General features: G+C 36.0%; 1 protein-coding gene across 3 annotated transcripts; it reads right to left on the minus strand.

Moving 5' to 3' along the window:
• Positions 1–41,624: 41,624 nt before the first annotated feature.
• On the minus strand, positions 41,625–60,703 carry GDAP1 (ganglioside induced differentiation associated protein 1). Of its 3 annotated transcripts, none has more exons than XM_045989305.1 (6): positions 60,519–60,703; positions 59,639–59,831; positions 49,597–49,770; positions 48,305–48,399; positions 46,090–46,204; positions 41,625–45,069 (listed from the first exon to the last, which is right to left on the minus strand). In XM_045989305.1, exons 1-6 carry the CDS (start codon positions 60,633–60,635, stop codon positions 44,690–44,692), a joined length of 1,074 nt encoding a protein of 357 aa, XP_045845261.1. In that variant the 5' UTR covers positions 60,636–60,703; the 3' UTR covers positions 41,625–44,689. The 3 variants fall into 3 exon arrangements, with proteins under 3 accessions (XP_045845261.1, XP_045845175.1, XP_045845349.1); XM_045989219.1 differs by having other exon boundaries at positions 41,625–45,072; XM_045989393.1 differs by having other exon boundaries at positions 41,625–45,072; positions 59,784–59,831; positions 60,519–60,559.
• Positions 60,704–60,948: the final 245 nt, after the last annotated feature.

The following is a 60,948-nucleotide window of genomic DNA, read 5'->3' on the forward strand; positions in this document are numbered from 1 at the left end:
AGTGTCCTATCAGTCCTTGTTTCCAACCATATTCACCATGTATTCTAGACTGGTTGTTCACAGAAAATCAATTCTCCTGCTGTCATACCAATTATTCCTAGCCTGGGAAGATCCATCTTATGCTGTTTTATGAGGGATATTTGGATAATCTCTTTTTATGAACTTTTTGGATCTTAACTTAATCACTTTTTAAACTTCAGGTTCTTTTAGTAAAAGAAGCAAAAATTAATTCTGACTTGATTTAAGGGAGTAGAGGCCAGGAGAAAGACAATTATTGGAAAAACTCTTGAGTATCTCTTGGAATCAAAGGAAGGGATAATTAAGCAAGGGAAAGTTTCAAGAATCTCTGCATCAAACTTATTGGCCTTTCCCCAGAGCTCTACCATTTATAAAACCCAGCACCAATTACCCTTAGGCTCCTGGTTCCCCTTTCCAAGTTTTTATTCCTAGGATAAAGACTCTTTAATTGGTCCAGTGTGGACCAAATATATACTTTAAGTTCAACTGGTCATGTGGACAGAGCCATATATTACAGACAAATTTACTGGGGGCCTACCTCTCACTATTAATGCAAGTTTCCAGAAAGCAGTAATTAGGAGTCAGTAGGCAACCCCAAAATTAGTCTCTTATGACTTTGTCATGATATGTGTCAGATGAGGAGAGTGTATTTGCCTGATTATTAATAGCTTTTGAAGTGTTTCACCTTAGAATCAGCATGGGATGGAATTCATTTTGAAAATATTTCCAAATATTTCTCTTATCCTTCAAATCCTGATTTGAACTCATTAATGTACTCATATTGGGCTGCAGATTGGAGTCTTCTCTCCCTTGGTCTCATAGCATACTTGGTCCTTTTAAAGTCTAGAAACATCTGTTGATTAAAAGATTACAAAAGAAAGCAGAGAGGGAGACAAACCATACGAGACTCTGAACTCCAGGAAAAAAACTGAGGGTTACAGAAAAGAGAGGGGTAGGGGTATGAGGTACCAGGTGATGAGTATTAAGGAGAGCATGTGTTGGGATGAACACTGGATGTTATACACAGCTAATGAATCGAACACTACAACAAAAACTTATGATGAACTATACTCTGGCTAACTGGGCATTAAAAAAAATGCTAAAAAAAATTACAACAAACTTTTTACATTCTAGCCTAAAAATTGAAGATAATATGTAGGGAAATTAAAAAGTTGATTTATAATATTTGCACTTTGTTGAGAGTTTTTATGATGAGCAGATGTTGAATTTTGTCAAATTTTTTTTTGCATCTATTGAAAAGATCATATGGTTTTTATCCATTGTTTTTGCTGATGTAGTGTATTATATTGATTGATATGCAAATATTGAACCATCCTTTAATCCCCAAAATAAATTCCACTTGATCATGGTGAATATTTCTTTTCATCTGTCATTGAATGTGGTTTGTTAATATGTTATTGAGGATTTTTACATCTATGTTCATTAGAGATACTGGCCTGTAGGGTTTTTTGTGTGTGATGTCTTTGGTTTTGGTATCAGGGTAATGTTGGTCTCATAGAATTTTGGAAGCTTCCTTTTCTTCTTTTTGTAATAGTTTGTTGGGACTTGATAGTAACTCTTTTTTAAATGTTTGGTAGAATTCACTTGTGAATCCATCTAGTCTTAGACTTTTGTTTTTTGAGAGCTTTTTGACTACTGATTCAATTTGATCAGTAATTGGTCTGTTCAGATTTTCTATGTCTTCATGATTGTTTTGGAAGATTGTATGTTTCTAAAAATTTATCTGTTTCTTCTAGGTTGTCCAGTTTATTGGCATATAATTTTTCATAGTATTCTCTTATCCTTTTTATTTCTGTGGTGTCAGTTGTTCTCTCTCACTAGTGACTTATTTAGGTTTGCTTTTTTACTTGCCAAGTCTGCCTAAGATTTTATCAATTTTGTTTACCCCTTCAAAAACCCAGCTATAATTTTTTCTGTTTTGTTTTACTTTTTCGTATTTCAGTTTCTGTGTCATTCTGTGTCTTCTCTTTCTTGTTTCTTTAGGTGTAAGATTAGATTATTTATTTGAGCTTTTCCTTGTTTCCTGAGATAGGCCTGTATCACTATGTATTTCCCTCTTAGAACTGCATAAGATTTAGTCTGGGGTTCTTTTAAATATGAATTTCTAATTGTTCCTAAACTACTTATTGATAACACTATCATATATCATATACTTACTGATTTGCCTTTGTAATTTTGTCAAAAATAAATTAGCTATATTTATGTGGCTCAATTACTGGACTCCTCTGTTCATGAGCCATTTGATTATTCTTTGCAAATTACACGACATCTCGAACACTTTAGCTTTGTAGTAAGTCTTAAGTAAGTCTCCAAATTTATTCTTTTTTCATAATTTTTGGCTCTTCTAATTCCTTTTCTTTTCTTTTTTTTTTAAGATTTTATTTATTTATTTGACAGAGAGATCACAAGTAGGCATAGAGGTCCCTGCTGAACAGAGAGCCCAATTTGGGGCTCGATCCCAAAACACTAGGATCATGACCTGAGCTGAAGGCAGAGGCTTTAACCCACTGCATCACCCAGGCAAACACCTCTCCTTTGCTTTTCTATATAAATTTTAGAACAAACTTATTCATGAAAACTTCCATGATTTTGATTGTAATTGCATTAAATCCATAGATCAGTTTGGGAGAATTGACATCTTTACTATGCTGAGTTTTTCAATACATAAAAACAGTTGTCTCTCCATTTATTTGGGCCTTCCTATATTTCTCTCATTAGCAATTTGTCATTTTCTGGGGTTTTTTTAGAGATACCTTGAATTATTTAAATTTCAGTCTTTTTTTATTTCATTTAAATTCAATTAATTAATTAGTTTCAGAGGTAGAGTTCAGTGACTCATCAGTTGTACATAACACCTAGTTTTCATTACATTACATGCCCTCCTTTTTTTATTTTATTCTATTTTATTTTATTTTCATTTTCAATATATAGATCCAGTACTTATTTTAATAGATTTATACCTAAGTACTTCAAAGCTATTATAAATGGTAGCTTTTAAATTTTTGGTTTGCAATTGTTTATTGCTAGTATATACAAATAAGATTGATATTTCTGTGTTTCTCTTATATTATGTGACATTGATAAACTCATCTGTCAATTTTAGGAGATCTTTTTACTCCTTTTGGGATTTGTCAAATCACATCAGCATATGCAGTCAATCATGTCATCTCTGAATAGGGAAATTTTGATTGTTTCTATCCAATCTGGATAACTTTTAGTTTCTTCTTATTACACTAATTTAGACTTCTAGTATGACATCGAATGGAAATTATTACTGGTTCCTTAGGTAAAACATTCAGATTTTACCTTGGAGTATGACATTAACTCTAAGGTTTATAGATGCCCCTCGTCAGGTTGAAAAAATTCCCCTTCTAAGTATGCTTCCAGTTTTTGTCATGAATGGATACCGAATTTTGTCAAAAGTTTTAATGCTTTGTCTTATTTGATTACATGGTTTTTCTTCTTCTGGCTGTTAGTATAGTGGTTTACAGTGATTGATTTTCAAATATTGAATAAGCCTTGTGTTGGGGGATGGTCATCAAGAGGACATGAGTTGGACCCAAGTAATCAGAGGTTCCTCACCCCATCCCTTGTCCTTGGAATGTACATTCTACTTGCATTTCCTACTTTCATAAGCTGCCCCAAGGGTATAACCTTGAGACAGTGATGTGGTATTGAGACCATCTGGTTGGTATACATGACTGAACCCAATTAAGGCTTCTGTATAAACATGTAGGATTTGGCAAATGGGTGCAGAAATCTACTTGTCTTGCATGTGCAATTTGCCATTGATGAGTCTGAGATTTTGGTAGTGATCTATCCCATGGTTCAGTTCTCAAAATCTATGTTTTAGATCCAGGCTTACACACCTCAAGGGTGAACCCAGGATTCATAAACAACATAAAGGGTTGTTTTTCAACAGCCTCCTTCTCTGCAATCTCCCCAGTACTTTCCTATTCCCCACTGCTCCACTTTTTTAATCCTCTGGCCTGAAAACTGGGGCTTTATTTACCCGTCTCTGCTATGCAATTCCCATAACTGTGACTGTTTTGAAACCAAATAGTGATAGAACAGAAAGGGGGAAAAAGTATCGGGGGGTCATCCCACCCTCTGGGAACTACCATTTCTCTAATCTCCAGTTGGAGAGAAAGATCCCCCCCTCTTTCAAGTTTTAGATTTCTACTGGCCTCTTTTTTTTTTAATTTTTATTTTTTTTAATTTCTTTTCAGTGTTCCAGAATTCATTGTTTATGCACCACACCCAGTGCTCCATACAATATGTGCCCTCCATAATGCCCACCACCAGACTCACACAACCCCCCCCACCACCACGACCCCCACTGACCTCTTATTACTGCTGCCACTACACCATTACAGGAATTCTTGGGAGGGATGAGGTGAGAGAGAACAGAAAATAATGAGTAATTTCCCTACTATCTTTAAACATTAGGAGATCCCTCTACTACTCCTCCAGACAGAACTAACACATAACTAGGATTTCTCTCTTCATTCTGTTTGTCCCTACTTTGTCCCAGTCACCAACAATGCCCACTTTGGGATTTGGACTGCATTGAATCCATGGTGACTGGATACAGGAAGAAACATTGGTAAATTCACAATCAGCTCAGTGGTACTTCAAATTCTTTCATTTTTCTGCAATCTGCCTGCTACTCTTGACTTTTAGAAGTCCTCAAATAGCTCCTCAGTGTATTCTGTCTGGATTTTATAGTTGTATTAAGTGTAAGAATCAGAAAGAAGTGTCCTTACTTCATCTTATCCAGAAATGGAACCCTCTTTACTATTTTTAGCATACCCACCTAAGTTGAAAAACCATACATAAGGACTTCTGAAATCTTTGTATCTAATCACTCTCTTCCTATCTTATATATGCTTATATGCTTACCAGTGTTTATTCTATCCTGTTATTCTACCTTGTTATTCCTTTGTCTCAGTTTTTGTTAGCATGAAAATTTGTTACCTAAATATTAAACTTATGATTGGCAATAATGGTCTCTTAGTACTCTGAAGCTATTATTTTACTGTCTTCTTTCTTCTGTTTCTTTTTGTTAATATATATGCCATTAGTTTAGTTTTATTTACCTTATGAATAATATCTTTTCTTTTTTGTTGCTTTTAAAATCTTACTCACTTTGCTTGGGACTTGCTATGCCTCCTGAATCTGAGAATTTGTGTCTTTAATTATTTCTGAAAATTCAAAAGCATTATCTTTCAAATATTGTCTTTCCCCTCTCTAGTCCTTCTGAAACTCCAATTTGATTTTCCTGTGTTTGACTTCTTCATTCCATCCTTCATATCTGTTTAATATATATCATCTCTGTGTATCTTTTTGTTACTTTTGCAAAATTCCTTGGAAATATTTTCCATTCATACTTTTCCCTTTGGCTAATTATAACTGCTTTTTAATCTATCCAATGAGTATAACTCACACATAGTAAATTGTTTTATTGTATTATTGTAGATTGTGAACTCATGTTCCTATGGGGTTTTATCTGTAGTAATCTTGAATGATAAAGAAAATGCCCTGAATTTTATCTCAATTTTCTTAAATGCATTTAAAAAAAGAAATTGTCTCTTAGCTTCCAAATTCCTGACAGATATTAATGTTGAAATTTGGGAATAAGAAATTAGAGTTCTCAAGAATTCCCCAAATTCTAAATGTTCTTAAAATACCTCAACATTCTCATATTCTTTATATACTGTTATGGATACATACAATTTTGTTTAATAAATAAGAAATGCTAATTTAGTAGTATTTACAAGGAACTGTTGACTACAGCAAACACTACTAGATAATATTCTCATAACATAACATTTGGATCTCTTAGCAAATTTAACAAATATACAGAGTCAGAATTGGCACTTTGAGGTGTTACTCTGCTTCGCAAACTTGTAATTTCTTAGAACACCACTAAAGGAACTTTATAAGACATATTACGTGTTAAAACATTGATATTTATTTACAAGGACAGCTCACCATTACCAATAGCGCCACTAACACATGCTTATAAATTCAACAACAGCTAGAAGTAAGACTGACTCAGTCCTGACCACTGAACTTCTTCTTCTATAGGTATTTGCCCTTGCTCAGTTCCCACAATTGTCCATGTTAACTTTCAGTTCTGTGTATCTGTATTTCCTACTCTTGTTTTTGACTTGACATCAGTGGATTCTTTTGAAGCAGTAATGCTGTTATGTGGACTCTTAAGCTTTAATTCTTGCAGTGAATTATGATATATTTTCCCCATTTTCCTCATTTCTCTACTGAGTTTTCTCAGGATTAAAAAAAAAATCATTTAAACACCCCCAAGAAATTTTGTGAAGAATTTCCAAAAGGAAACACTAATATAGAACTATTTGAAATTATATCTAGCCTAATATTTTGTGCTCATACACTCTGAGTTTTGCCTCTGAGTCTAACTTAGTACCCAAGTCTCCATTTCTCCTGATGGTAAAAAATCTAAATTGTCATTTCAAGGTATTCCTTTTTTTTTTAATTTTAATTTTTTATTATGTTCAGTTAGCCACTGTATAGTACATAATTAGTCCTTGATTCAGTATTCAGTAATTCATTAGTTAAGTATAACACCCAGTGCTCATCACAACATGTGCCGTCCTTGATACCCATCACCCTGTTGTCCCCTCCCCCATCCTCCTCCTCTCTGAAACCCCCAGGTTGTTTCTTGGGGTCTCTAATTTCTCACGGTAACTGCCTATGTTCTTCTCTAGGATTTTGAAGGATTCCTGTCTCTCATTGAGGTCTTTCATCCATTTTGAGTTTATCTTTGTGTATTGTGTAAGGGAATGGTCCAGTTTCATTTTTCTATATGTAGCTGTACATTTTTCCAAGCACCATCTATTGAAGAGACTGTCTTTTTTCCATTGGATATTTTTTTCCTGCTTTGTTGAAGATTAGTTGACCATAGAGTTGAGGGTCTATATCTGGACTTTCTATTCTGTTCCATTGGTTTATGTGTCTGTTTTTGTGCCAATACCATGCTGTCTTGGTGATCATAGCTTTGTAATATAGCTTGAAATCAGGCAACATGATGCTCCCAGCTTTGTTTTTCTTTTTCATCCTTCCCTTGGCAATTTGGGGTCTTTTCTGTTTCCAAATAAATTTTAGGATTTTTTTTTGTTCCAGCTCTTTGAAGAATGCCAACAGTATTTTAATAGGGGTGGCATTGAAAATGTAAATAGCTCTGGGGAGAATAGATATTTTAACAATGTTTATTCTTTCAATCCATGAGCATAGACTATTTTTCCATCTTTTTGTGTCTTCCTCAATTTCTTTCATAAGTGTTCTGTAGTTTCTAGAGTAGAGATCCTTTACCTCTTTAGTCAGATTTATTCCTAGATGTCTTGTGGTTTTTGTTGCTATCATGAATGGAATTGATTCTTTAATTTCTCTTGCTACAGTTACATTGTTACTGTATAGAAAAACAACTGATTTCTGTGCATTGATTTTGTATCCTACCACATTGCTGAATTGCTGTATGAGTTCTAGTAATTTGGGGTGGTGTCTTTTCCACATAAATTATCATGTCATCTGCGAAAAGGGAGAGTTTGATGTCTTCTTTGTCAATTTGGATGTCTTTTATTTCTTTTTGTTGTCTGATTTCTGAGGCTAGTACATCTAGTACTATGTTGAACAATAGTAGTGAGAATGAGCATCCTTGTCATGTTCCTGATCTTAAGAAAAAAGCTCTCAGCTTTTCCCCATTGATAATGATATTTGCTGTGGGCTTTTCATAGATGGTTTTTATAATATTAAGGAATGTTCCCTCTATCCCTATGCTCTGAAGAGATTCAGTAATGAACAGATGTTATATTTTGTCAAATGCTTTTTCTGCATCAATTGAGACAATAATATGGTTCTTGTCTTCTTTTATTGATGTGTTCTACCACATTGATTGATTTGCAAATGTTGAACCACCCTTGCATCCCAGGCATAAAACCCACTTGGTCATGGTGAATAATCCTTTTAATGTACTGTTGGACCCTATTAGCTAGGATCTTGTTGAGTATTTGGGCATCCATGTTCATCAGAGATATTGGTCTTTAATTCTTTTTGATGGGGTCTTTGCTTGGTTTGAGGATCAGGGTAATGCTGGCCTCAAAGAAGGAGTTTGAAAGTTTTCCTTCTGTTTCTATTTTTTGGAATAGCTTCAGTAGAATAGGTATTATTTCTTCTATAAATGTTTGGTAGAATTCCCCTGGGAAGCCATCTGGCCATGGATTCTTGTTTTTTGGAAAGTTTTTTTTTTTAATCACTGCTTCAATTTCATTACTGGTTGTTGGTCTATTCAAATTGTCTATTTCTTCCTGTTTCAGTCTTGGTAGTAAGTTTCCAGGAAAGCATTCTTTTCTTCCAGGTTGCTTAATTTGTTGGCATATAGTTGCTAGTAATAATTTCTTTTTTTTTTTTTAAAGATTTTTTTTTATTTTTTATTTGTCAGAGCGAGAGAGAGAGAGAGGGATCACAGGCAGACAGAGTGGCAGGCAGAGTCAGAGGGAGAAGCAGGCTCCCCGCTGAGCAAGGAGCCCGATGTGGGACTCGATCCCAGGACGCTGGGATCATGACCTGAGCCGAAGGCAGCCGCTTAACCAACTGAGCCACCCAGGCTGTTTCTGTTTCCTTGGTGTTAGTCATGATCTCTCCCCTTTCATTCATGATTTTATTAATTTGGGTCCTCTCTTTTTTTGGGGGGGTAAGTTTGGGCAGTGTTGTATCGATCTTATTAACTCTTTCAAAGAACCAACTTCTAGTTTCAATGACCTGTTCTACTGTTTTTCTGATTTCTATTTCATTGATCTCTGGTCTATTCTCTTCTTCTGCTTGAATTGGGTATTATTTGCTGTTCTTTCTCCAGTTCCTTTAGGTGTAAGGTGTGCATTTGGGATTTTTCTACCTTTTTGAGAAAGTCTTGGATGGCTCTGAATTTCCCCTTTAGGAACACCTTTGCAGTATCCGATAGGTTTTTGGACAAATATGTTTTTATTCTCATTGGTTTCTACGAACTGTTTAAGTTTTTAATTTCCTGACTGACCTATGCATTCTTTAGCAGGATGCTTTTTAACTTCCAATTGTTTGAATTCCTTCCAAATCATTTTTTGTGATTGAGTTTCAGTTTCAAATCATTGTGGTCTGATATCATACAGGGAATAATCTCAGTCTTTTGGTATTTGCTGAGGCTGATTTCTGGCCCAGTATGTGGTCTATTTGGAGAAAGTTCAATGTGCATTAGAGAAGAATGAGTATTCTGATGTTTTAGGGTGGAATGTTTTACGAAGTCCATCTGGTCCAATGTGTTATTCAAAGCTCTTATTTCTTTATCTTCTGTTTAGTTGATCTGAACACTGCTGAGCATGGACTGTTAAAATCTCCTACTATTAATGTATTATTGTCTATCTGATTCTTTATTTTGGTGAACAGCTGGCTTATGTAGTTGGCTGCTCCCATGTTGGGGACATAGACATTTACATTTGTTGGATTTTCTTGTTGGATAGACTCTTTAAGAATGATATAGTGTCTCTCTGCATCTGTTATTACAGTCTTTGGTTTAAATTCTAGTTTGTCTGATATAATAATTGCCACCCTAGCTTAATTTTGATTGATTTGTTTGATTTCAAACCGTTGGTATGAAAAATTCTTCTCCATCCCCTCACTTTCTTTTTTTTTTTAATTATTTCTTTTCAGCATAACAGTGTTCATTGTTTTTGCACCAAACCCAGTGCTCCATGCAACACGTGCCCTCACCACCTGGCTCCCCCAACCTCCCACTCCCCACCCCTTCAAGACCCTCAGGTTGTTTTTCAGAGTCCATAGTCTCTCATGGTTCATCTCCCCTTCCAATTTCCCTCAACTCCCTCTCCTCTCCATCTCCCCATTTCCTCAATATTATTCGTTATGCTCCACAAATAAGTGAAACCATATGATAATTGACTCTCTCTACTTGACTTATTTCACTCAGCATAATCTCTTCCAGTCCCATCCATGTTGCTACAAAAGTTGGGTATTCATCTTTTCTGATAGAGGCATAATACTCCATAGTGTATATGGACCACATCTTCCATATCCATTCGTCCGTTGAAGGGCATCTTGGCTCTTTCCACAGTTTGGGGACTGTGGCCATTGCTGCTATAAACATTGGGGTACAGATGGCCCTTCTTTTCACTACATCTGTATCTTTGGGGTAAATACCCAGTAGTGCAATTGCAGGGTCATAGGGAAGCTCTATTTTTAATTTCTTGAGGAATCGCCACACTGTTCTCCAAAGTGGCTGCACCAACTTGCATTCCCACCAACAGTGTAAGAGGGTTCCCCTTTCTCCACATCCTCTCCAACACATGTTGTTTCCTGTCTTGCTAATTTTGGCCATTCTAACTGGTGTGAGGTGGTATCTCAATGTGGTTTTAATTTGAATCTCCCTGATGGCTAGTGATGATGAACATTTTTTCATGTGTCTGATAGCCATTTGTATGTCTTCGTTGGAGAAGTTTCTGTTCATATCTTCTGCCCATTTTTTGATATGATTATCCGTTTTGTGTGTGTTGAGTTTGAAGAGTTCTTTATAGATCCTGGATATCAACCTTTTGTCTGTACTGTCATTTGCAAATATCTTCTCCCATTCCGTGGGTTGCCTCTTTGTTTTTTGTTTTTTTTAAGAGTTTATAATTTATTTATTTATTTTTTCAGCATAACAGTAATCATTGTTTTTGCACAACACCCAGTGCTCCATGCAACACGTGCTCTCCCTATTACCCACCACCTGGTTCCCCCAACTTCCCATCACCGCCCCTTCAAAACCCCCAGGTTGTTTCTCAGAGTCCATAGCCTCTCATGGTTTGCCTCCCCTTCCAATTTCCCCCAACTTCCTTCTCCTCTCCAGCTCCCAATGTCCTCCATGTCATTTGTTATGCTCCACAAATAAGTGAAACCATATGATACTTGACTCTCTCTGCTTGACTTATTTCACTCAGCACAATCACCTCCAGCCCCGCCCATGTTGCTACAAAAGTTGGGTATTCATCCTTTTTTTTTTTTTTTAATAAACACATAATGTATTTTTATCCCCAGGGGTACAGGTCTGTGAATCACCAGGTTTACACACTTCATAGCAGTCACGATAGCACATACCCTCCCCAGTGTCCATAACTCCCTCCCCCTCTCCCAACCCCACCTCCCCCCAGCAACCCCCAGTTTGTTTTCTGAGATTAAGAGTCATTTATGGTTTGTCTCCCTCCCAATCCCATCTTGTTTCATTTATTCTTCTCCTATCCCCCTAACCCTCATGTTGCATCTCCACGTCCTCATATCAGGGAGATCGTATGATAGTTTTCTTTCTCCGATTGACTTATTTCACTAAGCATGATACCCTCTAGTTCCATCCACGTCGTTGCAAATGGCAAGATTTCATTTATTTTGATGGCTGCATAGTATTCCGTTGTTTATATATACCACATCTTCTTTATCCATTCATCTGTTGATGGACATCTAGATTCTATCCATAGTTTGGCTATTGTAGACATTGCTGCTATAAACATTTGGGTGCACGTGCCCCTTCAGATCACTATGTTTGTATCTTTAGGGTAAATACCCAGTAGTGCAATTGCTGGGTCATAGAAGATATTTGCAAACAACATATCAGATAAAGGGTGAGTATCCAAAATCTATAAGAAACTTAGCAAACTCAACACCCAAAGAACAAACAATCCAATCAAGAAATGGGCAGAGGACATGAACAGACATTTCTGCAAAGAAGACATCCAGATGGCCAACAGACACATGAAAAAGTGCTCCACATCACTCGGCATCAGGGAAATACAAATCAAAACCACAATGAGATATCACCTCACACCAGTCAGAATGGCTAAAATTAACAAGTCAGGAAATGACAGATGCTGGCGAGGATGTGGAGAAAGGGGAACCCTCCTACACTGTTGGTGGGAATGCATGCTGGTGCAACCACTCTGGAAAACAGCATGGAGGTTCCTCAAAATGTTGCCTCTTTGTTTTGTTGACTGTTTCCTTTGCTGTGCAGAAGGTTTTGATCTTGATGAAGTCCCAAAAGTTCATTTTCGCTTTTGTTTCCTTTGCTTTTGGAGACATATCTTGAAAGAAGTTGCTGTGGCTGATATCGAGAGGTTACTGCCTATGTTCTCCTCTGGGATTCTGATGGATTCCTGTCTCACATTGAGGTCTTTTATCCACTTTGAGTTAACCTTTGTGTACGGTGTAAGAGAATGGTCGAGTTTCATTCTTCTACATATAGCTGTCCAGTTTTCCCAGCACCATTTATTGAAGAGACTGTCTTTTTTCCACTGTATATTTTTTCCTATTTTGTCAAAGATTATTTGACAATAGAGTTGAGGGTCCATATCTGGGCTCTCTACTCTGTTCCACTGGTCTATGTGTCTATTTTTATGCCAGTACCATGCTGTCTTGGTGATAACAGCTTTGTAGTAAAGCTTGAAATCAGGTAACGTGATGCTGCCAGTTTTATTTTTGTTTTTCAACATTTCCTTAGCAATTCCATCCCCTCACTTCCAGTCTGGAGGTGTCTTTGGGTTTAAAATGAATCTCTTGTAGACAGCATATAGATGGTTCTTGTCTTTGTATCCAATCTACAACCCTATGCTATTTCATGGGAACTTATAGGCTGTTCACATTGAGGGTTACTACTGAAAGATATGTGTTTATTGCCAAACTACTGTCTGTACAGTTCCAGTTTTTGTGGATTGTCTCTGTATATTTCTGGTCCATATTACTCTTGGGGTCATTCTTCTTTTATAGACTCCCCTTAGTATTTCTTGCGGGGCTGGCTTGGTGGTCACACATTCTTTCCATTTTTGCCAGTCATGGAAGCTCTTTATCTTTCCATCCATTCTGAATGACAGCCTTGCTGGATAAAGTATTCTTGGCTGCCTGTTCTTTTCAGTTAGTACTTTCAATATCTTTGCCAGACCTTTCTGGCTTGCCAGGTCTCTGTGGCCAGATCTGACATTATTCTGATATTCATCCCTCTGTATGTAAGGAATCTCTTCCCAGTAACTGCCCTTAGTATGGCTTCCTTGGTTCTAAGATTTGTGAGTTTTACTATTACATGTTGGGGTGTTGGTCTGTTCTCCTTGATCTTGAGAGGGGTCCACTCTGCCTCCAGAACATGAATGCTTGTTTCATTCCCCAGGTTAGGAAAGTTCCTACCCATGATTTGATAAAATATATCTCCTTGTCCTCTCTCTCTCTACTCCCTCAGGGATCCCAATAATTCTGCCATTGGAACATTTCATGGTATAATTGATTTCTCTAATTCTGTTTCCATGGATTTTAAGCTGTTTGTTCCAGCCCTCCTCCTGTTCCTTCCTTTCTATCAGTTTAACTTCTAGATCACCAATTCATTCTTCTGCCTCATTTACCCTAACAGTTAGATTACCTAGTTTAGACTGCATCTTATTCATAGCATTATTAAGTTGGGTCTGATTAGCTCTCATTTATGCCCTTAGAGGGCTGTTAATGGTTTTCTTGTTGGTAATGGTTTTCTTAAGCCTAGCTAGTGTCTTCATAATTGTTACTCTGAAGTCTATTTCAGACATCTTGTTTATACCCATATCCTTTAAGTCTGTGGGAAAGGCCATTGTTTCAGGTTCTTTTCTTTGTTAGGATTTCCTCCTCCTAATCATTATGTTCAGTTGTGGTTAAGGGGATGTACAGAGCCAAAAATATCAACCACAATACAGGTAAGGTGAACCTTGGGAAAGTTCAGAGCAATCTGAAGCCACCACAAAAAAAAAAAAAAAAAAAAAAAAACAGAAAAAAAAAAGGGGGGTGAGGGGAAGGGACCTGTATTTCTTTGATGTGGGTGCATGCAGTGGTAATGGTGGCCAGGCCCCAAATCCGTGGGCTCAAGTCCATGCCCATAGCTACCCTGTCCCAGAATTTGTCCCTTAAGCCCCTATATTCTGTTTGAGTGCTGTTATCAGTCCCTTCCTGTCCCTCTACCACTGCTCTCCAAGCTATCACTGGTCCTCAGGTGCAGGATGTTTTGCACTGGGGTATAACTTTCCAGTGACTAGTTTCTGGTGGTTCCCTCCTCCTTTTGTTTATCCTCCATCATCTGTCCATGCAATAACAACTCCATCATTCCTACCTCTTGACTGATGATTCTCTGCCCCTGTAGAGATTTAGACATATAATCTTATATCTCAGACTGATTTCATGGCTGTTCAGAGTGGCTTGGTAGATATCTTGCTAAATTCAGGGGACCATTTGAAATGGAGTTTCCCACTCCTCTGCCATCATGCCCCTCCAACCATTTCAAGGTATTCCAGTCATTTCTGGTTGTAAATTTGGGCAAATGCAATCAATCAAGATTTCTTCATACTCCCCCTTCTCTCTTCTCCATGAGAATTTTATTTTCATCCAGCCTCACAATTTCATGGCTATACGCTGAGGTCTTACTGGATAAGTTGGCATCAGAGTTGACATCAGTGTGTTCCACTGGTGACTGCCTATAATCATTTCAAGAGATAGGTGGATCTTATGTCATATTCTTTTATTGTCAACTGTCTCTCTCTATTCTCTTCTCTATGATAATGTGGATACTATTACACAAGGCTAGGGATATTTTCAATTTCATAAGTGTACCTAATTTCAGAAGACCAAGAAGCAAAAGACCAAACATTAAACAAAACTAATCATATCTGTTTCTAGTTTTGGCTCATATACAAGATTCAAAATTCTTATTGCATATCAAAATTACCCATGGAGCATTTTTTTAAACTTACATTCCCTGGGCTCCAATGCCAGAAATTAAGGAAACCTAGGATAAAGTCCAGAAATCTTCAAATTTTCAAGCACCTCAAGTGGTTATGATGTGCTGGTCTGGGACGAAACATTGCCCTTAGCATTCTACAAATGATCCATCTCAGTTCACCTAGGAAAGGGATCAAATGGAATTAGTGACCAAATTTCCAACTAACAATAAAGGGTACATTTGCCCAGGCCTGTGCTCTATAACCCCATGATTCTAGTGTGGATACTCATGGTTACATTGGAAGGACTCAGAGATGGGAGTCCAGGTTGGTCCTCATGTAAGAGATACCATTCACAAGTTAGTCCTGAAATTAGCACAGGGCAGAGAACTGGAAGAATGATACCACTTTCACCACCTGCCCCTGCCACTGGGACATAAACTGGAAGAATTCAACAATCTCTGGTGGACAGTATATTACAAACCACTATAGAAATGCAAAACAACATTGCCCAGATATAAGAAAAATGTTCTAAGTCCATCCTCCAAGAAGAGAAAGAAGCAGATACATCCCCCTTTTCTCCCCTCCTCTCTTGTTTTGAAGCATTACAGTCCTGGTATATGAGAGATGTTGGTTGCTCATTAGCATAAAAGGATTGTAAAATGTGAGGATACTTAAGCAGGGTGTGTCTGGATGGAGGTATAATTTGGCCTCTATATTTTAGTTTGGGGAATTCCATTGATTCTGAAAAGTTGAGAAAGTGATAAGGCTTAAGTCCAGAGGAGAAAGATACTATTGTAGGCTTGTAATCAGATCTGATTTTAAAAAGAGAGGTAAAGAGATAAGTACTTTTCTGGTTGTCTAGGCTAGTTTGACAGCAAAATAAAAGCAGGAAATGAGGATAGATGTTTTCTCCAGGAATAAAACCTGTATTTGTTAAGATATCACCAGGATATTGTTCCAGAAAGATATTTCTCTCTAAGAGCTACAATTTCTTTCTGATTATTGGAACATACACACTTTCCTCTGGTACTTTCTATTGTTAAAGCCTAAAAATTTCATGTCACAAGGGAAATTGATACAGAATTTTTTTTCAGTTATGTCAACAGCAATTAAGCATTATAGCAACAGTCAAAATTATTACTCTAAAAATAAGTAGCTAAGATACACCTGGTGGACCTGCTTATAAATTGTGAGTAAACCTTCCCTTATAAGTTAACTGCACACAGCTACTTTTATTCTGAGTAAACCTTCCCTTATAAGTTATTTATTTATTCTGAGTAAACCTTCCCTTATAAGTTAACTGCACACAGCTACCAATACTTTATGGAAGCCTCACTCTAGCTTTGAAACATGAATTATCTCATGGTAATGATATCTCATGGAACCTCTCAGACTTCACTGTAACAATGTGAACAATTATTAGTCAAAAGTCACAGTTCCCAGGGGAATCAGTGGCAGAAGCAAAGGATAAAGTGGTGTTTAACTATTATGTAAAATTCTCCACAATTTATAAGCTTCACAATGTTAAAAAAAAAAAAAAACAATAAGGAGACAGATAACACATTCTATCTCCTATCTGTTGGTTTCAGAGTAAGAAAGAGTAGTAGTTGCAGAATTTATTAAGGGATTTTAAAGTTGTACCAAGTACAGTAGCTCTTTAAATGACTCTTTAGCTGTAAGTGTAATTTTCCATAGTTTCTTGTCATAAGTGAAAGAAGCTGTTCACTTAAGGCAGAGCTCATGTCTCGGACCAGATTTTTTTGGTATCACAGAGTATTTTATTAATGCCAGTCCTGTTAGAAATGCATGTGTGTTTACAGGGCCCACTCCAAAGTAAAGTCTCAAGCATAAAAAATAAACAGTGTTGTTGAGTCACTGTTTATTTATCATTGCTAACTTAGAATTCATTAAATGGTGCTGACTGTCCTAAACTTTAATTTGAGCCACAAATATTCTCAATGTATTGCCATGTTGCTGAAAAGACTTGTGCACCACACATTTTTACCTCATCTGCCTTTCAGCATCTAAGAATTACAGCTCAGTATTGATTAAAAACAGGATTTAAACTAAGACGAGGTCAGGTGAGTATCTTGAATGATCCAAGGCATGTCATCTGCCTGAGTGGTTAGCTTTTGTTTATGCCAAGGGCTTTTTATTCCTACATTAAAATGGTTTAAAAGCCTATGCAAGCTACTGACATTTATTGATTCCAATATATTTTTGGATGCTTTGAAAATGTCCCATATGGAAACTTTCACAATTTGGGATGTCTGAGAAGACCTCTATTCTTTGCCAGAACACACCATTTTGAACTCCAACAGCTCCCCCTTAATGTTCTCAGTGTCATATTCAGGACTGGCCTCCAGTGCTGAAATACTGAAATTCTACTCCTGCGCAGAGATTTTGCCTTCAAGAAACTCACTCATGTTTTAGTCCCTCAACCTCATCCCTTGCTCAGTGTCAGGATTTACTAAAATGCTTCAACTCTGGTGTATCAAAACTGACTAAGCAATCTTGAAAATAATGTGACTATTCACTTTAAAAATATTATTTGTAAATCCAAGAAAAATGTAAATGCAAGTATAAAGATATGACAAAGATACTAGCAAAACACAAAGGAGGATTCTTAGACCAGGGCAGTGGTAAACTTTAATTTGGTTTGATTCAACAAAAACTGTGTACCCTCAATGTCCCAAGAATATTCTCAAGGGGTGAGGGAAGAGGCTGGAGAGGAAAGATAACGCTAACAGATTCAAATGTCACTGAGGAAAGAAAAAGTTTTCCTGAGAGATCAATTGACAATACCAACAAGCATACGTTTTGAAAGTAAGCAGCTTTAAGAAGTATGACGGTACAGTGTTTAAGAATGTAATTTCCAGAGTCAGATAGACTTGCCTTTGGAGTCTTGACTCCATCACTGACTACCTATGTGACCTTGGGTGAGGGACTTCAGTTCTCTACATCTCTGTATGCTCACTTACAAAAATGAGAATGATAGAAATATATACCTTAAACCGTTTTTGTCATGATTGAATATGGTAATTCATATAAACTACCTGGCACATAGTAATCACCTAGAAAATGATAGCCACTGTCCTTAGGATTAGAGTAATGCTATCAATAAGCCCAAGATAAGATCTTTGGTTTTAGTTAATGCACAAAGTAAATAATTTTCACTTAACAATCAAATGAGAGTATGTACACATCACTTAATGTATTTTCTAGTACATTGTAAGCACTCAAAAAATGACCATTATCATTGTTCATTAATTACAAATTAATGTCTCCCCATCTTTTTGTTACTGGGCTTTTTACATTCTGAGTTAATGTGTGCTATATAAACTCAAAACACTATCCTATTTTCTCTCTTTAATACGGCCTGTATTTAAAGATTGATCATTGTAAGTTGTTAATAAAGAGACTTAAAAATCAAAACTTTCCAGGTATTTTAAGCCTCAAAACCTTACACACAGCACCAAGTTAGAGTACTAAGTTTTTAAATCTTCATTGAATCTAAACAAAAAAGTAACTCTCTCAAGGTTCATACTTAAATATAGGAAGTATCTTTCAGATGATTAAACTTCATCCTTGCTGTTCTACCAAGTAGTCTCTAAAAGTCAAGGAGGCATACACAATGGAGACACTGCAACTTGAGAAATCTGCCTTACCCAAATACTACTAACCATACTCCATATACTTTTACTGGAACTGCTGGTGTAATTCAGTGGATAAGCTTCATCAGCAGAAGCTGAAATGTAAGCATGTAAAACTTACAAATATTTGGCGGCTTGTTTAGAAAGGAAAATTCCACCATCTGGCTTCATTTGCAATCCTACTCCTCACCCATGTAGAATGGGTAGATGGGGATAGTCACCCAAACAAAACGTGTAAACATGCCCTGTGCTTTTCTCTGACTGGATGGGAATCAGAGAATAAAACTTTTAAATTTAAGAATTAAGAATTAGACTTTTAGGGGCGCCTGAGTGGCTCAGTGGGTTAAGGCCTCTGCTTTCAGCTCAGGTCATGATCCCAGGGTCCTGGGATTGAGCCCCGCATCGGGCTCTCTGCTCAGCAGAAGGCCTGCTTCTCTTCCTCTCTCTCTGCCTGCCTCTCTGCCTACTTGTGATCTCTGTCTGTCAAATAAATAAATAAAATCTTAAAAAAAAAGAATTAGACTTTTAAATCTATTTGTAATCCCCCTTCTTATATTTCTTTTTTTTTATTTTATTCAAGTGAAACAATAACATGCAGTCAGTACTATAACAAAACTAGTAGGATGGAAAATCCAATACTAACAAAACTTAAACAAAAGCTGAAGCACCTATTTCATTTAAAAAATACCTGAATGTAACCAAATTAAAATATTCTAATGTTTTTAATACACTAAACATAGCCAGTAATAACCCTTTCTCCCATAATTTCAAAGATAAAATTACATTTTAACACTGTCTTTGGTCATTATGGTCATGTATATACTTGTCCACTGTTATATCATAGAGGTATTCTATTTATGTAAATATCTACATACCTATTAATTTTTTTTACTAACTTTTGAAGAATGTTATACATTGAGACTGAGATTTTCTTTACCTAAACGAAGCTCAACAGAAACAACAAAAAAGAATGAGAAGGATCAGTAGTATATCTGTTAAGATATATTTTGATAGCAATTTTATGGAACCCTAACTTCTACTATATTGGAGTTTTAAAGATTAACTTCAAGACTTTTCACATATTCAAAAAGTCATTTGTTTATATTTGAGGAAAGAGTATTTTTGCTTTCAGCACAAAAATTAATTTTTTATAAGATAATATTACATTGGAATTGTGAGAACCATTGCATGGGCTTTGTTTCAATTTTTCTGATATTTAAGAGCTCTCTTTCTTAGGAATCTCAAAAATAAAAAGCTATATGGAGAGAAGGACTTCAGGTTTCAAAAAGATTAAAATGGGGTGCCTGGGTGACTCAGTTGATTAGCATCTGACTTTGGCTCAGGTCATGATTCCAGGGTCCTGGAATCAAGCCCCATGCCAGGCTGGGATGGAGCCCCCTGTCAGTCTCCCTGATCAGCAGAGAGCCTAGTTCTCCCTCTCCCTCTCCCTCTGTCTGCTGCTCTACTTGTGCTCTCTCTCTCTCTCTCTGTCAAATAAATAAATGAACAAAATCTTTTTTTTTAATTACATGTAAATTCCACTGTTTCTATAGTAGAACTCCTTATGGCAATGGTTTTGAAACTCTTCTGATTATAACACAAGGTAAGGAATATCTTTTACATCATTAGCCAGTGTACACATGAATACACATGAAAAAAAATTGCAAAACAATACTCCTTACTATATGTGAGGCACTCTATTTTTCTGTTCCATTCTATACTGTTCCTTTTTTTCCAATCCCAATCTTGATCCACTGAATCAATTTCACCATCCATTAATGGACTGTTTACACTATTTCAACAATGCTGCTTACACCTTAACTGTGTCTTTCAGTCCTTTTAACCTGTTTCTCTATTGCTGGTATCATCAAAAATAGAGTGATACGTATAATGGATGCTAAATTAACGCGAATTTGTATGGTTTTGTAAACAAACTTTCATTAAGCCTAAGACCAAATGACTAGAGATACCTGTACAGGTATGATAAAATTTTCTGTATTTAGGTTTGACTGAAGATGAAGTTAAGCTCATTGCCAGTGCTAGAGCATCACAGTCGTACACCCACATACAATAGGACAGCAGGGAATTACTAAAAGGCAGTGTGCCCATGGCATCTGTTTGAAGACAGGATTATGTGACACTAAGTTTCACCTCAAAGTATTTCACCATACTCAGTATCATGCCCTTGGGACTGTTATACAGTGAAACAGTCTTTGGTACAAAAGAGAATAATTCTTTTCATCCAGTTTTCTCACTGTTGTGCACAAAAAGAGAAGGCATGAAATTATTCCTGTCTGACTGGATTCTTCACTAACACACAGCAGAGCCTTTACATATAAATCACATACAGTAGTTTTAAGGCACCATCTGTTTTCTGGGATGAAAAGATTATTAGGCACTAAATTGTCCCACGTTCTAACTGAAGTATTATTGTAGATGTGTCCGTACTCACTAATGTGTAAAAGCTTTGCTGAGGCTCTAGGTTTATCATCTGTAAAACGAGGTAAACAGTATCTTCCAGAATTTTTCCAAGTCATTTAATACACACTGTGTACTAAATGGGAAAGGCACTGTGAACTCAGGTGAATACAAAGGATGCCTGCTAGAGGGTCACAGGCTAGCCAAGAAGACAGGTATGACCAAGGGCCACCAATAGGACTGATGAGAGATGAAAAAAGCAGCTAAAGCAGTATGTGGACCACAGGCACACATTTTATTTGCTGTTGGTGCAACTTCAGGTATCTTTCAACTTGGGGTTTCATAATTTTGCTTCCTGACCTGACCTTGTCATCATGATAGTTCCCTTCAAGTTTGAACATTCCTTGGATTCTAATTCCCAGATCCCCACCTTTTGGCTGTTCACCAGCAGTATCACTTCAGTCCCAGCTTGGCTTCATTCCACCTACCTTTCAGTGTTCTCTCTGGATAATCACCTCATCACACTTTTGTACTCAAACCTCTGGTCAGTATAAGTGCATTTGTGTGAGTGTATGTACAACAGAGGGATGAATCAAATACTCTAGAAACAGAGGAAGGAATGATTAACTCTGCCAGGAAGTCCACAAGTACCTTTAACCTGAACATTGAAGCAGAGAAGAAGAGGGCCTGTGAGAAGACATACCAGAGGGACAGCTACTAGGAAGTTCTATCCAATGGTTGATTGCCTCTCCTCACTCAAGGAAAACATGCACATGAGGACTTTACTAAACAGTCTTATGGAAAAAACAGAGTTATACAAAACTAGGGATCAGGGGCAAGTATATAAGAAAAAAATTATGTTTCACAAAACATCCAGTGTTACTATCACCTTGGTGGTTCTATTTTCTTCAGCTATATTTCTCAGAAGCTCAAGAGTTATAATAAAACTGTGAATAAAATATTTCTGTGAATAAAATATTTCTGTGAATATTTCTGTGAATAAAACTGTGAATAAAAATATTCACAAAAACATACGTCTTTTGAAAGATATTTGCCCCCATTTAATTGAACTTAAGTGTTAACTGAGGTTTACCATAATTTTGTAAACTATTAGTTATGATAATACTTAATCATCTACTTTTTGGTAGGAGTTTAGTTTTATAATCAAACATACAACATATATATTATGTCTCAGAACAACAGAAGACACTGAAATAGTAGTCAAAGTGCATGGAAATTTATTTTTAAATCTCTGCCCCATATTTTTTCTTTCCCTATTACCAAAACAAAGATGTAGTATAGTCATTATCAACTTTCTAGACTATTCAGGACATTTTGATCTGGGATACCTTACATAGCATATACAATTAAACAAAAATTTGGGGCCAAGTTTTTTCATCTAAAATTCCCTGAGGCCTTAATCATACTTTATGCCTATCACCCCTTATCCCTAACTTACTGAGTTCACTCAGCAGAAAAAAAGATAAATAATGTGCCAAGATTTCAAAGCCAATTATTGGGAAAGTGAGCAGAGGACATTGAAAAGTCATTTTTTCTCATTTTTTGTCCATGCCAGACATGTTCAGGTTCTCTTTTATGTTTTTGTCAAGCCCTTTACTAGAAAGGAAAAATTATTTAAATCTTTTAAATTATACAGCCATAACTAATAAATCTAGATATGATTTCTGCACTATAAATCTCATGGTAGTATTAAGTATGTATTATATATATATAATATACTATATATATTATATATTATATATGTATATATACATATATATCTATATGTATATTGTATATGTATATATATTCTATATGTAGAATATATAAGTATATATATATGTATGTAGAATATATAGAGTATATATATTCTACATATAGAATATATATATATAAAGTACATATTAAGAATACTACCCCCGTGATGCACTTCTAAGACACTGCTGAATATATTAAACTTTCTCCTTATAAATTTAAAATTTTTTAATACCTTAATATTTTGGTATTAATAAAAAGAACCATATAGAAAGTGAGTATAAAATACATTCTGTATTTATAAGAATAATGCAAGCATCTATAAAAAAACTCCCAAATGTCCACATCTGAATCCTATAGATCTTTCTTGCTAATGTAAGTTCTATATGGATATTCCTAATCATTAGCAAATTTCCTTCATGCTATGTAGCTACTTTTGTCTTTTGGCTTTGTCACTCTCTGAGCCTTGATATTTAAGTTTCAATGGTAAAAGAAAGTATATGGGAAAGATAGGGAAAATTTGTGTGTACCAGGTCTCTTTATGGCATCTATCACTCGGATTTGGTAATATCCAATTTCTGAAGAAATACCATAATAAAAAAAAAGAAGAAGAAAAAAGGAAGAAGGTAGAAGGAAGAAGAAGAAGAGGAAGGGGAAGAAGAAGAGGAAGAAGATGATCAAGAAGATCCCTGAAGTCTCATTTACTTCTGTGCTTTTAGGTCTTTCGAAAGTTAATAAATTAATATTTAACTTACGAGCACCCAGATCATTTGTTTTTCTGGCCTTCACATCATTCAGCTATGATTTACATCAGATCCACCTCCATATAGTGTTGTTCTTTAGTATACTTTTTTGTGTAACTTCAAGATGTAAATTTAGCTACAAATAAAATGTGCATAGTTGTGTTGGCTGCAAAACATGGAATAGACTTCACTCAAGACTTAAAGACATAAATTCGTACTGTGTGCAATAATACATAAGCATGGCATTCCACTGGTGGCAAGGATCATCCCCATCCTGTGTTGTTTTAGTGTTTTTTTCATGAAGTTATATTGAATTTTTGTAGTGAAACCTGAAACCAAATGAAATTTTCTTGATGCGGGGTTTGTTTCTAGAGGTTTGGGGTTTTTCTACAAACTCCAAATCCATGTGTGGTTCATAGAAAATGTTAGTAAGACTCAATCAACTTTTAGAAAACCTGGATAGAATTTCAAGCAGTTAGGAATGAAAAAAACAAATGTGTTTTGCTTTCATTAGACCAAACTCTGTGGGTTTTGAATTTAGAATTGAACAATTGAGGTTTAAGTTCCATTCACAGGGAAACATGACTTCCTAGTGGAAAGAAAAGACCTGAAGAAAACAAATTTTACTTTGGAAAAATATAAAAATTATTCATGCATGGGTTCTGGAACAAAACATAGTGGTTGAAAAGAGGTTGCCTGAGAGGAATTTAAAGAAATTGTGTAATACGGTATGTTTCTCCTGGTTCTTATTCTCCTTATTGAAGTGAATTCCCAAGAGTTGTAAGAGGTGTCAACACAGGCAGTCTTCTTGGGCAAGAAAATATTAATGTAAGTCATATCTAGTGGACAAAATTAAACAAAACTGTTTTTAAAATAACAGAATGTTTTAAAAAATAAAATAACAGAATGTTTTAAAAAGCAAATAGTTATCAGTGTGCTGTCTGGATTCAGCTGATTATATTCCAAATAATAAGTTCATGGGAGGTAAATAAATGAAATCATTATTCTCATCATTTCAGAGGCAGGAAATCTGTAACCTGGTGTTAAGAGTTGAATTCATGTGTGCTGGTGATAATGTGTGAGACTTACAACCTTACTGCTAGACACCAACTAGAACCAAGACCTGGGTTAATTCACAAGGTAGAAGAAAACTGTTATATTTGTGAGTACATACTTTTCCTTTTGGGCATTTCATAAGTTTTTATTGGAAGGCTTCATGGAAGAACTGAACCTGCAAGAGGAACAGCTAAATAACTGATAAACTGGCAAACTAAGAGAAACAAATAACCTCTTACAATTATATGGGGAGAGTGTGGAGAAGAGTGTGGATCACGAATGTCAAGGGACATAGTTACAGAGGTGATTAAGCCCGAGGCCCAGGGAAGATGAAGAGATTTGGAAAGAAGAAAATGTCTCTCATGACTTAGATACAGTGTTGCACTCTCCTTTGCTAGAAAAACACATTTTTAAATTAAGGATGGGAATATTTGTAAAAATTCAAACAGATTATTAAATCTAACATTTTTGAAGTCACTCCTACTCCCCAAAATACAGCCAGATTCTTCTCTCCCAAGAGAAAAAGTGAGATTTCTAGAGATGAGTCTTGGACTAACCTGGGCTGCAATTTGAGTAGGATGATTTCAGGACAAACGGAGGTCAATTCTAGAGCCAACACAGATTGGGTTTCAAATAAACTTGGATGGGGTTAAAAGTTGGAATGAAAGCCATCAGAAACCTGCAAACAGGTGAAATTTAACAAAACGAGCTAATTTGAGTTGATTTTTAAGATTTCCTTCAACTTAATTTTGAAGAGTCCAACTCAAGTGTTGAATGGCTTTCCAGAATTGACTTTGTTTAAATATGTTTATCTGCAACACCCAGGGAAACAAAATGTCATGTTTCATGAAATTTTGCTTAATTTGAAAGCTAAATCCTGAAAAGACCCAGACTTAACCCAGGTTTATAAAAAGTGTTGGAAAGTTTCACATTTTATAAGCTGACTGATTTGTAAGCAAATTGAGGAAGAAGTTCTTGTTTTTTGTTTGTATTTTTAGTTTAAACGTAATTCAGTTTCATTTAATTCTAAGATTTCAGTGCAACAACTGGAAGCAGGAAGATTAAAAATGCTGGAAAGAAGAGATTTCAAATCAGGAGCAGTTGAAATAAAAGGTAGACAGAAATAATAATCCAAAAATTCTCCACTTAAATAATTCAAACTCCTAAACTGATATATACTCAGGGGAAAAAAAAGTAGAATTCTAAACAGAGGACATTTGTTACAATTTCATCTAGATCATAGAAGACATAAAAACTCCAGCTTTCCATTTCTCCTCATTAATAATTTTTCTAAATAACATCTGAACCCAGCACTGAAAAAAGAACTCATAAGCAGTATTCACCTATGGAAAAAAAGGATGATAGACTAAAGGGATTGATTCAAAGCATATTACTCAATATTTTTTATTCTTAAGCAAAATTAGTAAACTCCAACTTACTGAATATCAATGACAGTATTTTCTATTATCATTTTTCTAAATACCTAACAGTATCTAACAGTGTGTTAGCTGGAAGGTTAAGTCTTATTAAAACTCCATGTTCTTAAAGATGATTTTAGAACATATAAAGTTCTATCTACTGAAAAGATCTAGAAAAAAATTATCAACCCAATAGCAATAACCAACTCTCACATCAATTTCCCATTAACAGGAATCAGGGATCTATGGGAAAATAGCTGATTCCAAGTTTGTGGCAGGAAATGTAAAACATGTACTTGAAGCACTTTATCATACCAAGAATCAAGCTGCTAAATTATATCATGAGCAGAACTCAGAAGCCAACTTGAATAAGCATATAGTGACCAAAGATAGGAGAATATGAGTATCAATAAGATAATAAAGGCAATGGATTGAAATACATGAAATATGTGTAAATCCCTGAGTTCAATGTTATCTCCACTCCCCCCCCCAAAAAAAAACCCTCATTGGTCATCTTTGGAGGATACTAGGAAACCAATCACTATTTTAAAAACTGGAAAATAATAGAAAAAGATGAAGATTTTAGTTCTTAATGTATATCCCAGAATAGTGGTCAATATTAGAGGATATGAAGGAGAAAGCTGAGAATCAAGCTTTCAAAATAAGCAAGCTATTGGGCCACCTGGGTGGCTCAGTGGGTTAAGCTGCTGCCTTTGGCTCTGGTCATGATCTCGGGGTCCTGGGATCGAGTCCCGCATCGGGGTCTCTGCTCAGCAGGGAGCCTGCTTCCCTCTCTCTCTCTCTGCCTGCCTCTCTATCTACTTGTGATCTCTCTCTGCTAAATAAATAAATAAAATCTTTAAAAAAAAAAAAGCAAGCTATTGCTTTAACATATGAAGATACAGTAAAAAATTTGAGTCTTCTCCCTCACAGATGCCTTCACAATTCCAATTCTCTTTCCAGAGTCAACCATAATTAAGAGTTTTAGTGTTGATTTTCTTGTGTCCTAACATATTTCTTTACACATATGGAAACACACATAATAATATACATATACACTAATCTTCAGTTTCCTCTTGATCTTTCCACTGTTCTTTTAATAGCTGCATGGAACTATGGATGTACCATAACATATTCATTTTCTTATTGATAAACAAGCTTGTTTCCAATTTTTTTGTTTCAAACTCAACCATGCACATCCTTATCATATGTCTCTGTATACATATACAATTATTTTAATACAGCCCTAAAGGTCAAATTATTGGGTCAGATGACATATGTAATTTTAACAGCTTTATAGAGATATAATTAATAATTAAACAATTTGTTACAAATATACTCATAAAACCATCACTATACCCACACACACAAAATAACTATGTCCACAATGCCCATGTTTTGTCATCCACATTTATAATCCTTCTGTCTCCCAGCTTCCCCAATCCCCAGTCACTGGTCTGTCCCTCATCAAAGAAAACGTTCATCAATAGGTAAATGGAAAAAATAAATGCATTGTGTAAATACAGCCCTACTTGGCAGTAAAAAGGTATAAGCAATTGATACTGCAGTAGCATGGGTGCACAGAAACATATTTAAGCTGAGAGAAGCATGATGAGAAGGCTACTGCTTTTATGATAACATTTACTTGAAATTCTAGAAAAAGTAAATTAATTTAGAGTGTGCCCAAGATTCCTTAATGTTTCCCTCAGCATGACTAAACTTTTATTTTTTTAATTTTGTTAAATATAGTGCAATATTGGTTTCTGAAGTAGAATTCAGTAGTTCATCATTCACACACAACACCCAGTGCTCATCACAAGTGCCCTCCTTAATGCCCATCACCCATCCAGCCCATCCCCCACCCACCTCTCTCCATCAACCCTCAGTTTGTTCTCTATCATTAAGGGTCTCTTACCGTTTGTTTCCCCATCTCCTTACCCCTCCTCCCCATGTGTTCATCTGTTTTCTTAAATTCTACATACGAATGAGAACATGTGGTATCTTTCTCTGACTTATTTCACTTAGCATAATATACTCTAGCTCTGTCCACTTTGTTGCAAATGGCAAGATTTCGTTCTTTTTGTTGTTATGATCAGTCTTTTTAATTTTAGGCATTACAATAGGTATACAGGAGTATTTCACTGTAGCTTCAATTTACATTTCCTGAAAGACTAATGATAAGCATCTTTTCTTCTTTTTTAATTTTATTTAAAGATCCCATTTATTTGAGAGAGAGCATACACACGAGAGAGATGAACATGTGCAAGGGTGAGGGGTAGAAGGAGAGGGAGAAGCAAACTCCTTGCTGAGCAGGGAGCTTCATGCAGGACTTAAGTCTAGGACCCCAGGATCCTGATCCAAGCTGGAATGCAGATGCTTATCTGAATGAGCCACCCAGCCCCCCTGATAAGCATCTTCTCATGTGTTCATTTTTCATCCATATATTTTCTTTGATAAAATGTCAGTTCAAATCTTTTACCTATATTTTTGTTGGGTTGTTTTCTCATTTAAAATTTTGGTATATTTAGCATAGAAATCCTTTATCCGACACAAGAATTTCAAATATCTTTTCCAATTTGTGGCTTGTCTTTTCATTCTGATAATGGCATCTTTTAAAAAGTGGAAGCTTTTAATTTGAAGTCCAATGTACCATTGGATTGTTCTTTCAGTTTGTTACTAAGAAATCTTTGCCAATAAAATGTCACAAGATTTTCCTTGGTGTTCTCTACTAAAAGTGTCATTGTTTTAAGTTTTATATTTATATCTATGACCTATTTTGAGTTGGTTTTGTATGTATGTGAGTTTTGGATCAAAGTTCATTTTTTACACATAGATATCAATTATTCTAGCGTCACTTATTGCAAGACTGTATCTTGCCACTGAATGACTTTTGCATCTTTGTCAAAAATCAATTGACCACATATGTCAGTTGGTAAGAAAATATAGTATTACATTCTATGAGGCATTTGCTGAGGAAAGCAATGGAAAACAAGGGGTTTCTAATTAGGAATTATTTAAAGTAATTACATCAGATTTAGTTGTTATGAACTCATTGTCTTAGTCAAACGATTTGGCCATACCCTTTGGGTTCCCTCCTGCATAGGCTTTCTCATTGCTTTTAATGTATATAGGATAGGAATTTTCCAAATTTTTAAGGTCTTTTTTCTAACAATTCCATCTCTAAGTAATTTTTCTCTTCTCACATTTTACTAATAGATGCTGAGAGAAGCCAAAGCACACTTTCAGCACTTTGGTAAGAAATTTCCTCAGCCAAATATCCAATTTCATTGCTCATAAGTCCTACCTTCCACAAAACAAAAAAACACAAGAACATGAAAACAATTCAGCCAAGTTTTTCACCACTTGATAACAAGGAGGGCCTTTCCTCTAGTTTCCAATAACATGCTGAGACCTTATCAAAATGGGCTTTACCATCCATAGTTCTACCAAAATTCTGTTTAGTATTACTTGGGTATGCCCTGAGATTGAGATTTTATCTACAGTGCTCCTCTCTTCTTTCTGTACCCTGAGCAGAATCACCCTTAAAAGTTTGCTCACAGCAACGTAGACATTTTCTAGCATGCACCCTGAAACTCTTCTGGCCTCTATCCATTATGCTGTTCCAAAGCTTCTTATACATTTTTAAGTATTTGTTTAAGTATTTAAGCATTTGTTTTAAGTATTTGCTGCTGCTGTTACAGCAGCATTCCCAATTCTCAGTACCAAGTTCTGTCTTAGTCTGTTCCGGCTGCTATAACAAAATACCATAGACTGAGTGGCTTATAAACAACATTTTAGATCCCACAGAATTCAACTTGAAGATGCTCAAAGAAAAATTATTTTGTCTTTTGAATAATTTCCAATGACTTTAGATTAATAATCTTGGACTATTAAAAACAGGAAGTAAATTTTAGTACTTCCACACTACCTGAAGAGGGATAGGCTGTGAGCCAATACCTTCCATTTACATACTTGCCCTAGAGCTATACGGAAAGAAGTGGACCTGGCCACAGGTCCTTTGGTAAAACATTGGAAAAGTATTTGTCACATACTCTTGTGGAAAACTGCAAATTTCTTTCTCAAAGACTCACAGTCTCCTCTTTAGACAGTAGATCTTAGATCTGAGAATCTGTTTAGATCCAGTAACTGAGTGAAGGATTTCCCATTATAACAAATGTTATCAGACTTCTTGTTACCAGCTCAATTTTTCTGGTGATACAAGTTAAGACCCTTGTGGTTTGCTCCTCTGAGAACAAATGATCCGTTTGCTGTCACAACAGATCCCTGTGGGTTACGAATTGTGACTCCAGCTGTACTCCTCATTTTGGTAATTATATATGCCATCCCTCTGTTAAGTGCCTCTAACTAGACTCTGTTAGTTCACAATCCTATAGAATTAATACTAATTTAATGACATTGGTACTAGTTTAATGGTAGCATCTTCTGTCAACCCTGATCAGTTAAGGATAGCCACCACTGAACTCCTCAAACATTCTCCTCACCATTATTGCCCTTAAAAATCAAGCAGTATGTACCCCCTTGGTACAACCCAATGGTCACTGCACTTTAGAGGCATTCTTCAAAATTTTCTAAGTCTGCCCCAGGTGCCAGAACTGGCCGTGGCCAGCAATTACATCCAGGTAAAGCTCAGACCAGAACCAAACCTACATGAGCCTTATCTCTGTTTTTCCTATTTTTGATATTTTCTATCCATATAGCCTACATGTAAGGTTACCAGATACCCTGAGGAACTCTACAATATGCACCTGTAAGACTTGCCTGAAATCACATGGTCAGGTCCCAATTCCAGGAGGGTGACCTAGTAGGGAAATCACTCCCACCAACCAGCAGTTTTTCTTTCATGAGATCACACAAAGTTGGTTCACCAAAATAGTTTTGATACACTGATCTGGAGTGACTCTTTATTCAGACATAGGAAAAGTTCAAGGTTCTGGGCCAATGACAATCACCCTTTGATTTGAGTCACATGTGTGAGCCCATTGCTTGTTTCAAATAACATGTTTTTTGAGATTCAGCTACACTTGTGTATAAATCAATAGTGTATTCTTTTTTATGATGAATGGTATTCCATTGTGTGAATTTAGTACAGCTTGTTTATTATTCATCTATGACATACATTTCAATGGCTTCCAATTATTGGCTACTATTACTAAATCAGCTATAAACATGTATAGGCCTTGCACATAAATATAGATATTGGCTGTCATTGCACTGGGATAAATCCCTAAGAGTGGAATTGTAAGATTGTATGTTAAGTGCATGTTTAATTTGTATAAAACTGCAAAACTGTTTTAACAAAGTAGATGTAAATTTTACATCCCAACCAATAATTTCTAAAAGTTCCATTTATTCCATATCTTTGCCAATATCACTCTTTTTATTTTAGCATTTCTAGCAGATATAAAGTAGTACCTCATTGTTTAATTTAAATTTGGCTTGAACTAAATAACATTAATAACTTGTATGTTTGTGCAATAATTGGTGTATTTGACTTCTAATTGAATCTAATTGTTTTATTGGATTCGATGACTAAAGATGTTGAGCATCTTTTCGTAGGCCTACTGACCATAACATATATCTTCTTTCGTGAATTCTCTATTGAAGTCTTTTTTCTTTTCATTTTTTTTAAAGATTTTATTTATTTATTTGACAGAGAGAGAGAGAGATCACAAGTAGGCAGAGAGGCAGGCAGAGAGAGAGAGAGAAAGAAGCAGATTCCCTGCTGAGCAGAGAGCCCGACACAGGACTCGATCCCAGGACCCTGAGATCATGACCTGAGCTGAAGGCAGCAGCTTAACCCACTGAGCCACCTTTATTCAACTTTTTGTTCTGTTATTACTGAATTGCAAGAATATATATTCTGGTTATAAGCCCTTTATTAGGCACATATATTGTGAGTATTTTCTTTCATTCTGTAGTTTGTTTTTTCATTTCCTTAATTGTGTCTTCTGGAAAGTAGGCAGTTATAATGTTGATAAAGTCTAACTTATCATTTTTCATGGTGAGTATTCATCTGTGACCTCTCTGATAAATCTTTGTCTATCACAAAGTAGCCAACATTTACTCTTATATTTTCTTATAGAAATTTCATGATGGTAGTTTGCATATTTAAATCTATGATAGATTTCAAAATCATTTTTGTGTACTGTTGGAAATTACTGTCAAGGTATATATTTTTTATAAGGCTATCTAGTTGTTCCAGCACCATTTTTTAAAAAGATGATCTCTCCTCTATTGAAAAAGAATTGGTTCTAATGCTAACAGGAAAAAAAAAATTGACCGTACATGGAAAGCCTATTCTGGATTCTCTATACTGTGCCACTGACCTATGTTTACCTTTATGCTAAGACCATTCTAAGTTGAACACCATAGCTTTCTTTTAAGTCCTGAAGTAAAATAATGCAAATCCTCTTTGTTCTACCTCAAAATTGTTATGGCTATTCTACATCCTTTGCATCTTCATATAAATTTTAGAATAAAGTTTTCAATGTCTTTTTATTTCTTTATTTTGCTTTTCTTTTTTTTTTATTATGCTCAGTTAGCCAACATATAGTACATCATTAGTTTTTGATGTATAGGTCGATGATTCATTAGTTACATATAACATCCAGTGCTCATCACAACACATGCCCTCCATAATACTGATCACCTGGTTAATCCCCCCACACACAACTCCCTCCTTTCTGTAACCTTCAGTTTGTTTCCCAGGGTCCAGAGTCTCTCATGGTTTGTCCTCCTTTTTTATTTTTTCCCATTCAGTTCTCCCTCCCTTCCCCTGTGACCCTCTACATTATTCCTTACCTTCCACATATGAGTGAAACCATATGGTAATTTTCTTCCTCTGCTTGACTTATGTCACTTAGCATAATCCCCTCCAGTTCCAACCATGTTGATGCAAATGGTGGGTATTCATCCTTTCTGATGCCTGAGTAATATTCCATTGTATATATGAACCATATCTTCTTTATCCATTCATCTGCTAAAGGGCATCTTGGCTCCTTCCACAGTTTGGCTATTGTGGACATTGCTGCTATGAACATTGGGGTGCATGTGCCCCTTCTTTTCACTGCATCTGTATCTTTGGGGTAAATATCCAGTAGGGCAATTGCTGGGTTGTAGGGTAGGTTTATTTTTAACATCTTGAGGAATCTCCATATTATTTTCCAGAGTGGCTGTACCAGCTTGTATTCTCAACAACAATATAAGAGGGTTCCCCTTTTTCCATATCCTCACCAACACTTGTTGTTTCCTGTCTTGTTAATTTTTGCCATTCTAACTGGTGTAGGGTAGTATCTCATTGAGGTTTTGCTTGTATTTCCCTGATGGCTAGTGACGTTGAACATTTTTTCATGTGTCCATTAGCCATTTGTATGTGTTCTTTGGAGAAGTGTCTGTTCATGTTGTCTGCCCATTTCTTGACTGGATTATTTGTTTTTTGTATTAGAGTTTGATAAGTTCTTTATAGATCTTGGATACCAGCCCTTTATCTGTAATATCATTTGCAAATATCTTCTCCCATTCCATGGGTTGTCTCCTAGTTTTGCTATTTCCTTTGCTGAGCAGAAGTTTTATCTTAATGAAGTCCCAAAAGCTCATTTTTTGCTTTTGTTTCACTTGCCTTTAGAGACGTGTCTTGAAAGTTGCTGTGGCCAATGTCAAAGAGGTTACTCCTTATGTTCTCCTCTAGGATTTTGATGGATTCCTGTCTCACATTGAGGTCTTTCATCCATTTTGAGTTTATCTTTGTGTGTGGTGTAAGAGAATTGTCCAGAATGAAACTGGACCATTCAACTTCTTTTAAAAGTATAGGAGGGCTACTAGGATGTTGATTGACATGTCATTGAATCTACAGATAAATCTAGGGAGAAGGGACTTCTTAACAGTATTGAGTCTTCCAATCAATGAACATGGTAGAACTATTTAGGTCTTTTTAAAGTTCTCTTATCAACTATTTGAAGTTTTCAGTGTAGCTGTCTTACACACCTTCTATTAAACCTAAGTATTTTATCTTTTTTGATTTATTGTAAAAGAAAATTTTTCATTTTTCAAATGTAAATTGTGAGTACATATAAAAACAACTAGTTTTACATATTGATCCTGTATTCTCTGACTTTGATAAACTCACTTAATATTTCTAAGTGTTTTTAGAAAATCCTTAGGATTTTCTATATAGACTCAAATTAATTGTAAATAAGGAATTTTTTCTTCTTTCTTTGCAATTTGATGCCTTCTATTTATTTTAGTTGCTTATTGTACAATTATTCCAGTAGGATAGTAAAAGTGATAGCATTGGACCTTGTTGCCTTAATCCTGATCTATGAGAAAGAGAGAGAGAGATTGCTGATCAGATTTTTACCATTAAATTATGTTAGCTTTAGATTTTTCATAGATGCTTTTATCAGATTGAAGAAATTTCCTTCTATTTCTATTATGCTGAATCTTTTTTATCTTGAATGTGTGTTGAATTTTACCAAAATATTTTTCTGCATTTGTTGAGATAATCATATAATGTTTCGTCTTTGTTCAGTTAGTGTGATTAATTATATTGTGTGATTTTTCAAACATTAAAACAAGCTTGCTCTTCTTAGATAAGTTGTACTTGTAGCATGTATCCTTTTATAAACATTAATAGATTCAATCTGCCATACTTTATTGAGGATTTTTTAATCTATGTTCGTGAGGGATATTGGTCACTGTCTTACTGTCTTAGTCAATTCAGGCTGCTATAATAAAATACCATCGAATAAATGGCTTGTAAACAACAGAAATGTATTTCTTAAAGTTCTGGAAGCTGGAGGTCCAAGACAAGGTATTATATGAACCTTGGATGGGCACAAGCATTCAGTCCATAACTGTCTCTACTTTTGCTTTATAAATCTTTATCAGATCTTGGTATCACTGTTACACTGATCACATAGAATAACATTCTATTCTCTATTTTCTGAAAAATGAGTTTATTTATATGATTGGTATTATTTCTTACTTTGTGCATGATAGAACTTACCAATAAAATCATCTTGATCTTGAGTTTTCTTTGTTGAAAGGTTTTTTTAATTATTATAACAAATTCAAGTATTTCAATAGTTATATAGCTATTCCAATTTTCTATTTTTTTTGGTCATTTTTGGTAAGTTGTGTTTTTCAAGAAATTTACCCATTTCATCTAGTTATCAAATTATTAAGACAGTTTTTTTCCTAATATTCTTTTATTTTCCATTTACAATTGAACCAAAAACAGTAAGATACCTAGGAATAAACCTAACCAAAGAGGTGAAAGACCTGTACTATGAAAACTATAAAATACTAATGAAAGAAATTTAAAGAACACTAAGAAATGGAAAGACATTCCATGCTCATGGATTGGAAGAACAAATACTTTTTAAAATATCCATACTACCCAAAACAATCTACACATTTAATGCCACCCCTATGAATATACCACCAACATTTTTCACAGAGCTAGAACAAACAATCCTAAAATTTTTATGGAACCACAAAAGACCCCTGAATAGCCAAAGCAACTGGAAAAAGAAAAACAAAGCTGGAGGCATCACAATTCCAGACTTCAAGTTAAATTAAAAAGCTGTAGTAATCAAAACAGTATGGTACTGGCACAAAAATAGACACATAGGTCAATAGAATACAACAGAAAACCAAGAAATGAACCCACAACTTATGTGATCAATTAATCTTCCACAAAGTAGGAAAGAACATTCCATGGGAAAAAGTCTTTTCAAAAATGGTGCTGGGAAAACTGGACAGCAACATGCAAAGGAATGAAATTGGACCACTTTCTTACACCATACACAAAAATAAATTCAAAATGGATGAAAGACCTAATTGTGACATTTGAAACCATTAAGGTCCTAGAAAAAAACACAGGCAGTAACTTCTTTGACACTGATCATAGCAACTTCTTTCTAGATATGTCTCCTGAGGCAATGGAAATAAAAGAAAAAACAAACTATTGGGAATATTAGCGATTTATATTTAGCTATTTATTGATTTGTCCTATTAGGGCCTATCAATTTTATTAATCTTTCAAAGAATAAATTTTGAGCTTTGTTAATTTTACTGTTTTTAAATCATGGATTTATGTATTGACTCCATTGTTTTTTCCTTCTTTTGAGTTTAATTTACTCTTTCTGTAGCTCTTAGAAACTTACATTAAAAATTTTAAACCTCTCTTCTCTTTTTATAGCCATTTAAATCTATAAATTTCCCTCTAAGCACTGCCTTTGCTCTATCCCACAAATTTTGATATGTTGTACTTTTATTATCACTCAAGTCAAGATACTTTCTTAGCCTCTTATAATTTCATCTTTGAGCCATGGGATATTTATACATGTTATTTAATTTCCAAATGTTTGGGCAATTTCTAAATATTTTAGTTATTGATTTCTGATTTAGCTCTGTTATGGTCACAGAAAATACTCTGTAATATACCAGGCTTTGAAAATTTATTGAGATTTCTTTAATGACCTAGTCTATGTCTACTTTGATGAACATCCCACACGCACTTGAAAACAATGTTCATTCTAGTTATTGGGTACCATGTTTTATAAATGTCAGTTGGTTCAAGTTGGTTGATAATGTGCCCAGACCTGTAATCAAACTAATTTTTGTCTACTACTATGAATACTGAGAAAGTGGTGTTACACTCTCCAGTATTTTTTCCATTTGTTCTGTAGATTTTCCTTCATGAATTCCAAAGCTTTTTTTAGATACATATATATTTATGATTATGTCTTCCTACTGAATTGGGCCTTTTGTGATTGATAAATGTACCTCATCTCTTAAAATTGCTTTGTGTTAAAGTCTACTTTTTCTGAGATTAATATAAACACATCAGCTATCTTATGCCATTTGCCTGGTATACCACTTTCAGTTCTTTTTTAAAGTATAATATCATATTAGTTTCAGGTGTACAACATAGTGATTTGACAAAATCTATACATTACCAAGTGCTTACCACAATAACTGTAGTCACCATCTGTCACCATACATTATTACAATATTGTTTACTATATTTCCTATGCTATACTTTTCATCTCCATGACTTAATTTTATAACTGGAGGTTTGCACTTCTCAATCACTTTGACCTATTTTGTCCATCCCCCAACCCTCCTCCCCTCCAGCAACCACTAGTTTGTTCTCTGTATTTATGTGTCTGCTTGGGGTTTTTTGTTTTGTTTCTTAAATTCTCATAGTGGTTTTGATTTCCATTTCCCTGATTGGTGATGTTGAGCATCTTTTCATGTGCCGTACACCATCTGTATGTCTTTTTTGGAAAAAAATGTCTGTTCAGGTTCTCTGCCCATTTTTTAATAAGATTTTAATAAGATTGGGTTTTTTTTGTTTTGAGTTACACGAATTATTTATATATTTTGTATATAACCCCTCGTCAGGTATACAATTTGCAAATATATTCTCCCATTCAGTAGGCTGACTTGTTGATGGTTTCCTTTAATGTACACTTCCATCCTTTTATGTTCAAGTTACAAGCATCATTGAATTTAAAATGAGTTTCTAATAGATGCATATATTTATGTCCTGAATTATTTAAAATCTGACCTTCAATTGGAACATTGTATATTTAATATAACTTACATTATTTACATTTAACATAATTATTGGAATAGTGTGTTTAAATCTACCACTTGCTAGTTGTTTTCTATTCCTCTCTTCTGTTTTCTCATTCTGTTGCCCTTTTCATTGGTATTTTTTTTTAAAGATTTTATTTATTTATTTGACAGAGAGAGATCACAAGTAGGCAGAGAGGCAGGCAGAGAGAGAGGAGGAAGCAGGCTCCCCGCGGAGCAGAGCACCCAATGCGGGCTCGATCCCAGGACCCTAAGATCATGACCTGAGCTGAAGGCAGCGGCTTAATCCACTGAGCCACCCAGGCGCCCCTTCATTGGTATTTTATTTCTTTCCCTTCTACTGGTTTCTTAGCTTTTTATAAAATTAATTTTTAGTCTTCTTCCAGTGACAATGCATTCTTATCAGAATCTATGTGGAGTCAAAATAGTACTACTTCACACTAGACACTTTTTACTTTGCCCTTGACATATCCCTCTTACACTTCAGACACAGCCTTACTATAATAACATTTCATTTATCCATCACCCACTACATTTATTCTTCTTTTTGTGATATATTTATTTCTACATTTATTATAAAGTCCACCTTACAATGTTATTAACTTAGTTTTAAGCAGTCAAATCCTTTTAAGGAAATTATGAAGTAATAAAAATAATCTTTTATAACACCCGCTTATTTGCCATTCCTAGCACTCTTTAGTTTTTACTTCCTGTAGATTTGATTTTTCCATCAGATTTCATTCCTCCAATCAGTCTGAAAAATGCCTTTAATAATTTTGGTTTTGCAGGTCTACTGGATCCAATTTGTTACTGTGTTTGCACAGTTTACCAGGAAAATGTCCTTACTTCACTCAATTTTTAAGGGATATTTTCTCCAGATATAGAATTCTGATTTTTTTTTTCCCCAGCAACATTTTACACACATTTCCATTGTCTTTTGACAGCCACTATTTCTGATGAGAACTCAGCAAACATTCTTGTTTTTCATTTTGGTATTTTGTGACTTTTTCTCTTCTGGCAATTTTCAACAATGCTTCAGTGTAGCTGTCTTTATATTCATCTTTAACTGAATTCAGTGTTTTTCTTGGATTTTTAAATCAACAATTCTCATCAAATTTGGGGAAATTTGGCATGTTTAATTATATATTTGTTTCCACCCCATTCCTATAACACATATGTTAAGTGAGTTGATATTATTCGTTTGTCCCTGAGGTTCTGCTCCTGCACCTTTCCTTCATGACCTGAGCTGAAGGCAGAGGCTTTAACCCGCTGAGCCACCCAGGCACCCCTCCTGCACCTTTCCTTTACCATCTCCCATCTGTTGTGAAGTCCATCCAGTGAATTTTTCACTTATAGTACTTCCCTGTTTGGTTTTTGTTACAGTTTTCATTTCTCAAATGCCTAATCTGTTGGCTCAGTCAGACTATATTTTGTTTTGTTTTGTTTTGTTTTGTTTTGTTTTGTTTCTTGTTGTTTGTTTGGTTGTTTGGAATACACTCTCTTATTTATTTCCTGTGAAAGTTTTAAAATTCTTTTTTTTTTTAATTTTTTTGTAAACATATAATGTATTATTAGCCCCAGGGGTACAGGTCTGTGAATCGCCAGGTTTACACAGTTCACAGCGCTCACCATAGCCCATACCCTCCCCAATAGTCAGACTATATTTTATTTTAACTCTATGAATATATATTGTACTTACCTGTTTTAAAGTCTTTGCTAAATCCAACTTCTGAGTCACATCACATTCTGCTTCTGTTTACTATTGCCTTTTTTATTGCCTATGGATCTATTTTCCCATATCTTTCGGGGTCTGGTAATTTTTTAATTGTGTACTGGACATTGAGAGTGATATGTTATAGTGATTCTGGATTCTGTTTTCTCACTAAAGGGTATTGGTTCTTGTTCTGGTAGGCAGTTCAATTAGCCAGTAATTGTGGCTATACCTTTAAATTGCGCAGGTTTGATTTTATGTTTTGATATGGAGGATATGTGGAAACCCAAGATATTTCCCAAGCTAATGTGGCACAATTCAGCCTCCAATGTCTATCTCCCCTGCATATTTTGTCAGGGTTTGGTATTAGGCTTTGTTAGAGTGAATGTAGAGCAGAGGTGTTCCACTGGTGATGATTTTCTCTCCAGTGACATTTGGTAACATCTGAAGATGTTTTGGGTTGCCAGAACAGAAAATAAATGGGGAGCTACTGAAATTTAGAAGGTAGAAGCCAGGAATGATGCTAAACATCCCACAATACACAAAACATATCTACACAACAAAAATTACCTGGCCCACAATATCAATAGTGCCAAGACTGAAAAACTCTTTTCTAACTTCGGCCTTACTTGGTGGCATAGTCCCAACTTCTGCCTGCAAGATTAACAAGGTTTTAATGAGGACCTCTAGTGACTTCCATCACTACTTGATGTCTAATGTCTCTGGTAAGTTCCTTTCTGAGTGAGCCTAATATAGTCATGTTCTGAGGATACTATTTCTGACAAGAGGATTTGAGCATCACATTGCAAAGAAAGGAACAGAGTTTGTGGCCATTTTTACAACATATCCACCTCTGCTTTTAATGCTAATAATTTTTGGTTTTTCAATGTAAATCTTTACTTTTTGAATTCATTGAGCTTAAGTGTGGACTTGGTAAAAGAATATATTTTTATTATGATGTATATTTGATGTTTTTAAGTGACTTTGTTGAATATCAGATTCTTAAATTCAAAAGATAGCCTAATCTGATGATATGAAAAGGTATACATACGAGGCATATGCCTGAAAAATTACCTATATGATTAGGAATTAGCTTATGTATATGGATGTGAATATTTCTATTAGCAAGGAAACCTGACCCTTTGCATTACATTTCATTAACATCTTTATAGTTTCATCCATACTACTGGTCTATCTTAATAGGGGAATTTAAAGACAGCACCTTATAATCCAGGAGCCAATATATAAATAATGAATATAGTGAAAGGCTGAAGACATAAACATCAAAACTTCCCAAAGAAGCTTTATGATGAGATATACCACCTACTGGAATCAGAGCATATCAGAGTCCATTATAAGTACTTTTCGTCTCAAGCTCCATATGGCCTTGTTGTTTTATACCTCAGAGCCTGCTCTACCCTGTTGTCTTGTCAGTCCTTCCTCCTTCCCAAGACAAAATTCCAGGGCTCAACTCAGATTCAGTAATACAAGATACTGCTTTCATCAATGCACTGCCTTAACCCATGAAGTGAGTTCTCTTTTCTCTCTCCCTCTCTACATTTTCACAATGTAATACATAATTAAAACTATTGTCCTCACTCTAGAAACTATACTTCCTTACTTGGTTTGGAATCTTCTACCCTACCTAGTAAAACACAAGTAGTGTGGTAAATTGGAAAATCAAAACATTCTGATATGAATACATAAAGAATAGCAATATAACTGAGCCAAGTATTTGGCATAAACAATATCAAAGTCATAACTAAATACTAATTTATTAATTGTATTAATTTGACTTTTGTGTCTTTACCATGGTGTTTTTCCCATTTCTGAGTAGACAACAGAATTGTGTATCACTTGACTTTCCATGGGTATTCAATATTGTGGCTTTTGTTTTTCTTGTAAATGGAGGGAAAATAAAGTCAATTGGGTTCTCATTTGCTTTGTTCATTTAAGACAAAAATAGCATTCAGTTTCTGTTTGATGATTAGAATAATGGCCAATGCTAGAAATACAGATGGCAAGTTGAATAATCATAATCTATAACTCAACAAAAGAGAACTGGCTACATCAAAAATAAACAAATATCAAAAAGTAATCTTTGAAGCCAAGTGAACATGTAACAAAACTATTTTGAAAAAACAACATTCTCTTGGTATTTGTCATTTCCGTGCCTATCCCATTAGATAGCTGCAAAAGAACCCCTTTAATGACCAAGAGCAATATGTTATTTTTTTTTTAAGATTCATTTCTTTATTTACATGGAAAGAGAGTGAGAGCTCAGTGGGGAAGGGAAAAGGGAGAGGGAGAGAGAAACTCAAGCAGACTCTGTGCTGAGTACAGAGTCCCACAAGGGGCTTAATCTCATAACCCTGAGATCATGAGGACCATGACCTAAGCCAAAAATCAAGAGCTGAATATTTAACCAACTGTCCACCCAGGGACCCCACAGCAATATGTTATTCTTTAAGCTACCACTTATTTTAATGATAAAATTATGTGTATTTAAATAAATCATGAGTAATTGTTATAAGGAAAGTATGGCATCTTGTAACTAAATATCTTTAATATCTAACTTCTGCTTATTTTATTCTTTCCACTTACCACAGTATGTTATGATTTTAAATGAAATCTGTTTTCTTTAAAAATATTATAAAATTAATACTTGTAGAGTTCATATTGATTATCCAGTTACTTTTATTGACCTTACAGGCAGAATAGTATCTTGATCTATCACATTCAACAACACCAAAATATATACAACTCTGGTGTCAATATCAATAATCACTAAAAATCAAGCAAACATTTACAACTATCTGCAATTAAGGGAAATTGATTCGAAAGGCATATAATTGTAGTAACAATAAAGTAGCATTTATATATTAAGACATACATAGTCAACCTAAATTTAGTACCTCAGGCATGTTTATAATTTTAATATTTATACAAACTTTGGAAACTGAGGATACACTGGCCAGTCACCAATGATCGTGGGGAAAAAAAAATAGACAAAAGTGCTTATTTTGCTAACAGTGTATGTTTAGCTCTTTAGCCTGACATTGTGTGATACTGTTATCCCTTCCCAAGCATTAGAAATCAATACTACATGTGCCTCAAGCTTTTTTACAGATGAATGATCTGATCAAGATGCCCTCATTTCAGAAACAAAGGTCATTAATGTTTATCTTCACTTGAGCCATTTTAGGAGGCTTGCTGAACCTAATGCCCAGTCTCAGACTACTGTATGAACAGCGACATCTAGTGGGCATTATGACCCCAAACATTTTATAAGTCCAAACCAAGGGTATCCACGAAACAAGTGAAATCACTAGGATGCATCATCTTTAATATCAACACAAGAATATTTCCAATGAAACTATATCAGAAAATTACACTTCCCGGTAGACTTTCTCTGACTTAGTAATAAAATAAATTTAAGAAAAGCCAGCACTGGGTTTCTAATCTTTGTTCTTAACAACCTTTACATAGGTAAATATCCTTAGTAGATTTTTATAAAAATCCAATTTCGTTCTCTTCATGTCTGAATTCTTGTTTCTAACAGGGTTATATAAAGATGTCTGAAACATGATGAACTACTAACTAATCAGTTTTGTGGCTCTTTTAGGAACATGAACTGGAATGTCCCAGCAATAAACAAATCCAGCCAGTCATCTATAACAATGCACTGAGGGGCAATATTCAGATATTAGAAAAGCTACCAGTCTGTTAGTTATTGTTGTATTGAGTTTACACTGAGATGTTATTAATTTTTGTAAACAAGGAATATCCATTTCAAGATTTTCTAAAACAACCGATCATGAAATGGAATTATAGACTCATTTTACCATCAAAAAGTCATTTCCTAAGTATGACTGTTTCCTGTTAATGAAAAAGTCAGTACATTCTTTGCCTGTTTTGCATAGCCAATCTGAGGCAATCTAAAAAGCTTTTGTTGTTTGCTGGAACCTTAGCTCACCATTCTCTATACATACTTCCAGCCAGAGATCTGAAACTATCCCCCAACTCCCTTCAGGCCAGCTCCAGGGAATCTGCATCCTCCTGTCACCATGAAAATTTTTTCCTGAGCACAAACTGTGTATGATGCAATTCCATGGTTGTTCAGGGACACCTTGGGATTGTCCCTTCCAGATGGACTGAGGTACCCCCTGAAATGCCTAAACATACATAAATGAATATAAGTGGACTTCACTATGAACTTATTTCATTTCCCCAAATTAATTTCCATGGACTAAGACTAGACCTTTCTCTTTCTCTTTAAACTTTTAAGACTTTGTTAATGACAATAAACAGATGCAAGGTCTAGACCACAGTTTTTTTAACACACCAGCCTCTTCAAACACAGAATGGGCATATTTAATCCTTCCAGATCATTAAACTACCCACGACCCAGCCACATGCCATGTTGGTAATTAGCTGAGACATTCTGTGTCTCATTTGTATGCTAATGACTTCCATTTGTATGCTAAAAAGGGCTGTATAAGCCCAGACCCCCAGTGACTGGACACAAAAGTCCAAAGGATGGATATCTTACAGGCATCATCCAACTGGGGGAACTGTGAGGAAAAGAAAGGAACCATTTTATAGCTCTTAAGGTTTTCATGTAAATGCTAGGCAGACACGTTCCAGTGGGCATTTCATACCCAAGTATATAAGCAGTTAATCTTATTAAAACAATGAGTGTGATTCATATGCATTTAAAATTTTACTAAGGTCAGAGGAGGTACTGTTAGTGTAAAGTCCAGAGTTTTCTCCAGCCCACTCCCACCAGTAACTCCCTAGTGCTCTTTCCAAGGTCTTAAGTATAGGAGGATATGTGGGCAGGGGCCACAAGAATTCTAATATTTACTAAGGGGACAGGCGGCCACTGTGGCATTGGTGGCACCTGGAGGTTGCCCTTTACTGCTCTTCACTATATAGACTTCATTGTCCCTCTTTTCCCTCTCCCTGTTCCCTTTGTCTCTCTTATTTCGGCCTGAATCTAACAGTGTTCATGTGAAACACTGTTGTGTCCTGCTGCTGTCTGAACCTAGCTCGTAAAACAAAGATGATTTCTGAATTCCAGTGGAAAATGTTGTTAACTGCTCTACATTCAATACATCCAGATCACCTCAGATGAAGAGCTACGGGCAATCACAGATTATTACTGTCTGCTCCTAGTAAGAACCTCCTCCCAAAAAATAATTCAGAACTTGAACTGGCATTCTGAGTTAAAGTTCCAATACTCTATCGGCATTTACATATCTTGACCTTGCACATGTTTTAAGGATGGATTAGTTCAGATTTGCAAGTAAGTCATCTCAAAGCTAGCAGCCCACCAAACATGTTCATTACCTCCTCGCCCCACAAAACTACCCAGAGAGTAAAGTAAATTATACTTTTTACTAATTGCCCAGGGTCATTCTTCACTGGGCCTGGAAGAGTATACAAGAGTCTAGTTGAATGGTTGGATGAGTCGCCACCATAGATCTCTACAAGCCTAGAAATAATTTGGTCTGGGTCTAAGTGCTAATATCATGCTGCCAAGTCTCTTTCTGAAAAGCATAAAAGCAAAATATCCCATTCCTGCAAGCAAACCAACCACAAGGGTAGTGCCAAGAACTTTTGGGGCCCTTTTCTTGGCCACCCGGAATGCTGTTGGCAGCACTGCAGAGATTAAGATATTGTTGACATGTCCTAAAACCTTGTTAAATGTTTTTCTCTTCAAGACACGTTCGTAATAGGTTTCCAAGTTTGGTCGCTTTCCATTTCCCCAGTTTCTCCTCGCAAACCCCAGGAACTTCAGTCGATGCAATGTGACAGCAAGAGAAACGTCTGCCAGGGTGAAGGATTCTCCGCAGAGCCAAGGCTGACGGCCCTCTTCTAATCAGAGAGAGGGACACAGAGAATTAGGGGCAAGAGCTATACAGATAGATTAGCTGGCATCTTTTGTCTCAGTCTTGGGGGCAAGTGTGAGTACAGCAAAAGATGAAGGCCATGATACATTCAAGAGAATGTACAATCCTACTCAGTGAGTAATTCTATCCTAAGACAAAGTCCATGCCAGTATATCCCAAGCTAAGAGAGATTTCTTGATATCTGTCAACCACCTACATCCCTGAGTGAAACAGGAGCCATCTGAGCTCAAAGCTGATCTTTGATATTGAGAGGATTCTGAGGAACTGAGAGCCTCCAAACCAAAGGAGTCAACAGATCTTTCCTCCTGGCTTAGGAAAGCAGCAGGTGAGCTTTAGGAAGATCTGTAAAATTGGGCCTAAAATGTCACTCAGTGATTGTTGCTCCTAGTTACTTATGTAAAGCAGAAGAAAGTTCCTATTGTGAAGCAAGCTTCGTGTAACATGGTCTTCAACTTTGCTGCCAATTAGAACAGCACAAATTGTCCATGTGCATGCACCTGGGCGATGGCAGGATCATGCAGTTAGGTTCACAGGTACAATACAGGGACGCTCACCAGCCAGCCTGCAGATTTGTACAGGCCAGCCCCCATTTTATACTTCAGATTGGAAGTATTCTCCCTGCCTAGGGAAAAAACTAGATGGAGCTTTCAAGCAATTACTCTGGTTATTCAACCAAATGAACTACTGTAATTAAAAAATGTGTCAAATGGTCTAAGTAGGAATCTCTCAACCATAACTTTAAATTGTGCAGAAAAATCCTCTACCAGTCACATTTCACATAGACACAGACTGGTTGTCATTAGACATCTGGGTTTTGCTGAGTTCAGTATTATTGTCAGGATAATTTAAACTGCCCATGAATAAAAATAATAAAAAAAAAACAGACAACAGAATGTTTTTGGTAAAATATAAGAGTATTCCCATAAATATGCCTGGCATCCAGCAAAAATAAAAATAAAAACAAAAACAAATGAGAACCTACCTGGGGTTTCTTCATTTCTTCTTTGCAACTCGGTTTCAACCTGATCCAAGACTTTCTCCAATTCATCAAGAATTTTCTTCAAATATTTGACATTGTCGTGGTCAAGCAGCTTTGACTAATTAACAAAAATAACTAAATAGGTTATTTATGTCTGCAAAGAAACAATCAATACAGAGCAAAGCAGACATAAACTCTTCTAAAGCTGGAGCCTATTAATCCACGACAATGAGGAGATCCAGAATAATGTTAAAGCCAAAGCAAACCTGAGGGAAAATGCTCTGGCTGTGAGAATACTCCATGGGCCAGACCCACTGGTCTACCAGGAACTCCTGTAGGACCAGATGACCAGATGACCAGATATGGCCAAGAATACAAGGGACACAAAGAGAGTCCTCTCAACCCCCAAGGAATGACTAGAACTTCGGCAACTTTCAAGGAATGAAAAACTGAAGGGTCAGGCCTGAGGGAGAAATCTGAAGGCCGTGAGTTAAAGACCAAGAGGAAAGTAAGGAGTGCTGTGTGTCCAGGTGTTTCTTTTGAGTAGGACACTTAGCTAAGATAAGATAAAGGAAAATGGAAAGTTGAAGAGGGTGGGGAGTGTTGGTTCTTGCTACATTTTTAACATGGGGGAAGCTTGCATGAGTTCTTGGGCCCTGAGGAAAGAAGCACCAGAAAGAGAAAGGCTAACTGTAAACAGATGAAGCAAAGCCCTGCTCCTTAGGGGGCAGGCAAGTTGGAGTGAATTAACTCAAAATGGATTAAAGACTGGAACGTAAGACCTAAAACCATAAAGTTCCTAAAAGAAAACTGAAGTGATAAGCTTCATGACGTAGGTCTTGGCAATAATTTTTTTAATCTGACACCAAAAACAAAAACAAAAATAAACAAGCAGGATTACGTCAAACTAAAAAGTTTCTGCACAACAGAGGAAACCAAAAACAAAATGAAAAGGCAGCCTATTAAATAGGAGAAAATATTTGCAAATTATGTATCTGATAAGGGGCTAACATCCAAAATGTATAAAGAACTCCTACAATACAATAGCAAAAAATAATCTGATTTTAAAATGTGCAGAGGATCTGAAGACATAAAGAAGACATATAAATGGCCAACAGGTACATAAAAGGATGTTCGCCATCATTCATCATCAGGGAAATGCAAGTCAAAACCACAGTGAGATACCACCTCACAGCCATTAGAATGGCTATTATCAAAAAGGCATGAAATAAGTACTGGCAAAGATGAGGAGAAGAGGAAATAATCATGCACTACTGATAGGTATGTAAACTGGTGCAGCGACTATGGAAAACAATACAGAGGTTCCTCAAAAAAATTACAAATAGAACTACCATGTGATCCAGCAATTCCATGTCTGGGTATTTATCCAAAGAAAACAAAAACACTAACTCAAAAAGATATATGCACTCCCATCTTTATTGCAGCTTCATTTACAATATCCAAGAAACAACCTAAGAGTCCAGCGATAGATGAATGAAGAGATGTGGTATATATACACAATGGACTATTATTCAACCATAAAAAATAATGAAGTTTTACCATTTGCACCAACATACATAGACCTCGAGGGAATGATGCTAAGTGAAATAGGTCAGACAACGATATATCCTATAGGATCTCTCTTATATGTGGACTCTAAAAACAACAACAAAAAAACAAAAACTAAGCTCATAGACAGAGAACAGATTGGTGGTTGGAGGTGAAGGAAATGGGTACAACAACAAAAAAACAAAAACTAAGCTCATAGACAGAGAACAGATTGGTGGTTGGAGGTGAAGGAAATGGGTGAAAGGTAAGAAGAAAAAAATAAGAGAAAGAAGGGGAGTATAACAGAAGAACATACTTGCCAATTGCCCTATTGGTATTAAAGTCCTAAAGGTCTAGCTAGGTCTTAAAGTGGCAGACTACCTGAAATGACAGATTTCTAGTATACATTATGAACTTGCCTTCTCATTTTGTAACTTTCCTTGACAATCGGCATGAGAAATACCTGCTTTTAAGCAACTGTCATTAGGTTTGAATATTAAATCTAATTAAGAAAAATTCTTCTAAAAGCAGAGTGTAAGCCAAAGGTAACAGGCACTGATGATTTGCAAATATTTAAGAGGAGATGTTCTAGAAATAGTGAGACTTTACAAAAAGTAGAACGTTTAATACAAAAAGTGGATGTCAATTGAGGACAGCCTGGTTTACTTACTTTAAGTCGCTTCTGTTTTGCCATGTATGCCTCTTGTAAATCTGGGTTTTCTTCAGCAAGCTTTTTCAGTTCCGATTCTGTGTTACCAATTTGGCCTGATAATAAAATCATTTGTGAAATAGGAAATTATTTCCTCCCTTCTATACAAGAAAAAAGGTGAAGCTAGGAAACTTCATGGTAAGAGCATGAGCTCTGGGGTTCATGCCCTGACTGCCTTAGACTTAACCTCTCTGTGCCTCAGTTTCCTCAGATTCAAAATGGAACTATCAGAATATCGGCTACATAGGCTAAGGATTAAATGTAAGGCACCCAGGAAAGCCCTTAGAGGGAGGCTCAGCAGATCAGAAGTGCTCAGTGCACAGTGGTTGTTCTACCTTTCAGTACCTTTCAAGTTTTTGTTAATGGACTTCTATATGAAGACAAGGAAAAAAGCCTTATTTTTTTTAAAAAAAATATGAACTCCAGGTGAAAGAATTATATTCATACAACGTGGTTCAAATCATATGAGTACTTATGCAGAGAAGGAGGAGGAACAAGAAGATAAATCAGGAAAAAGAGAAGGAAGGAGGAGATGGAAGAGGAGAGAGAAGTATCGAAAGGAAAGAAAAATAACATAAGTTAGAGAATTATAAAGATGAGATATGATTTAATGGAAAAAAATATAATTTCTAGAATCAGAAGATCTGGGTTTGAGTGTTCCTAGTCAAATATCCCCAGAGTCTGACCATGGCCCACTTCCCTTATGGCCCTATCACATGGGCCATAGAGCACAGTTTCTCTTCCACATCCCATGCACTGACCATACTCAGCAAAGAGGAGAGCTGGATATCACAACTCAATCTTAATAAATCTCAAATCACTCAATTTAGAGGTAGACTAAGGGTTAGACAGCCTGGTCCAGCTCCCTCACATAATGAAACAAAAATTAAGGACCAGAAATATGAACTCAGTTGCCCATAATCACCATCAGATTCCAGATTTCATGATTCTTAGTCCATCTACAAAGACATGTTATGTTCTTTACTTTTCCAAAGGCTACACTTCTGAATTTTACCCAAGCTTGGCCCTCAAGGCTAAGAGCTAGAAAATCAGCTCCTATAGACCATAAATGTCCAGCTGAACAGCTGAAGCACAGATTAACCTGACTGGTGCATGGATCGATCTGCAACATGAATATCCATGAAGCAAACTCAACAACCCTGTCCCCAGGCCTTCATGAGATATGCCCGGTCTCAAAAATGAATTAGAAAAACTTTGAAACAAAATTCCAAGCCTTTAAGATTGTTACATACTGCGAATCCGTGTGGTTGCATAAGCTGGGATCATGGAGTCCACAGTTAGCTCAGGATGTAAAATGCAGCCATGGGTATAAGCATCCATTGGCAATGAGTCAAGCAGTTCTCGATAATGTTGTACCCGTGGGTAATACATGCTTCCTTTATCAGGCATTAACCTGGGTGTTTTTTCTAAAAACATATACATAAACATTAAAGAAAAAGTTACAAATCAGAGGTTACATCCAAAAGCAAAATCAAAAACCCAAACCCCTTTAGTAGTGTTTTCAATGTTACATCAAGGCATTTAAAAGATGATATCTCCCCAGCCCAAACATTCAAAATTTGAAATGGACTGATGTACCAGACTAGATCCCAAACAATGATCACACTGAAATTCTCTCACTTCTCTACCTTACAAATTGCAACTCTACCCACAAGGCCCAGTTATTTATGTCAACTCCTCTATGGGATGTTCCCTAACCTCCTACAACTACCAATATCTGATTGGGTCAGGTGTGCCTTCCTGTACATGGAAAATACCTTTGTAGATATACCATCAGAACCTTATCACCTTAATCAGTTGTCTGTATCTTTTTGCCCTATGAACTTCTTCAGGGCAAGGAGTCTGTGATTCACTGTCTCTCATAATGTTTCATACATATTGGGCCATTGAAAAACATTGGTTAGGTGAATGAAAACTCATTATGAAAAGATAATCAGAAACCACTCTTTCTAGGTTCTAATTAACACCAAGAGTGACCCTTTTGATGCTATGTGAATGTGCACTGAGAGTCTTCACAGAATTCACCATGAATTTCTAATATTTTATATCTAGAAAGTGAGTTCTACATAAATCCTCAATTTGCTGGTTAAACCCTAGACTCCAGACTACTTGAGGGTAGGGACCCCACTGTTCTCTGTTGAGTTCCCAGTGCCTAATATAATATTTGGCTCACAGCAGGTGTTCAATAAATTTCAATTAATTAATATATTCCCAAATTTCTAGTTGTCATAGAATATTTGAGCTGGAGGAGCTCTGTAGCAGTTAACAAGGACACAGATATAAAGGCTGAAGTATTCTCCCAAGATCACAAAGCTAATTAAAAGCAGAATAAGAACTAAAGCCGTTGATTCTTAATGCCATGCCCTGCTTTATAACATTTAAGAGACTATCCAAGAAGCATAAAGATGAACCACATGATCCAAAGATCAGGACTATGTCCCTTCACAAACACTTCCTACTTCTGACTCTCAAACTGCCCCTGAAAAATGCCAGTGAGCTTATTCCAACAAATGAAAAGAACAGACTCAATTTTATTCATTTATTTTTTAGTTTGGGCTATTTAATTTAGAATCCTTTTGAGCATCCCACACTCATTCATAAGTGTTGACAAATCAGAATTGGTTGCAGAGCATTTCAGACAAGATCTTGTAATGCCATAATCCAAGTGGAACAAGCTCTCTAAGCCAACACTATTTCTGACTCTCTAAGAAAAAATAAGATGGATTACCCCTCAAACCTGTGGGCAAATTTCTAATTCCCTGCTGGAGAGTCCAGTTCTTTAGTCTGCACTGGACTAACCAGGAATGAAGTGTCAGCCACATACTGCTTGGCAACAATGGATTTACCCAACTACAGCACACTTCCTTGCAGATCTTTCAGGATCTCAATATATCAGTAGGATCCCAACCAATGCCTGGTAGACATATCCATAAGGACAACAGACTGAAGTCCTTCTAAAGTCCTTGAAACACTGAAGAGTTTTTAACCCTTTGTGTGCCACGGACCTCTTCGCAAAATAATATTCTTAAACATACAACCATAGGATTGCAACGGAAACTGAATATACTGAAATACATTTATCAAATTTTAAATTATAAAATATTAAAATGGGTGTCTTTTATTAAAACATTAACGAGATCTAGCAGCAGGTCTAATAACTACCATAATTTCGAAGTAGCTATAAGCATAAGTTATTTTTAAGATAACTGCAATAACCTGATATGCTAAGAATATATCTGTGATTTCTATTGGTAACAAAGTCACAGGCACTTCTCATATTGTAGGTTTATGCCTACATTGGAAATGAAAGGAATTGATAACTTTCTGTTAGAAATTAGTGAAGATATAATTTTTTTCCCCTCTAGGACCTCAAATCTCCTGAATTCTATTCATAGACCACTAAGGGCAACAGTTCTCCAAGTGCTATCTAGGAAACCCTGGGCTTTTTCTAGATACTCTTAGGGGGTCCACAGAGTCAAAGCTCCTTTTATAGCAATACTACAATGTTAATTGCTTTTTCACTTATTCTCCCTCAAGAATACAGCAGAATTTTTCAGAGGGTAAAGGACATGTGATGGCTCTATCACTCTGACAGTTAATGAGATGTGGGCTTGTGTATTCGTGTGTTTTAAATTTTTCTCAATTTTAATTCCTAATTTGGCAAATATTAATAGATATACCCCCACAAAGCTCTCCAATGTTCTCAATAATCTTTATGATAAAGGGGCCCAGAAACCAAAAAGTTTAAGAACCACTGCTCTGGGGGTCCAAAAGCCTCAAGTTAATAACCAAAAATGGTACAGCATATTAAAATTCTTCCAAGTAGTTAAATTTATGGCCACTGGCTCAGGCTCCTTTCTGGTGCCAGGCCTGGGGCTTGTCTTCAGAAGAGGATATCACTTCCTTCTGGGAAAGTGAATTAGAGCAGGAAAAACACTGTCTGGCAATTGCTTTCTGTGGAAGTTCCATTTGGCTAAGCCCAAATTCTTCAAAGGAAGATAAATGTTCAAATCCACAAAAATAATTTGTTCTACTCAGGACACTATTACTATGTAACTCTCTACTCTAACACTTTGTCAGAAAGAGCATAAGATACCCACTGAACCCAAGTTCTCATCTAGCCTGTCTTCTCTTCCACCACCTCCACGGCAATACCTGCAATGTGCTGTCATTCTTCTCTACACCAGAGCACAACAGTGTCCCCTGCCTCTGCAAACAGTTTTTCAAAAGGCCATTGGGAATTTCTTTTGAATTTTATACAGACCTTCCCTCTCACTCTCATTCTATTTTATTTCCCAATCTTTCCATAAAGCATTTTTGTTATAACACACACACGAAAGAAGGAAAGGAAAGGAAAGGGGCAAGGGAAAGGGAAGGAAAGGAAAGGGAGGAAGGGGAGGGGAGGGGAGGGGAAAGGAAGGAGGAAAGGTGAAAGAAAACAGAAGAGGGATGCCTGGATGGCTCCCTCAGCTGGACATCTGCCTTTGGCTCAGGTCCTGATCCCAGGGTCCTGAGATCAAGTCCTACACTGGGCTCCTTGCTCAGCTGGGAGCCTGCTTCTCCTCTGTCTGCCACTCCCCCTGCTTGTGCTCCCTCTCCCTCTCTCTCTCTCTCTCTGATAAATTAAAATAAATAAAAAAAATTTTTTAAAGAAAGGAAAAGGGCATCTGGTTTGCATTCAAGTATGCAGCTCTTGATCTTGGGGTCATGGGTTTGAGCCTCACATTGGGTACAGAGATAACTTTAAAAAAAAAAAAAGCCATTTCAGTATTCTACCTCAGTCAGTGAAAAAGCAATAGAAGGCTTATGGGGGAAAACGCGAAATCAGAGGACTTTTAAGAAGCAGGCATTGAAAAGAGTTTCCAGCATTAGGGAATAGAGTTGCTGTACTGGAAACCAAGATAAGTGACTAAGCTGGAAGAATAAATAAGTAAATTGGCAGGAGACCAGACTTCCTAGAAGAACTGAGTAGGGAACAAGGCAGGTCTTGAACCGCACCTAAATTTAGGCAGGTACAGATAGACATAAAACAGAAAGATGTGATAATGAGAGAAAACAAGTTTTTTAAAACCAGAAAGAAAAGATACAATAAAAGCATTCTGCAGCTATTTCACAGGGACAAACACCTCCATACAGTCTCAAGTCTCTGCATTGCTCAGTAGAATAACAATGGCCTTGAACCATTAAAAAAAAAAAATCACATTCAGTTTCCCCAAGTGCAGAAAAATTAAAAGAATTTAAGAGCTTATAGGCATAAACTTCCATTATTTTTCGACATTGATTTCTCTGATTTCCCATGTTCCTCAATGATGGCAGATAAAGAAGGCATAATTATACCCTATTTTCAGGGAAGACTCCCTCCCCTCCACAGGTCTATTTGAACAATTTTCATCTCTTCCTTATCATTATTAACTCAATGAAAACAGACTTCATTCCTTTCTTTATCCCCTTGAGAATTTTTGATTTTACTTAGGTCACTTAGTGATAACATCGGTATATTAGATAATATGCATCAGGTAGTTGAATAGAACTGTACCCTTCAACCAGTCAAACACCACGCTATTCAACCAGTCAAACACCACGCTATTAAAAAAAATAATAAAAATGGTAAATAAATTATGACCTGAAATAAAAGTTATGGTTACACTGACTACAATTTAAAGCTGTCACAACTATAGAACTGGAACGATCAAATCTAAACACAGATAAACAACAACAACAACAACAGTGTCAAATTATAGAAGTTCATTATATGCAGCCATGGTTTTCTGAGAAAGACAAATTTATAACACTATTTTCAATAAATTTTATACCTTAAGTGGTATTATATTTAAGACTTAAAAATAAACTTAAATATAAACTTAAACAGAAACATTTGTAACTGGGGAGCAAAACTTTATCAGATGGTTTGTTCCAATTATTGTTAACACATAATATGGAATTAGAACTTTTGCATTTTGACACCACGACCTGTCCACTAAAATTGGACAAACCAAGAGTAAAAAAAAAGTAACTTTTTAAAGCCACTTTATTGGAACAATCATAAGTTTTAAAGGCTCATTTTCTTTTCCTTATCCCATACCATATTTTCTCCACACTTAATTAGAACCTTTGTGCTAATCTACAATTTTAGTAGATGTGCTAAAAGACATATAAAGTTACTCAACTATATATGATAGGCTCTATTAATAGACAAAAATTTGAATAATTGGAAATTCTTGCCTAAATAATTGCCTTTTTAATGTAACAGTAACTTCAGAATTATTTTTAAAATGAGTTGATTTTCAATAGATATTGACAAAAATCCTATCCAAAAAATATATTTCCTAATGAGACTTATATACAGTACTTTAACATTACACCAGAGTACTTTATTTCCAAACCAAGTTCTATTTCCTAAGAATAAATGAGGTATATATAAACCAAAGACATGAGACATGATCTTCAGAGAACTCTTATATACTAAATTACCAAAATTCCGTATTCACCATATGACAGCCTTGATTTCAGATTACCACTGAGTCATCCGGCAGTAGTAAGTAGTAATGTTCTAGTATTTTGTAGTCATTTCAGACCCACTTTTTTTTATTATCTAGTGTCCCAATTAAATTCAATGAGAGAGATTATGAATAGTATAAGAAACATCTAGATTTTAAAATCTATATTAGCGAATATATTCACTTGTTACATCCACTGTTCCTGAGTTTCCCTAGTTTGCTTAGTATCACACCTCATCTAATTTAACCAATTGCATGTGTGTGTTAATATATCTACTCTTCATTGCAAGTCTAAAGAGAAAAAGTTGTCACATATGTGAAAAGGAATCTATAAAACTGAGTAGTAATAATAGCCCATTAAGACAGATTTGGTATTATTATCAAGTTTACAGAATGAAACTATCTTTGAAGATTAGTAAGCTTCTAATTATTAGGGATTTTTGAAATATCTCTGGTCCTTGCACCAATTAACACCCAAAAAATAGCTATTAAAAGAATGAATAAAGAGATTGTTCTTTGCCGACCTTGGTTGAGCAACCATAATTGAGTACTTCTAAATTCTTCTTTTGACCCAAATTCTGACCTCAGGAATATCACCACTGATGTCTACATCACTACTGTTTTCAAAAAAGAAAAAAAAAAAAATCAAGGAGTGCCTGGCTGGCTCAGTCAGAGCGGCACGTGACTCTTGATCTCAGGATCATGAATTCAAGCTCCACACTGCGTTCAGCAACGACTTAAGTAAAAATAAAACTTAAAAAAAATCAAAAACTTACTTAAATAACTACTTAAATAAATAAATAAACTACTTTAAAACTACTTAAATAAAAATAAAACTTTAAAAAATCATAGCCATCATTCAGTTTAGATATTAACTTTTATAAAGCTAAGACTTGAAAAGGATTCCCTTGGCTACCAAATTTCTCCCCACAAACTACCAGTTATTTAATGGACTTATCCCAAAACCATAAGGATATAAATATTGATTACACATAAATGTTGAGAAGTGTCTACAGGTCAGCAAAACATCATTTTTTTAAAAATATTTTATTTATTTGACAGAGAGAAATCACAACTAGGCAGAGAGGCAGGCAGAGAGAGAGGAGGAAGCAGGCTCCCTGCAGAGCAGAGAGCCTGATGTGGGGCTCGATCCCAGGACCCTGGGATCATGACCTGAGCTGAAGGCAGAGGCTTTAACCCACTGAGCCACCCAGGCGCCCCAGCAAAACATCATTTTTAATATAATCCCCAGCTGGTAAACTAATAAGGGATGGCAAATAACAACAAAGGAGATACCAGTGGACTACACTCTAATTTTTACATGAATGAATACACTTAAAGTCTCCTATTATATCCATGAGCAACTCTACATTTCATGAAATCCATTCACTTAGTATTCTAAGTTGTAATTGTTCCTCAAAGTTCCACACATAATTGAACAAAATGTTGCATGTTCTGACCGGTTCACAATTTGCCATGTTTTAGATAGAACCAAAACAACTTGAGATCATCCCAGCCTTTTATTATTAGCTTTAATCAATAACTTCTTAGCAAGCAGGTCACCCATCCTTGCTTAATGCAACTGATTTTTTTTAATTCACATACTACATTTAGCCTTGTTAAACTTTATCTTCATTTTTTTTATTTCATTGTCCCATGACAAGCACGTCACAAATTCGTCATCATTTTAACTATCCCAGCTTTTGTCATCCACAAATGTAACAGTATCTCCACAATGTCTTTATTCAAGTCATTAGGCTCAAGTCAGAGAATAGAAACCTGTAAGAACACCAGTAGAGATCCCTGTCTAGGCTGATATCTATCCTCAAAAGTTCATTCATTTTAATTATTCAAAAGTGTTTACTGAGTTCCTATTGAAGAGCATTCACCATAGGAAGCACTGGGGATACAACTGTTAATAAGACAGACACTGTCTCTGACCTTATGGTACTTAACAGTAGTCTACAAGTAATTGAAATAAATGTAACAAAATTGTATAGGATAAGTCTTTAGCTAAATGCGCATCCTTATGTAAGATATTTATAAGTGAATATTCTTTAATATGGTGGTTTGTTCATCTGAAAATGTGCATTATTTTTATCTAGCCATATTTGCTCCTTTATTCCACAAAGGTAACTTATGAAGTAATCTCAAATGTTCTACTTAAGATAACTTATATCTAGAACCATGCCCAGGATACAGTAGATTCATTTTTCTTAAGTGTTAAAGCCATTCTTCTGTAATGTAAAACTTAAGCTGGTTCCTTTTAACTGAGATACTCTAAAGTTATATATATGTACATGTGTATGCATATAACTAATTTATAGTGCTATGTAAAGTTTAAGTGATTACTTAACACACAGTAAGTGCTTCTCAGATTTTAATGTATATATGAATCATTTCGGGATCTTGTTAAAATGCAGGTTCTGATTCAAGAGATCTGCATTTCTAACAAGCTCCGAGGTGATACCAATGCTGCTAGTCAATGGAACACACTTTGAGTAGCAATGATTAGTAGAATTTACCTTTTCCCATCCCTGACAGTTGGGATAACATCCATCTTATCTGGCTCTTTTCCTAATCTCCATGGGTTCCTAATGACATATAAATTATCTGAATGGTAATAGTGAAAATGCACACATGTTTATTTTTTATTTTATTTTAATACATTGGGATAAACTTTCCCCATAGACTAGACTAGCCTTTATGTAACTATTTTCTTGCTGTCTTCATATCTACAGTGGGTTTTGTGTCCCTTAATCCTCTTTTAACCCCTTCCAATGAGTGAAAACTCTCCTGAGAAAGAGAAACTAAGAATTGATTGGACTTGCTTTATCTCTGCACTTGATAAAACTGTATCACTTAATCCAATAGACAGAAAAGTAAAGTCACCAAGGATATGTAACAAGTTAGCAATAGCTTTAGATAAAGAGCTGGGATTCTTGATTGTTTACTGATTCTATTGGTACAGCCAGAATTAAAGTCCTTAGTTTCTATATTTTCATGTAACATTTAGCCCCAGTGCCTTCTCCTCTGATTCCATAAGTACAAAGAAGAACTTAATATTTCCCTTCTTTGAGTAGGACTCAGAATGTATCTTGGGTTTTTTTATACGATCAAAGCAAAAGAAAAAACTTAAGGAAAACTTTAAGAAAACCTAATAATCATTAACATTACTATGTTGCAAAGTAACATATTTTATGTTACTGAATATCTTAAAGGACAAACAGTGCAAGAAGAGGAAGAGAATGGCAGTAGTGGCAGTAGTAGCAGTAGTAGTAGTTCAAGGCATGTCAACAAAATATTTTAATATGATTTTCCATTTACTGTATCTTTTTAAGATTTTTGTTTATTTAAAATGGAATTCTTATACAGTGATTTTGTTTTATTTATATTTTAAACACTTTTCCCAAGAAATACAAATTATTTAACAGACTTGTCCATTTCCAAAAAGCTCAATATTGAGAAAAATTGTCTTAAATCAATTAGCCACCATTTTCAGTACAGTCCCCAGCATATAGACATAAGGAATAGCAAGTAATCATAAAAGAGAAAACAGTTCATTAAACTCTGGTTTAGCTCAATGTCTCCACCTCTAAAATCACCAATCATAATCCTAAAGAACCAAACACTTGCAATAAGAATAGGGGCAGCTGTAGTGCCAATCTAATTCCCTGGGGTTCCCTCCACACACATTTAGGTCCCATACCAATTTTTTTTAAGTACTGCGGACATTTTTTTGGCCTAGTAATTTGGGGTTACATTCTGGTTTTATCCTGCCCAATTAACACCAGCATAACCAGTGGCAGATAAAAAGTAACTGGATCTCATGCAGCCTCTATTTCAGAAGAGTACTCAGCTGAAAGGAGCCTTCTGTTCTCTCAATTATGCCAGCTGTATAATCTTGGGCAAATATTGAAGCTATAGTTCACCTCAAAGGATTGTCATTAGGGGCAAGAGAGATAATATATAGGTAGCAATGACTATGGGAGACAGCTAGTATAAATATGAAGATATGGGTTTAAAAGACTTCCATTCTAGCCCTACTTTGCCATAAAATAGTTGTATTACCTTAGGCAACCCGTTTCTCTTTCATCAGGTACAATGGGAATAACTAGTCTATCATGCCTGTTTCAGATGGCTTCTTTTGAAGACCGAATAGAATAGAAATTATAAAATGCCTAACATAAATCAGGCTGTCAATAAATGATTATTACTTAAAAGCACCATACAAATTTAAGTGCTATGATTCTTTATAAAAGATATAAAATTAATGCTATAGAGAAGTCACAGGAAAAAGATCTCTAAATATACCAACATTCTATGCTCCCTTCCTAAGTTTTACTTCTCTTTTTCCCTCTTATTATTTTTAAGATGGAACTATTTAGTAGACTAGAGAAAACTGATTTTCATCACGTACATTTTCAATCATTAGGAATTTTCAAGGCTAAAGATTCACCACCACAAACCACACACCTGCAGAGGAAAACCTCTGAATTAAAAGGAATATTCCAACATTAGAATTTGCAGTTTACATAAAATCTTTTAAAATAGAGTCACACTGGCTTGCACAAAATTTGTGGTATCAACCTATTTTATATTTGTGTGCTTATGGAAATGGAAAAGGTTTTTAGCATGAAACCACCATCATGAACCAAAAGGAAAAAGAAGGAAGGAAGGAAGTGGGGAAGGGAGGGAAAGAAGAGGAAGGGAGGGAAGGAGACATATATTTGTGTTGAAAGTAAATCCAAAAAATCACAAATAGCCTTAACATTACCATCCAGGAAAGTCTGTTCAAGATAATCAATGATCTGAGTGGCCTCACAAATAATGTTTTCCCCGTGGATAAGGACAGGCACTTCTCCAGTTGAGTTCAAACGCATAAACCAAGGCTCATTGTGCTCACTCAAGGGCAGACTTACATCATGTTCCTCGCACTTCAATGCCTTTTCAGCAATTACCAAGCGCACCTGAAAGAGTTCACACTGGTTACAACACATGTAGGCTTTCAGGTAAATGACATCCCTGGATACCGTGAAGCAGCCTTTCTGTGCTTCCCTGAATTATTATTATCAACATTCTTTTTAACTATTCCTATTCTAGGAATTAACAAGTGAGATATATTCTAGCGTCCTACTCATATAAATTAGAAAGGCCAAAAAAAAAAAAAAAGACTGTAAATAATTCTGGCTGAATTTATTCCACAGTGACTCTCTATCATCATACTTTCTTTCCATCCTAAACCTAAGTATGTGTCCTCCCCAGACAAGAATCTGATACATAGATGTGCGAGGCCTTGTTGAAGAAAACGAATACATACAAGAAGAAGGAACTGTAGATTATGTGGTTGCCTGAAAGCGCTTCCCTCTGCCTCACTCTCCAAGGCCCAGGGGACAAGGCCTCCGGCCCTCATACCTAAAGTGATGCTTTTTTGTCGCATATCATGAGTGGTAAAGCCTGAGTCATGGCCTTTCCGTCTCAGACTAATTCTCTGTGCTCCCCTACAGGGCGCATCCCAGACTTCCAGGGAGCGCCCGCCGGGTTTGGAGCTTTAGAGGCCAGGTTCTAGACCGGCGGGAGGACCCGGGAGAGCCCTGAGGGAGCTGTCCCGGTGCTGAAACCCGATCCGCGCCGCCCGCCCCGGCCGAGGCCTTTACCTTTTGAGAGCTGAAAGAATGTGTCCAGTGGTACAGAATGAGCCTAACCTCCGCGTCCGACTTGCCTTCCGCCATCAAGGGCGCGCCCCCTTTCTGCTCCTCCTGCCTCCGAGCCATTTTGGGGTACGCGAGCGCTGCAGGGCCTCGTCTGTTCAGCCCTTTATTTCTCCCACCCACACTGCCGCGCGAAGTGTCCTTAGTTTTTCCGCTTTGCCTCCGGGAGCCGGGAAAGAGATTTTCGCGCGGACGAATAGACCTCTGGGAAATGTAGTTTCCACCGCCAGAAAGCTGCAGGGCCTTGTCTGCAAAGATGCGAGGGTGTCTTCGCGCCAGAAAGCCGCTGATGTACGGCAGTCACATAGGAGGGGCAAATGCACTTTTTTTTAGAGGAAACCATCTAAAAAGAGTCCCTGAATACTAAGTTAGTAAT

This window comes from Meles meles, chromosome 1 (assembly GCF_922984935.1).
Source record: "Meles meles chromosome 1, mMelMel3.1 paternal haplotype, whole genome shotgun sequence".
NCBI classification, from domain to species: Eukaryota; Metazoa; Chordata; class Mammalia; order Carnivora; family Mustelidae; genus Meles; species Meles meles.

Bases quoted from the DNA above. Each gene is read 5' to 3' on its own strand.
- GDAP1 (XM_045989219.1), bottom strand. From the start codon at position 60,635: ATGGCTCGGAGGCAGGAGGAGCAGAAAGGGGGCGCGCCCTTGATGGCG. The intron at 59,832-60,518 runs GTAAAGGCCTCG...GAACTCTTTCAG, and splicing joins ATTCTTTCAGCTCTCAAAAG to GTGCGCTTGGTAATTGCTGA. The intron at 49,771-59,638 runs GTAATGTTAAGG...ATATGTTTTTAG, and splicing joins TGAACAGACTTTCCTGGATG to AAAAAACACCCAGGTTAATG.